The following is a 72,089-nucleotide window of genomic DNA, read 5'->3' on the forward strand; positions in this document are numbered from 1 at the left end:
TTCGATTGACCAAAGGTTCTCAATATAACAAGAGCATGATAGGAGAAAATTGTGCATGGCATAATCGTGATATTCCCCCCATTTAAGGCAATGGCCTCCCCCACATAAAATCTATCCAATCTTGAAAGATTGGTTCCACCAATTCTCCTATTAGAACATGAGAAACTCAAGGAATCCTGAGATATATAGACATTAGGCATAATATGCCATGCATCCAAAATACTCAATTTCAAACACATCCATTCCCAGACTATTAGTTCCTCCCATGAATTGTTGCCACACTCCCTCCTTTCCTATCGTCCACGTCCTCAAGCATGTTAAAATCCCTTGCAACACACCAATGAGACGTGTTTGGTATTGCATTTGTAATTTCACACCAGAAGTGTTTCCTAGCTGATGCATGATTTGCTGAACATCCTTAACACCCAAATGTTTTGTAAAATCATGCCCAAAGGGGGCTGCATAATCCAGTATCGAAAAACCACCACTTCCATTATCCTCCTTCAACATTCCACACCTTCTTATCGTGACCGCATTATCCAATTTTCGTGAACGTAACGTTCTTTTCGAAGCAAATGTTCTAGTACACACCCATCATTTGGCTGGATGGTACCAACATTTTTCTCTCTTACCTCAGTAGTGGGTGTTGGCTGCTCTCTCACATATCAACTTCTATGTCCAACGCATTGTACACATTAGGGGTGAGGCATGTCTCTTGCATAGGCATCGTACGTGTCTTGCACCCATGCTTAGCCTTTACGATCGTCCATTGATTGTCTCCTATTTCCTAAGCTTGTGCCATTCCACCCATACAATTTGAGGTTAGTTTCTCTTGGCAATTATCTACCTCATGCCCCTCCTGTTTACAATACTCGCAACAACGTTTTTTTTCCTGGACCCCTACTTTAGCATTTCTCCTTGGACAATTCTTGGCCAAATGTCCCATTTGTTGACAATAGAAACATTGTCCGGGGAGTCCGGCAAACTCCACCTTTTGTTCTATAAAATCTCCTTCTTCATTTGGTAGCATTATCTTTGTAGGTAAGTTTTCGAGCAATCCTACCAAGATTCGGGCTGACGGAAATCCTAACATTTTAGTTATTTGCACAACTATGTTGTCTTTGACCTTCAGCTTTGTTCCGATCCTCGAAGCTATTGCTCCAAGCATTAGTAAATACTCCTTACTTAATCCTGGGAAGACAATCGTTAACGGAAATATCCAATCTCCTTTTCGTATTGCCTCCATAGGATTAAAACCTTGTTTCCAAGGCATCACAAATGCACGGGCACCTCTTACATCAAGAGGACTATGTTCCAACATTATGCCCACTGATTCGATTGTATCCAATTCCACATGATAAAATCCTCTCCTCATAAATTGGACATCTATTATCCTACCAATTAATCCATGCATAACGGCTTGTAAGAGATCTTTGCACTCACCTCTATTTGGCCGAGCTCCCACCACTCTATAGATCACAGAGAGTTGGGTTTGAAGATGAACCTCCGAGTTGAATTCAGCCTCCTCTTCAGGCGAGAATATGATTAGCAGAGGCCTCTCCTCAGAACCTATTGGCGGGGATGCTTCTTTAGAGTTCCCCTGTTGTGTCGTTGAGGCAGTTCTCTACTGTTCTCTCTCCCTCTTCCCTGTTCCTGGAGGACAGATATGCGCGGAAACGTAGATATAGCCCACAAGGGGCACATTAAGACTATTTACAAATATAGTCTCCCGAATTGGCTATTAAATCGATTATTCGATTTTCGACCTTAATCAAGTTGCCTATCGACTCCATCTTATTCAACTCGTGCTCTTCCCATCTAGAGAGACCTATTACCTAACATTCTCCAAGCACACATGGATATTCCCAATGCAGCAGAACAGTGATGTGTTCTCGCACTTCCAAAAATTTAAAAACGAAGTAAAAAAGGCAACCGGTCAGCATATTTGATGCCTTCAATTGGACAACGACATGAGTATTTCTCCGATGCCTTCACAACATACCTTCGACAAGAAGGAATTTCGCGGTAGTTCACCTACCGACACACACCTCAACAGAACGGAGTAGCCGAATGAAAGAACCGACATATACTCGAGGTGGCAAGGGCAATGATGAATGAGAAACATTTACCGAAATCTTATTGGGCTGAAGCGGCGAACACGGTTGTCTATCTAATGAATCATTGCACGACATCCGGAGTGCACGATGTCACCCCACACGAGAAGTTCTATGGAAAGAAGTCGGATCTATCTCACGTTAGGATATTTAGCTCGATCACATACGTGCATATTCCCGATGAAAAGCGGCAAAAGCTCGATCCAAAATCGGAGAAGTGTATCCTTGTGGGGTACTCGCTTGAATAGAAGAGGTATAAGTGCTTCAACCCCTCTACCAAGAATGTACGAGTGAGTAGGGATGTCATATTCGACGAATCGACATCCCGGTACATTGTCGACTCAGCTCCATCCAACCCAATTGAAATTGATTTCGACATAGACTCGGAGGAGGAGGATCGATTAAGGCTCACAACAGAGGAAAGTCCAATTTCAATCAGGTTGAGTGGACCACAGGAGCCTCCAAGCAACCAAAGCACATCGCAGCCAGAGGTCCAAAACTGGACAAAGGGAAGGCCAAAATGCCTAAGTACGAAGACTCAAATGGAAACGAATTAGCTCACCAACTCGACAATGAGTATGGTAGATTGGATGTACCTATCATGAGGACATCAGGAGCCGAGAAAGTGTTCACGAAGACAAGTGAACAACCACGTCGGTCCACACAAGAGAAGAACGTAGTCAGCCGATTCGGGTACAATGACTACATGGCATATCACTATGCATTCATGATGAAGGTGGCAACAATCCGAGAGCCAGAAACTTTTTCCGAAGTTGTGAAGGACCCGCAATGGATCGAAGCAATTAATGAGGAGATGCAAGCACTCTCCAAAAACGAGAGGTGGGATCTCATCCCCGCTTCCAAAATTTTGCATGCATACTAAATTAAGTGTCAATACCTCTAAAACAAAGATTATGCTTGTGAAGAGCCAAAGAAGAGATAAACCATGCATTATGTACAACAATGAACCACTTGAATGTGTGGAAAGCTTCAAATATCTTGGCCTTGAAGTTCCTTCAAATCATAGATGGAATGAATGTGCTACACGCCACATAGAGGTGGGTAAGCGAGCATACTATGCATTTGAGAACACATGCAATCTTGGAGATATTAAGTGTTGGGTCCTCAAGAAATATCTATTCGACACTTTAGTGACACCGGTTCTTCTCTATGGGGTGGAAGTATGGGGCGGTCGCATCCCTAAATCTATGTGGGAAGAGTTTGAAAATGTCCAAAAACATTTTCTTACAAAGTTTCTACAAGTTAAGAAACAAACACCCTACGCCCTCTTGCTCCTGGAGACGGGATTGCTTCCCATTGAGATCATGGCCATGGAAAGGGTTGTTGAATACATGCTTAAGGTTCAAAAAAGCCCCTCACATCGCCTTCCTAGAATTGCATGGGAAGCAAGCAAAAAGATCCAAAAGACGCATAAAAGAAAAATTTTGTGTTCTGGTTGGGATGCAAGATATAGAAAAATGGTTTGTCAGATGGGATGCAAGACACTTGCTTCATGATGCATCATTAGATTCCTTTGTAAATGAGGCATTTTTGCAATGCCAATGTATCATGACATGGGACAAATGTGGAGGCTCACGCTTCACACATTATACTACACATGTTGCACCTAACAACAAAACCATATTCTTTGCGGAACGGGGAAATCATACACATGGATACATGGTAGAGCCCATACCGTTATCTGCCATTCGAACCATTGCTTCCATGCGACTTAGCTCACATGCATTGCGATGTGAGACAGGGCGTTGGGGCACAAGTGATGAGAGTGGTCGACTATGCACACTTTGCCCTAAACAAGTTCGTGAGTTTGAGTATCACACTTTGATACAATGCTCTGCCTTTGATCATATTCGACCATGCTTTCCACATCTCTTCGACCGAGCCCAATCCTTGCATGAATTCCTCTCACAACCACAATGTGCACTCTCGATTGCAACATTCATTGGTAAAGTTCTTGAACATCGAGAGTCACTACTCACTTTCACACATATCACGTGAAATGTAATATTTTGGTCTCATAGGTCATATTTGACCTCCGAAGACGATAATATAATCTATCTATCTATCTATCTATCTCGACTACACACACCTTCCGCTGAAAAGAATCACACCTGAATTTACAGTTGATGATATTTTTCCTCGAGGTTGATATCTTTGCATTGTTCTTCATTTCTCCCCTTTTAAGTTTGAGGTTCTTTCTTTAACTCTACTCTAGGCTCTTATCAACCCAACTTTGAATTGTCTATTTTGTTCCTTCCCCATTGTTACAAAGGTTTCCTTAGCCTAGAATTATTTTTGAATCTTACTAAAACCATATCTCTTAGTTTAATCTTTGACATGTAAAAATCTTAGCTCATTACCATGCATGCTTTTTTGTTTCTTAGCTTAGTGAGATTTTTAAGTTTTACCTTAGGGCTCAACCATTGGTGCTTAATCTTCTTTAGTCGATATTCCTCGTTGCTTGTTGTACCTAAATAGTCGAAGATCTCTAATTGCCTTTGGATTTCAATGGAATTACTAGACTTGGTAGTGAATCTGTTCAAATTCTCATATGCCTCAATGTATACATGAATTTTATATTTCCACAATGACATGAATTGCAAGAAGGGTGATTCATTTTCCTTGGTTCAAATGAATATTAATACACGTAAAGGAATGAGCAATGCTTCCTTCCAACCATTGTATCAAAATGTGGTAAACCCATTGTCCACCTGTGTTTTTTTTTAAATTCCATAAGGGCAATTCATTTTCCTTGGTTCAAATGAATATTAATACAAGCATAAAGGAATGAGTGAGGCTTCATTCCAACCATCTTATCAAAATGTGACGAACCCATCGTCTGCTTGCATTTTTTTTAAATATTGCATATTTATCCGGAGTGAGTGCATACGTTTTTGTTAATTCTTCAAATGCCCTTCGGTTGACACTCGAAAGATAGAAGAAAGCCGAGGATGAGTTCAAGCAATGTGGATGCTCAAGGAGGACATATAGATAGAATAATGGATCAGATAGCTACACTATCGACTCGAGGGCATTTCCGAGGGGCAATGTGTGGGAAATAAACCCTTATAACAATCGGCAATGGTTTGGTATGAATCGAACCGAACTGCGAAACCATGACTTAACAACTTAACAGTTTGATAGTTTAGGGTTGCTAGTTGATTATTATTTTTAATTATTTTTTAAACAACCTTTTCATTTTTAAGCCTAATGCTCACATTTTAGGAAAAATCTTTAAATTTTGGAAAAATTAAAATTTGAAATAAGGGAAAATTTAAAAAACTAAAAATTTGAATTTTGACCTAACTTGAAAACTGAAACCGAAACCACGGTTTTAACGATTTAATGGTATGAACGGTTTGGGTTTTTTTGTAATGGTTCGGTTTAAATGGTTTAAACAAATTCGGTTCAAGTTTCAAGCATTTTAAACGGTTTGGTTTTGACGCTATCGAACCGAACCGAACCGTTGCCGATTGTTAGCTCTTTCCTTAGAGTTGGTCTTATTATTTCAAAGAAATAGAGGGCCAAGTTTGAAGAAAGACATACAAAACACACACATTCCCCTGCCATGCCATAATATGGGTGTTTTTCTGGATAATGAACCACACTCTCCTTAAGCGATGGCCACGGTGGTCTGGCGACCCTTCATGCGATCTCTCTTTGCAGGTCAGTCAATCCTTGGCAACAACCCACTTCCTGGAACTCTGTAAGGATGGATAAAATGCGCTCTTTTGCAATGATATACAAACCATAAAACAACATCCTTTTGACTGAATACAACATTGTCTATGCAGCTTTTAGAATGAGAAGTGCACGAGATAAAACAAATGTTTGGATTCGTTAAGGCAGTGTTATGCACCTTTTACCATGAAATTTAAAAGATAAACAACGCTCTAAGATGTGTCTAAAGCATAGTTTTTCATCTTTCACAATGAAATATAAGAGATGATCAGCTCACTAGGATGAAAAAGGCATTGCTATGAATGCCTTACAATTATGTCGTGATCAATCAGTATCAGCTTAACATGAATGTGAATCCATGTGTGCAAACACACAGAATTATGGGGTCTTTAAGACATTGGGAAACAAACTCCTCTTATAAATTTCTAGTGAAATTGGTAAACATGATTTTAGTGGCATATATGCTTATGCTACTAAATTTAAATCTAATGGAATAATAATTATGCATGCCTTACAATTATGTCGTGATCAATCAGTATCAGCTTAACATGAATGTGAATCCATGTGTGCAAACTCACAGAATTATGGGGTCTTTAAGACATTGGGAAACAAACTCCTCTTATAAATTTCTATTGAAATTGGTAAACATGATTTTAGTGGCATATATGCTTATGCTCCTAAATTTAAATCTAATGGAATAATAATCTAGCAAATCCAAAACACTGTTTTTTCATTAAGACAAGGGATGTGATATTGTGGAATTTCCTTTTTTTATGTTCTTTGCAGGTAGAAAAACAACTTCATGGAAGCAATCACCAATTAATTTAGACTTGTATCATGGACATCTAAGGTTTTGCACTGGACCTGTCAAATGCTCAATAGAGAACTTGGATGAAGGGAAGGATGTTATTTTGAAATGCATATCAAGAACTGCAGAGGTATTCTTCATTTTATTAACTTTCTTTTCATTTTTAAGAATGAGGACAATTTTCCCTTCTTTAAATGGTTCTAATATTTTGTTAGTCTCATAGGCAATTAAGGAACAATAACATATCTTCATTTATTTGTTCTTCCATGTGCACTAGATTGAGAAAGTTTTGCTGTAGAAGAGGGAAAACTAAGTCATCAGACAAAATAACTATAAAAACAAATTATAGATTGTAAAATTTGCTGCTATACACTTATTTATTAATGATGATCGCCAGGTCATATGAACTACAAACATGGAGCTTTTATAATAAAGCATTAGTTTCTTATAACCCCTGCACATATCTAGGAATGATGCAAGGAGAAATATGTATCCTCAAGGCATACATATTGTAATCACATAAACAAGCATTTAAAATATTAGTCATAAGAACAAAGGTGGGTGAAATACATTAGATCATTTTCAAAATCATTGATTTCTTTCAAAATCATTGATTTCTTTCAAAATCATTGATTTCTTTCAAAATCATTGATTTCTTTCAAAATCATTGATTTCTTTCTTCAATTCAACATATTACATGTTAGCATCACGAGTCATGCTACCTTGGAATCATATTCTATTTTCAAAAGAAATTTTGAAGCAATCTTTACATTCCTTTAATTCTTTCTTAGGGTATAGAAGGACCCGTGGATGTGTCCTGTGTTGATTGATTCTATTAAGAGGATATTGCAACCTTTAAGCTTTCAAATAAACTACATAGATATATTTTATTTTTTCCTTCAATGAAGAAGATAGGTTCTTGTAGATAATTTGGAGGGCAAAAAATGATGTTAATCTGCTTTCCACCATTTTTCCATTTGATATATTTTCAACAGTTGTGACTGAATTGCAATGGTAGTATATACAATTTGGAGTCTCTGTTCAATATTCTATTATTTTTCGTTTACCTCAAATATCACTATTTTCTCAAGACATGCATCTAAACCTCACAAAACTGACTGTAGGTTTCGGTTCTGAGCATTTCTGCAACACATGTTGTCGAAGAGGCACAACGCCGACATCAAGCAGCACCCACAGTATATCTCAAGCTATTTGAATATCTGAAACTATAAATTAAGTTTGAAACTAACTAAACCGCATAAAAGTAAACATTATTATAATTTATTATTATGGCACACTTAACAACATTGATATAGAAGACAAATGACATGGATTATGGTTGAGAATCCTATATTGGTAGATTCCTTTCATGCAATAAACAAAAATTTCTTCAAACATTAGCCAAGTTCTTCACTCGAGCAAAGTTAGCCAAGATATTCTACTTGTTTTAGAGCAGAGTTGCAGTCAAATCAGCATTAAAGGTGCTTTGTTGATGCAACATGTCAAATCTTTATTTTTAGAATAATGTTGGTGTGATGCAAAGCCCAGCCACTAGCCAGAAAACCTAACTGTAAAATGGTAGAAAACTAAAGGGAATAACAGGAAAGAAGCGAAAAGAATACCAATGACTGAGGGAATCAGGGTTTTTAAGGATTGTACTGGTTTTTTCTTGCAATTAGGTAGAAGAGAAAAAAAGTGAGATGAGATGTTGAATTTTCAGGTTGTTGTCTAGTTGTATGCTGTCTTCTTATCTTTTTATTTGATCCCTAAGAACACTGCAGATGACACACAGGATAATAGAAAGCTGAAATTCATGACTCTGCTGATTAACACATACAAGATTCTCGCAGAAGTTCTAAATATGAATACAGCTATATTTGACCAGTGTTCGCATCTCCATAAATAAAAACTTGTGTGAAAGCAAATATAATTTGAATGTCACTCACTGGTAATTGCTTTTCGGGCTGATTTGGAAAAACTTACTATTGTAATTTGCAGTTGTTTATGTTCTTCACTTGAGAAAGTCGAGACTTAGCCATATCACAAACAAATTTATTCATTTAAAGTTTGATTCTTCGTAAAGTTGGGGACACTTTCTTTTTTAGTTTATTCATCTTTGTATATTATCATTTAAACTCCTGTTGATTTTGAAGCTCCTCAATTTTATCATTTTTAAGGCATTGGCAACTTTAGGCAGGGCCCTCATGGGCACCCTCTTGCTTGGAGAGCTCAAGGATGATGCAGAATCTATTCAGGTATTGATGATTTTCAGTGCTTATATTTCCTATAGTATAATGCATTCCAAATAATTCCAAGGTATCCAAAACACTATAATACATTGTGCAACCTTACAAACTGTGGTCATATCACACATTTCAAAGATGTCTATGTTGTTCACATGGTTATAAGAACTTTTATTTCATGTTCATATCCGTAGAACTCTAATATTGCGCATTTCAAAAAATTTCATGTAGTCCACATGGTTATGAGAACTTGTGGTTCATCTTTATATCCTTAAGAAAGGCAGAGTCTTAAAAACTACTTTTTCTGCCTGACTGTTTTCTATTTGATTCTTATGGTACACTTCTTCTCTGTGTTTGTTGCATTTCACTCTTCTCTGTGTTTGAGCCACGGACTAAGCTATGGTTATTTGATACACTTGTCACACCAACTCTTCTCTATGGAGTAGAAACTTTGGAAAGATTTAGAGAGACCTTTAGTGTCAATGATTGCTTGCATGATAAGGAGCAAAGCATCGGTGCCCCACGATATAATCCGGGAAGAGATGGGAGCAGCACCTATAATAACTGAGGCATTGTTCCGATCAGTGTCATTTATCCAACGTCTTTGGGAGCTCCCTAAACGAAGGTACCCAAGGTTGGCACTTATGTCATCAAGACAACTGGCTGAAAATGGAAACACTCATTGTTGGTATGCTGAAATGCAGCAATGGTTCGAGTCACATGGCATGAGTATGAATGCACTACCCCCGTTCCAATATAGCTTGGATTGTCCCCACCTAAATATGACCAAAGTGGAAAAGAATAGAGTGATCCGAACTAATATTATTCACTTGGAAAACAAGATAACATGGATCAGCCCCAAAATACCACTTGGTACAAAGATGGCCCACTATACAGCGCACTTCTTACATACATTGGAGGATGGATTCGTCATCAAGCCACCTTATATGGACATACATCTATCCTATGCGTTGCGTAGTGTGATAGGGCAGCTGCGAACTTCATCACATCAGCTACAGATTGAGGTAGGCAGATATACACGACTACCTCTAGAAGAGAGAATTTGCCAATTGTGTCATCAAGGAGTAGAATCTGAGGAACACTATGTTTGTCCTTGTAGTGTCTTTTATGAAATCAGAGGGAGATACCATTGCATCTTTAAACAAGGCTTTGGCCCACTACGCAAGGTAATGGAATATGGGGACCAACGATGTCTAGGACTTTTCTTGGTAGAGCTCAAGAGACATCGGGAAAAGCTGTTGAAGAATACAGCCACACAAGCTCATCCACAAAGAACAATCACAACTTTCTTTAGCCCCATCACTCCTACTAATGCTACAAGTCCATCACGGGATACACAAATGGGCTCCAGACTAGGACATAACAAAGGGGTTACAATTGATCGGGCAATAGCAATTTGTCGTGCACGTAGGCCCCGGCCCCATGGACCACGACCTCGACACCCTTGTCATCGACAGATAAAAGCCATTATCTCCTGCCATCGTAGGTGCTTCCCTCACTTCGGAGACATTTCCATTCTGGATTGACCTATGCTAGAGATCTTTCGAAGACAAAAGTTACAATATACCTAACTTGAGAATCTCACATGTGCCAAAAACCAGATTCCCTCGTTTCTTCTCTTTTCATCTTATTATATTTACTATGTAATATTTATTTTATTTTGATTTGTTCTCAAAGACGAGACAACACTCAAGATGTAATCTCTTATTTGGTCTTATAGGCCATTTTGGCCTCTTAAAAGATGTTAATATATCTTTCTTTCTTTCTTCTTTGACTGAGTTGCTTATCACAACTCACCATGTTATGCATACCTCATTGATTCTGTCAAAGCAAAGTTCTGAATGTTAAGTTGACAACATTTGCTTGATCACATGAGTTGTTCTGAACATTGCATTTGCATCTTAGGTGTGTGTCAATGTATATTTTTTCCATTGATTTAGGGATTTCTCTGTACTTCTATTTTCTATTTGTAACTTTCTATCCATTATTGATTCTTATGAAGGTGTGTGTCTAATATGTTCTAGTTAACCTTCGTGGGAGATGGGCCCCTTGGAAAAGTGATGTCTATAGCGACCAAAGATGGATGGGTCAAAGGATTTGTCGAAAATCCTTTATGTGATCTACCACCAAAATCTAATAACAAGGTGACTTCTATCTTTTTCATGTACTTTTGGATTCTCAAATGTAACAAGCATTTGAATAATATTTCTTGGAAAGCAGTGACAATGCACTTGATACTCAAGTGCACCTATCTTGTTTCAGAGTACTTTCCTGGATAAGCAACAACTATGCATAGAAAATTAGGAAGAGAACATATATTCGCTATTTTGGCAAGTGTAATTATTTGAGATCTATATTGATTTACTTCATTCAGATGAAATCACTATTTCTCCAAGCTTAAAACTCCCATGAAGTTAATTTTGCTAATTCAGGTCTACATGGAGATGGCAATGCCTTTTCAAATGATACAGTTGAATGTTGTTAATTTGACAATCTTCCTTGCAGCTTAATGTTGGAGCTGCAGTTGGATCTGGCATGCTAAATGTCTCACGTTTTCATCCAACGTGGAAACAACCATATATGTAAGCTACTTGCATGTATATAAGGTCTCATTATGAAAACATAGATAATAGGTCGAAATACTTCAATCAGCTACTTTAGAGGAAATTCGGTGTTTGTTTTGTTTCAGAGGAACAGTGCCAATATTTTCTGGGGAAATTGCTGAAGATATTGCCCATTATTTGGCCAGCAGTGAACAGGTACCTTAATATCATTTACATGATCTCTCTCTTTCAGTAACGCTGGTAATCATTCTAATTATTATTTCTTCTTACTTCCACTAGATGAAAACTGTAAAGGATACACTTTATAATCAAGCAATTAGAACTCACGTATTCAGAATTACCACATAGCCCAATCCAATTCTGAGCTCTGTGATGTGTGAATTGTGTCTGAAGGAAAGTAATCTTGAATAGACTTGAATAATTTCATTAGAGCACCCTAGAATTATGCAGTGTTTGGGATGTGCAGCAACCTTATTGAAAGATCCCTCTTTTCTTTGTTTATATCTTTTCCAAAACTGTCAGCGCGTTCTTCATTTTGCTTGTAGGTTATGATCTTACATCTTGTTACTAGTAATTGTGTGCACTTTCAAATCTTTGTACACTTCATTCTTACTCATTGACGATTGAGTTTTAGACTTCCACAAGTTCATGCTCCGCAGAGTTGTTAAGCCTGTGCTTTGTTCTATTGAATCTCCAAAAAATTCTATCCCACAGAGAATTGTAAATGTGGAAATGTAGAAAAACTATGCATTTTGGAGGTTGAGTGAACTTCTCCTGTAAAAAGTACATATTTCATCTGTTCCTATTGAAAATTCTTGCGTACTAAGAGAGAGAGAGAGAGAGAGAGAGAGAGAGAGAGAGAGAAAGAAAGAAAGATATATTAACGTCTTTTAAGAGGCCAAAATGGCCTATAAGACCAAATAAGAGATTACATCTTGAGCGTTGTCTCGTCTTTGAGAACAAATCAGTTGCAATTTACTGTGAAAGTGACACTTAGTATAAGTTGCAATTTACTGTTATTAGATTATAATAATATGTTGTGTACGAAGAGAGATTATTACAAAGGTGCTGAACGTCGTTCTCCATTTCCTGGTTTCCTTCTGTTTTACCAAAAGTCCAAAAGTACTCCAAATGTTTATTTTTGTGAATAAAATATAGTGAATAGCCTGCTGTTTGAGATTGTCCTAAAGGGAATGGAGTCTAATGCTGTATTCCAGTATAGGTAAATTCAGCTATTGGACTTGGTGTGAACCTCCAGAAGGATGGTAGTGTACAGTCTGCACACGGGTTTTTAGTGCAGGTAATTTTATATACTGTAAAAAAAACTAATGCAAAAAATCTTAAGACATGTAATTGATGGACTCATAATCATATCCAACCTTTTTCTCAAATCAGGTGTTGCCATTTTGTTCCGAAGGGACTCTCGACAAATTGGAGGCAAATATCAAGAAAATGCGGCCTCTTGCTGATGCATCGCAACAAACTAGTCCTGAAGAAATAATCGAATCAATATTTGAGGGTATTGGAATGGGTGAAATTTACACATTGGTACAACCTCCTCACACATGTATATCTATCCTAAAAAAGCATTTGACACGTGCAGAAAAGGCTTATCTCACTTCATTTCTTGATTTGTTTAGGCTAGCCCGAGATTTGGGCCATGTGATGTGACGGAAATGAAAGGACGTATGATTCAGGCAGTTGCATGCCTAGGGCCATCAGATGTGGAAAGTTTGCTCAATGAACAAGGTTATATATATAACTAAAAGCTTTCTATGATTTATACAAGAGGGATATTCATATATACGAAGTTTTGTCCCTTCTGCTCCTTTTTGTATTTCCATCTAGTAGTGACACATTGTCATCCTCACAGCTACCATTGATAAAATTCTCAATTTTCATCTTAGCTGTGTGCAAAGCTTTCTCATAGTCACCACCATATCATTGCATGTTTCCTTTTTCTTCTTTCGAGTGGAACGACAATGTTTTTACTCGGTAACATTTGTTTATTTTGATTTGTTGTTCTCAAAGACAAGACAACACCTAAGATACAATCTCTTGTTTGGTCTTATACGCCATTTTGGCCTCTGAAAAGACATTTGTATATCTTTCTTTCTTTCATATGCATCCATCTAGTAACAATGTTTATCCATAAGTTTCCCATATATGATTATAATAAATGCTATCAAATCACAATTCACTTTCTTATAGGATCCATCCCCAAACCTGGAATCACTTCCTGCACAGAGTTAGATAATCTAACTTAAAAGGGGGACACAATGTTTGCAATTTTCTGTATTGTTGGTGTGCAAACTTCACCTCTGCAAGGATATCCAAGGATAGTTGACGACATGGTTACCTAAGGTGAAACAAACACACACACATCCATATACACATGCATACACATGCCTATTATATTGTGAGACACACACTTGATTATATTTCTTTTCATATTTTGATTTTCACTTTACTGATGTGTAGGCCATGTGGAGGTGCGTTGTGCGTTTTGTGCCGAGGAGGTGCGCTTCTTGAGAGAAGATTTGCAATCTATTTTATCAGGCCCTTCAACATGACAAAAATCGATTTTCTGAGCTATTCCAAAATTATACTACAGTGCATGTGACGAGAATTTTGAAGTTGAGCTTTTATACTATGTGCACATGCATCTTTCGTAGGTGAGCATTTTTTTCCACAATGCTGTAATTAATCCCTCATATGGAAATTCTATAGTTGACCTGTCATTGTGTAAAACAAGAAAATGCTGACATTGCACAAGGTCTATATGTCAAAGAGTCCAACTCCTGCAAGTGGTAGTCAAGCCCTCATTATGAGGAAATACAAAAAAACATTTATGTGCTTGATGTATTCCTCATTTGATGATGAGTATCTTAGTATATGATTAAAATCTTGATTTTCATGATGTTTTCACTTACATTGAAGTAGAAGATCCATCCCATGTCCGGATATGATTTCTCCTCACAACAACATTCTTTGAAATGAAAGATGTGTTAGATAGTTCATGATTTAGTTCTATATGATATTGGAATCTTTGTATTGGAGTATTATTGTTTGCATATTCTTCTCTATAAATGATTTTTTTGGCCTTTTGTGAAAGAGTTTGTAGCAATTTGTTATTGAGTGTATCAGAGTGAATGTAGTTTTCTAATGTCTTTGAATTATTTTGATCGGTCAACATCAGAATTTTCTTTCCGTGGATGTTTTTTCCATCTCATTCATAAATAGTTGATAAAGTTACAAATGCTTTTGAATTTGTTACATTTTTCTACCTTTTTGACCAAAGATGGTTTGGCAAATTTTTTTATGATTAATATTTTTATTTATTCTATATGTTCGATGTATTTTCCATAATTTTGTGGTGTCTTTTGCCTCAAAATCTGAGTGTAATAGTTCATCTAAAGTGACAATTTTGATAATGTTCATCTTGAACTCCAATTTCAGATAATCTTGTCTTTCATGAATAGTCTTCATGTGGAAAGTTCAAACATTAATTTGAAAATATTGTGCACAAGATGCTATTTACACCATGTAGATAGAGATAGGAACCATGTTAGTATTACTTGTGAAGTCCCAAGTTTAATATGTGTCATTGATCATCAATCTTATGATCTATGAGTGAACGGTGGCATGTGTTGCATCACCATCATAATATGATCCAACTCATGAGGAGGGCCAATTGAGGATGAGATACTCCTTCGACTCACAAGGAAAGACTCAATTCTTAAATCCTTGTACGCATACACTAGAAAATATTGAATAAGAAACAATGCCTAAATTATATTCCATGTCACATTGGTATTGTTGGAGGTTAAGGACAAGAAGTGTGAGAGTATTATGTGTGTGTACAACACACTTAAGCGTGCACAAACAGGTTGAAATTATGCGACATGTAAAAAGTGTGATGCTTTATTGATAAGGTGAAGCGACTACAAAAACAACATGACAATACTTGTTTATTCTAAGTGTAAACCCTCAAAACTTTGTAGATCTTTGTGTTTCTACGCTCTTTCTTTTTTATTATTGACTTTGTCACTCATGGGTGACCCTTCTATCTACTTCACTTTGTTAGGTGCTCAATGGAAAGGAAAACAAGTATTTTGACATGAATCTTGAAAAACAAGTAATAATAAGTAGATAAAAAGTTAAATAGGTTAGAATCTAGATTGATATAGAAATAGTTAAATCCAAGATTTGTTATGTCATGTGCTTGTTTGAAATACTTCTTAACAAGCAATATATTTCCCTCAAATAGGGTTCGATCTAACTGTCAGTCTTATGTTTTAATGAAATGTACTCATAAGGTGACACTTCAATAAAGAGGAGACAAATGGTAGTTAAAGAAAAGCATTGTCATTATCATGTTAATGAGAGCCTTTATAGTAATCACTCTGTTTGAGACATAATATTGTAGCCATAGTGGTAAGCTAGTGCTTTACAATCTTAAAGTTGTAAGTTCAAGCCAAGTATCACAAGAATGGGATGTGTTTCATATCGCATGTATTTATAAAACTCTTTAGAGACTTTGACATGATATACACATCTTGAAAAATGGCTTTTCAATTATGACGTAATCTAGTTTTATGAAATCCAAGAGGTGAAAACGATATCATGGCCAACATTGATAACATGTATATCAATGATAAAAAGAATCTGGTATGAGGGGACCATTGCATTGTATACCTAGTTAATTTATTTTTTCTGAAATGCTTGTATAAAACTATTTTGAGGTCATGTATATTGAGTGATAGCTTTCGCCTAAAACCCAATGGGTGATAATGATAAATTTACAATGCTTATAACAAAAAAGTTAGTAGGTGGGCCATTGCATCATATAGACAACAATTTCCTTGCCGTGGATGGTAAACTGTGAAATAACTTTGACGTGACTAACAAATGTTTTTTAAATTCTCACAATGTTTGTAAATGTGAGGGGGCCAAATTCCAATAGAAACAAAACTTTACTAGTTTTAAGAACTCATATAGATCAATTGGCTCATAGTTAATGGTGGGAAACGTATGAACAATGCAACTATCAAGGCATCACCCATATATGACCAGTTACGAAATTGAGTGATTGTAAGAGTTGTACTTCTAGGTTCTAAACAAAAGAGTGAGTGACGTCTTAAGTGACTACATCCATACATAAATAATGGAACAAGAGAGGAGAACGAATTTAAGTATAAGTTAAATACATCGTAATAAATACGAATTTCAAACCATGAAGACCACTTTAACATCCATTTCACAAACGTTGTAATGTCAAAGTAGAACATCTACAAAAGGTTTAAATAATTGGCATACACAAACATAAATTTCAGTTGTAATGTCAAAGTAGAACATCTACAAGAGGTTTAAATAATTGGCATACACAAACATAAAATTCAATAATGCCCTAATCGAATGTACATTTTGGATCATGATTCATAAGTATGCTTTCCAAATAATACAGTAAATTCACAATTCACTCACATGGTATACCGTATTATTATTAAATTGGAGGCATGCTCGCTCGCTCGTTCTTTTTTATTGTAATTAACTTACCCTACTAATAAGTTGTTTACACTACTAACACTACATCTTGGGTTCGAAACCCAAATTTCTCACCTCTCTATTACTCCATAGATATCTCTTATTTCACTAATGCCACTGTGGAATGTATGGGTTGAACCCCATAACCACCTAGTCTCCGTTAGGCAACCTTACTAACTGAGCTACATCCATTTGGGCTCTCTCTTTATCTCTCTCTCTCTCTAATATGCAAGGATTATTTGATGGAATCAAGTTACAATCAAGAAAGAATACATCCTACACACTAATAAATAATACTTTTTTGTGCATGCTTATATGTGATGCTTGGTGAACTATAACATTGAATTTATGCATTTACAAGTGCATATACAAACGATTTCATATAAATAAAACATTGTCGTGACAATGTGTGCTTCTTCACAAGCATTCATGTAAGAATCTTTGAGTGAAACAATTGTAAATAATGATCAATGAAAGAGTATGCAAGAACGAGATTCAGAAGACAACGAATACCCCTCTTGATCTAAGTTGACCGTCCTACATACGTATACCTTCAACGAGATCGTGTTGGGCTCCATCCAAATAGTTGAGGCATACCAATTGAGGTTACATAAAGATAACCATATTGCTCATCTCATATATACATACACACATCAAATATTTGTATTGTTTTTTTTCAAAACAAAATATACCTCCATTAGTTTTAAAAAAAGCATATCAACTACAACATACAAAATAATTCTAAACAAACATGTTTTCATATGGCATCCTCTCAGCCTCATCAACAAGCACATTCCTTTGTAAGCTTTGCATAATTAGTATGTGCAGCTAAAAAGAAGTCCTTAGTTAAATCCACACTTGAAAGCAACTTCTTATACCAAGCATCATATTTATGTGAATCATCACCACTACTCCCAACGTGTAAAGAATAATTAGAATCCAGCTCCCAAAGTGAGGGTTTCCCTTCCATACCTCTCAAGAAAAACAATATTATGAGCAGCAGATCCACCATATTGTAATGCCAATGCAACTCCCATATTTTGATACATATCCATTAGAGCATCTACTATACTGTTGTGTGGATCAACCTTGGGAATATCTGATAGGCCCAAGGAGAATAACTGATGACCTAAGGTAGCCAAGCCATAAGCATATTGAGCAACATTTTTCCGATCGAAGCTGTCAATATAGTTTTTTCTCAAAACCCCACTGTGATTTATTGGTTCCTTTCTATCCTTGCCATCATTTTGACCCTCCTTTTGTACAAATTTCAATCTGTTAGTGCTCTTTGGTTCAATCTCTGTTAACTTTGGCAATTCACTTAAGTCAGTCAAAGATTCTCTCAAATCTTTCGCAGGCATCCAAAAATCTATGTCTGTAAGAACAATTGAGTTTAAATGCACACTAGAATGATGAGCGGTCTGTTGATATACTAATACCCAATTAGATCAAGTGCTTGACTAACAACTCTCCCAAGCAATGCTAAAACTTTGTGACTTTCTTTTTGCAAACTTTTAGAAGTCCCAATGAATGAAATGCAATTGCTCTCCCTGCGCAAAAATATGGTTTAGATAACCAACAACAGTTCCAAATTCACAGATGCCATCAAGCTCCATCATCTCAAAACTTTTAGTGTTTCATCAAAACATCCATGTTTCTATAGTTAGGTGCCTCTAGAACCCATCTTCTTTATGCTGCAAACAAAGTGAGTCTAGAAAGTTTCCTCATCTCCTCATGGTATGCTTCAGCCCCCACACCATCACCACTCATCCTAATAAAAAAACAAAAAAGCTCTCCGGAGAAAAATATGCTTCAATTCCCGACACCATCATCACTCGTCCTTATGAGAAACATAAAATTTGTTTCATTCAGTCCACGTCAACCATCGCGCCGACCATCTTGCCCTCTTGCCAATTACCATCAAAAGCCACCTCAGGATAATATGCTTCAACCCCCACACTATCATCACTCATCCTTCAAATCTATGACTACTTTATGACTACTTTATGATTGTCCAATAAGATATGACTACTTTATGATGCTCACTAATCTATGAATTAATTCCTTTTAAGGTTTATGTGAAGTTGACTTTAGAATAAAGAGACATCGAATATCTATGTTGTTTAAGATTGTCCAATAAGATATGACTACTTTACGATGCTCATTTAGAATGTAATGTATCAATTCTTTTGAAGGTTTATGCGAAGTTGACTTTAGAATAAAGAGAAAGGAAACAATTTCGATAGTAATCAACCTAGGCTTACTAACCCTTGTAAACATTCACATTCTTTCCTTAAAAAAACAATCTCCCTTCATGTACATTTGTATAATGCATTTGAGCCCATGAATGGGGGAAATCATGTGATAAGAGGATTTCACTTTTTTTCCCTTTGTTTTTCTAAACTCCCATACACTAAAAAATTTGAACATCTTGCTCTTTTTTGGTTTACTTGGCTATCTATAGTCCTCACGAGTGATGTGATGATAGATAGATAGCATGAGGGCTAGGGCATCAAAAATAGTGTTTGCGACGTGGATGTATCAAACATCATGTAGTTTTCTTTTATATGAAAAATCTGCATGTTGTGATATTGACCACTTTAAATCATACATACATAGACACACACATATACCAAGCCTTTTGACTTGTTCATTAACATGTAAAATGTGATAATAAGGGAATTTTGAATATGGCCACTTAACAGGAAACAAAAGTATACATGTATATTATATAAAAAGGGGTAGCGGAGACAAGAAACTTTGGACAAAATTGATAGATAATTAAAAATAATGATTGTTGCACATGGGGGGAGTTTGAATGTAATTGTATTAGCTATGGCGTTGGCCACAGAAACAGGGCAGCAAGCATTTTGAAACTGGAACGTGGAAATGGCATGTCCAAGGATCGATTGGCATATACATATATCATTATGACTACACACATGATATGTATGTATGTACTTTGGCATCAAAATATGTACATACATGGAGTCTGAACTTAGGTGACATGAAACATGAAAATATGTATGTAACAAGACACACACCATGGATGTGCCGATAGACACAAAAGGCACATAGTAAGAAATCATAACGTGGTGTTATGTATGCAGTGCACATACTGGCGCTCCAACTTCTCATTATAAACAAGGGATTGTTGACATAAGTACATGACATACGAGCATGGGATGCATACAATAACCATTAACCATTGACATTGACATTAACATTAACATTAACATTAACCATTAACCATTACCATTAACATTACCATTACCATTACCATTACCATTACCATTAACATTAACATTAACATTAAGCATTAACCATTAAAATTAACATTAACCATTAACATTAAGCATTAAGCATTAACATATGGACATCATGGATGGATGGCACCACCTCATCACCACATCACCCACCACATTTGGTTTTTGGTTGAGAGAGTGTGGCAAAGATACAAGTCATACATGGCATGCATACATTGACATTGATATATGTACATACACAGTACATACATAAATACGTACATACGTACATACATATGTACGTACAGAGAATTGTATGTTCTGGTTTTGGGTTCAATAGAGAATTGCCATTTCATTCATTCAATGGCCTCTTAAGGGAGACCACCTCCTGATTTCATTCATTCATTGGATGCCCCCCCTGCCCTAGCTATGGCTTCTTCTTCTTCTTCTTCTTTTCTTCATTTTTCTATGTTCTGAATCAGAAACCCTAGGTCCATGGCTTCTCTGAGCAGATAACGGATTCAATCCTGTACATTTATATACAACTGCATACATACACACACACACACACACACACACACACACACACACACACACACACACACACACACACATATGCGTCTATATAATAAAAGTGCAGAATGGGAAACTCATCCTCTCCTTCCAGAGAACTATCTTCACAGGTATCCGGAAATATATCTCATCTTTAGACTTAAGAAAGCTTCATTTTTCTTGTTTCGTGTACTTCCTTTGACGCTTAACAAAAGCTTCCTTTGCTTAGATTATTGTAATTCCCCCCTTTTTATGCTATAGGTCTCGCAACATCTAGCTTCTTCTTTCCGATCTGAGAACGTTCTGCAAGAATTTCTACGGGAAACAAACACTGGTTCTGCAGATGAACATCTTGTAGAGTTCTCGGAAGCTCTAAGAAGTTAGTATCTGTCGCTACATTTTTTGTATTCTTCAATTGTTTTCTGCGTGTTAATGTCCAACTACAGAAGTTTAACTATGCCGTATCAAATCAGGATTTGTCTGCCATATTGATTTTAAGTTTTTGATATTCCATCACTCTCAAATAGGAATCCATTATACTTTCAATCAAGTTTAGGCTGTGATTATTCAGCACTTCTGTTGGCCAAGACATGGCATATGTTTCCTGAGTTTCTACTCTTTATCACTTCACATAATACTTCTTGTTTGATTTCAATTATTGTAATTTAAATCCAGGTGTGATGATTTGAAATGACGTATATGGATTATTTGTGCTGTTCCATAGCCCATGGGGAATTGGTCACTTACTAACCTAAGTTTAAGATTTTCTATTGAGCACTTTGTTTGGCTTTGCGTGAAAGATTCAAATTGGCATCATAAGAGTTGTGACCAAAAGTGTCATTGGGTCATTCCAAGGTGTCCTTGGGTATGGTGTGGATTCAAAACCTTAATGTTGTGCAGGCAGGGGGTGGACATGCACGGTAGCCCATATGCTTGGGAGCTACTATATAAGAACACGCCCTTTGGTTGGCAAGATAAGCCTAAGCACAAACCTGCATCATGCCTTTGTGAATTGCCACCTTCTTTCTCACGACAACACATATGATGGCCTGAATATTCATGGATTATTATACGATAATCTTTAATGCGGCTCAGATTGCGGAAAGAATTGTTTGTTGGCTTTACGAGCAAGCAAGCAAGCAAGCAAGCAAGCAAGTGACCTGTATGGTGCTAAATTCAAGGTCTTAATTGATCTTGCCACTTTGTAACACTTTTGTACTTTACTGGAACTCATGTATGCAACTCATGCAAAATTCCTTATAGAAGTTGAGTACGGTAAAGGGAAAGATAATTAGTGGTCAATGCTTTTTTTAGACTTGTGTATCAGATGAATTTTCATAGAGTTGAAAGTGAGACGTCATATGCTATACAGAAAGCTCACATTTGTTCTGCTATCAAGCTGCCTAAACTATCTCCGAAGTATTGTGGTTTGTGACTGATAATAGAGAAGATAAGGGATGTTATGACGGATTGCTGTACCAAAAGGAACTTAATACTAGATCCGTTGAGGTAGGAGAACAAGTGTGTTTGTTGATTACTCTGTCCATGTATTGCTTCTGCTATTAAGCTGCCTAAACTATCTCCGTGTTATTGTGGTTTTTGGATGATCATAAAGAAGATAGGGAGGTTGCTTGTAATGTTAGTAGGCTGAAGAAGTGTTTACTAGATGAAGATAGCATGGTAGATAGTATTGTGGAATTGAAGAGTCCTTGAGTAGTTTATTCAAGGCAAGATGGTATCCTTAATATCCAAGAGAAGAAATTGATGAATCATACTTTTTGTCTTGGAATTGTAGAAAACACAGGGATCTTAGACTAACTCTCACATAGCAAGATCAGTTAGAAGACTTAAGGAAATATCTATAGATTAGGGAAAAACGACCCCTGACTACAAAGATGTAGAATGGTTTATATAACCAGTTTCTACAGGTAGGTAGAAACCCAATAGTCACTTTATTAGGTTGACACTATTATAACTATATTCACACCTAACAGCTACTTAACTAGGTTCATACTATTCTAAGTATGTTCATACCCAACAGTTACTTAATGAGGTTCACACTATTATAACAATGTTCACACCAAAACTTTCATAGGATACAGATTTAAGTGTAACAAACCGCCCTGAAGTGAATGGTGTGGACTTGAATGTGGTCAGTATCCAGGTGTTGGAAGAATGCCCAATTCCTTGCGAAAATATTCAAACTTTTCTCTTGATAGAGCCGTGGTGAATGTCTGCAACATTTTCATGAGTTGGTACATAGACCAAGTTTATCTCTTTAGCATGGAACTGCTCCCTCACATAATGATAGTGCACCTCAATGTGTTTTGTTCGTGCATGGAAGACGGGATTTCGTGCAATAGCCAAAGCACTTTGACTATCTGTAAATATACAAGGTGGAGATGGTTGCTCAAGTGACAAATCGGATAATAATCTCTTGAGCCAAACACACTCTACTGTGGCGCTGAATGCTGCTCTATATTCAGCTTCACAACTTGATGTTGCCACTGTTGGCTGCTTCTTGCTGAGCCAAGAAACACAGAAATTGTCGATCATAAGTCAATTGCCACTATGTGAGACACGAGTGTCGTTGCAGCCAGTCCAATCACTATCAGTGAAGGCTGTTAAAGTAGATGAATTTCCGTCTCCGTAGAAGTGGCTGAAATCCATAGTGCCTTTGAGGTAACCGGAAACTCGCTTGACTGCTTGCCAATGCTTTGTTCCAAGGCTGTGCATAAACCTACTTAATTGCGAAACAGCATATTGAATGTCAGGTCGCGTGTTGCACAAAAATATCAAACAACCTACAGCTTGCTGGTATAAGAGTACATCAATTGGTTCTCTTTTGTCTTGGTATGAGAATTTGAATGCTGCTTCTACAGGAGTGGAGATTGGCTTGCAGTCTTCAAACCTGAATCGTTGTAGGAGCTTCTCGATGTACTTTTGTTGATTGAGAAAAATGCCCCCCTCAACAGTAATAAATTGAATGCTGAGGTAGTAATGGAGATGACCAAGATCTGTAAGTTCAAAGAATGCTGAGGTAGTAATGGAGATGACCAAGATTTGTAAGTTCAAAGAATGCTGAGGTAGTAATGGAGATGACCAAGATCTGTAAGTTCAAATGTCTTACTAAGATTAGCTTTGAAATCTGCAATTTCTTGCTCATCAGGTCCTGTGATTAGCAAATCATCAACATAAAGCTTAACAATTATTAATTTTTCTCCATCCTTTCGGACATAGAGATTGCTTTCAGTTGGGCTGTTTACAAAACTGAGTTGAAGAAGATGAGCATGGATCTTTGCATTCTACGCTCGAGGTGCTTGCTTCAAGCCGTACAAAGCTTTAAGCAACCTGCAAACTTTAGTTTTTGCACCTTTAATGGCAAAACCTGGAGACTGAGCTACATAAACCTCTTTGTCTAAATCTCCATTTATGAAGGCGGTTTCTTCATATTCTATCCCCTCTTTTTGGGAACATCCTTTTGCCACAAGTCTTGCTTTAAAACAATCAATGCTTCCATCCGCATTACGCTTGACTTTGTAAATCCACTTGGTGGCAATTGCTTTTCTACCTTTAGGTAGATCATATAACTCCCAAGTGTTGTTCTTGTAGATGGACCCAAGTTCTGATTTCCCAATGGTCATGTGCTAATGCATCCTTAAGAGAGAGTGGTTCCTCATCACAAATTTCAGCGATAAGAGCATGATGCACATAATGAAGTTCAGCTTGCTGATTAGTTGACTAAGTTTTACCTTGAAGAAGAAAGCTGAGTTTGCTGTCAAGGGTGTTAATCAGCCATTTAGGAACTGTTCTTGCTTGCCGAGAAGAGGTGTGTTCTTCCTCCAATTCCATGTCAAGATCATGTGGGTTAATGACCTGTTAAGTCAGCATTATTATCAACAATGTTTGGTTGCTCATTTTCAACCACATTGGGCTGTTGCAAGAGATCAATTTGAGCATTGCTTGGCTGCTCTACATCTCTGTTTGGAGCATGTTGTCGCTGATGCAAAACCTGCACATTACCTCCATGAGGGACAAATGCATAAGCCAAGCTTCCAAATATTCTCATGTGTCCAACATTTGGCTTGTGACCAGTCCCAAGCCTCATACGGAGTGATAGTTATTGCTTTTGTGGGGCATTTATTCAAAACATAGTTTGCACACATTACAACTTCCAGCCAAAATTTATGAGGTAGCTTCTTACTATTGAGCATGCATCTTGCCATCTCCTTGAGAGATCTATTCTTTCTCGCAGCCAAACCATTTTTTTGTGGTGTGTATAGAGTGGTGCATTGATGGATAATACCTCTATCCTTCAAGAAAGCATTAAACTCTTGAGACATGTACTCACCCCCTCTATTGGTGCGAAGAGTAATGAGTTTGTGACCGCTAAGATTTTCAGCAAGGTGTAAGAATTCTTTGAAGCATGAAAAGACATTAGATTTCTCCTTCAAAGGATATACCCAAGTGTGTTAGGTAGCATCATCAATGAATGTAAGAAAATAAAGATAACCTCCAATTGATGGTGTTTTCATTGGGCCGCATACATCACTATGTACAAGTCGAAGCTTGTGTGTTGCCAAAACATTTGCATCTTTTGGAAATGAAAATCTGTGCATCTTTCCTAGAATACAGCTCGCACAAACATGATTAGATGGTACATGAATGGAAGGAAGATTGCATGCCATATCATGCTTGCTAAGCCGTGCAAGGCGGCTGAAATTTAAATGGCCGAACCGAGCATGCCATAGTTCAGAATTGCTTTGTGTTTGGGCATCCACCGCTAATGCATTTTGGTCATCAAATTTCTGATATATGTCAAGCTTGTAAAGGTTGTAGAACAAACTACCTGTTATGACAATGATATTGCCCTTTGTACGATCATGTACTATGCATTTGTCATAGAGAAAATGGACAGGGTATCCATGCATAGCAATGGCAGAAACAGAAAGAAGGTTTTTCTTTATGCCAGGGACATAGAGAACATTGTTCAAGGTGACTACATCCCCATTGACAACTGTAATATGAACTTGACCAATGCCTTTTATGATGTAAGAAGCATTATTGGGACAAGTAGCGGTGCCCACCTTATGGCAAGCATCTTCAAGTGTGAAATAAATTTTTGCAAGAAGTTATGTGTTTAGAAGCACCACAATCAAAATACCAAGCATCCGTAGAGTCACTTACCGATAAAGATACGTCATCCTTTGAGGGATCATACATTGTATGTATCGAGAATGCCCACTCATGTTGAGCAATGTGTGCTTCTATCGTCGTACCAGTAGAGGTGGTAATATTAAGACCAAACTGTTTTTTCTTCTCTTCACTAGCTTTCCTTTTTCGACATTTGCTAATGTCATGACCTGGGTTTACAACAATAATTGCACCTTATCTTCTTTTTCTCATCATGGAAAGTCGAGGCATCATTGCCTTTAGAAGGAAGGTTATTTTGTTTTCGTCCTTGTTGGCCTTTGAACTTGGAAGAGGTAACAAAAGCTTGATCACCACTATTAAGAACATCTCGATTTGCTCGAGATTGAGATTCCTATAAGAGAAGCGAGATTAGCTCATCAAAGCTGAAGCTCTCTTTACCTCTTGTAAGAAGCCTTATTGTTGTGGCGAAGCCTTGATATGAATCTGGAAGTGCAGGAAGAACTTTAGAAACTAGCTGCTTGTCTAAAATCACTTCATCAGTGTTGAGTAGTTGTTCCTTGAAGTCCTTGATTTTTGTTAAGAATGCGTTCCATGGATTCACCTTCTTGCATCCTTGTTTCTTCAAGTTGTCGCTTAAGCATAGCGACTCTTACTTCATTCCTTTGAGCATACAGTTTCTTTAACAAATCTCAAGCACTTTTTGAGGTCGTGCAAGATCAGATATGTGGAACAATGTGATGTTTGACCGATAATGCGATGAGAGCATGGGCTTGAACGTCCTTACCATCTCACTTAAGTTGTGAAGAAGTGGATTGTTGAGTGGAGCTTGAAGCATTGTTTGCTTCAGTTGTTCTTGAAGGGGAGGGAGAGTTTGGAGAAGAACTTGAAGCTGGACGTTCATCGGATCCGATGACAATGTCCCATAGCTGCTTTGCTACCGGTACATGTGTCGTCATGTACGCCCACATAGGATAGTTAGTACCATCCAACTTGTCTTCAACATTAAGCATACCAAAATATTAGTTTGCTCAGCCATTGCAGAAGCAAGAAATATGGATGAGATATTGTAGTACTTGGTTATATTCACCAAAATGTACTAAAGCAATATAATATTGATGAAATAGATGAGAGATAAGAGTTACTTTGCTGTGCTGAAAACTTATTTTGTTGTGGTAAAAACTGGTTGCTGCAGTTGTTGTGCAGTTAGGGTTTGAGACTTTGAGACTGCTACAAAACTTTTATTAGTGCACCTCCAAAACCAAAAATCCGATTTTATTAGTGCACCTCCAAAACTTTTATTAGTGCAAGTAGTCAGAAGAATCAGCTCGTAATCTACTTTTTGAAAATGTGAAAATAGGGAAAGATTGCCTCTTCTGCAGTTTTTTGTTCGAACTTTCGTTGCTGTAGATGGAGAGGTTTGATGTCTTCTTAGGTGGGAAGAGATAAACAGAAAGATCTGTGTATGCCTATTTGGAAGGATAGGATAGAGAAAGTAATCTAAACCGGCTCTGATACCATATGTAGAAAACACAGGGATCTTAGACTAACTCTCATACAACAAGATCACTTAGAAGACTTAAGGAAATATCGGTAGATAAGGGAAAAACGAGCCCTGATTACAAAGATGTAGAATGGTTTATATAACCACTTTCTCTAGGTAGGTAGAAACCCAACAATCACTTTATTAGGTTGGCACTATTATAACTATATTCACACCTAACAACTACTTAACTAGGTTCATACTATTCTAAGTATGTTCACACCCAACAATTACATAACAAGGTTCACACTATTATAACAATGTTCACACCAAAGCTTTCATAGGATACACATTAAGTGTAACAAGAATAACCTTCTTTTGTTTGATGCTACATGGGAATCTGAGAGTAAGTTTTGAAAGGCATTTCCAAATGTGGTCCTTTAGGATGATGGTAGATCCTTTACAGGAAATGGTATGCCATGGCCTTTGAAAACTTGGTCCTTTAGAATGATGGTAGATCCTTTATGGGAGATGGTATACCACAACCAAAAGTGTAATGGGGCTATTTAAGTTGTCCTTGGGTGTAGGTCAGATGCACAACCTTAATTTTGTATGGGCAAGTGCAGTGGCCTCATGCATAATCAGGGCTACTATATAAGAGCACATCCTATGCTAGGGAGGGTAAGTCTTAGCACACACCCACACCATGCCATTGTTAATAATCATCCTAATTTTCTTCCTCACCACACATTTCATCTATTCTGAGGGAGAGAGAGAGAGCATTTGACTAGGTTGTGAATATGTATTTCGATCATGCATTCTTAAGCATTGAAGACGTAGAAGTAATACTCCATGTAATAAGAAAGAAGGTTCCAAAACACGTTAAATACAAAACTTCTCTAATGCAGGATTCTTAATCTATTTCTTTTGTGCACTGCAGCGGTAGCAAAGGCTTTGCGAGTAGTTGCTGAGGGGAAGGCACGCGCGTTGGATGAAGCTGCTGAGTGGAAGCGGAAGTATGAACTTGAATGCTCGCGAAACAAGGCAACTGAAGGCAATACCATCTTTGTTGAGAATTCTATCTGAATACATAAAAATTCCATGTGAATTAGTGATATATTGAATGGTGTAGTGACTGCCAGCAAAATACTACATAAGTATATAATTAAATGGAGTTTGGAAATAATGATTTCTGGCAAGGGCAGAGAGAAGTAAGAAAGATATTCTATTAACGTCTTTTTGAGAGACCAAAATGGCCCATAAAACCAAACCAGACATGGCATCTTAAAATGTTGTCTTGTCTTTGGGAACAACCCAAAACAAATGTAATGAAGTCAAAAAGTAAATAAAATGAAATATGACTAAAGAATCTTTTAATCGATACATGTAAGATTCTGAAGTCAGATAGAGTGATTTTTTTTTTCTTTGAAAGATCTCTAGCATAGGTCAATCCAAAATGGAGAGATATCCGAAGTGAGGGAGATAATGGCCTTCATCAATCAATGGCAAGGGTGGTTAGATAGTGGTTGACAAGGCCAGGCCTATTTGCACGACAAATTGCTATTGGCTGATCTATTGTAACCCCCTCTGCAATCCTAGTTGGGAGCCTACTTGTGTAGCCCTTGATAGTCTTGTAGCATGAGTGGGAGTGGCGGGTCTAAAGAAAGTTGTGATTGTTTGCCTATTTTCACAACAAATTGCTATTGGCTGATCTATTGTAACCCCCTTAGCAATCCTAGTTGGGAGCCTACTTGTGTAGACCTTGATGGTCTTGTAGCATGAGTGGGAGTGGCGGGTCTAAGGAAAGTTGCGATTGTTCTTCACTGAGGAGTTTGTGTTGTTGAATTGTTGTCTTTCAACAACTTCTCGATGTATCGTTCTAGCAAGAACAGGCCCTGAGTATTGTTGGTTGTCATATTCCATTACCTTGGGTAGTGGGTCAAAATCTTGCTTAAAGAGGTGATGGTATCTCCCTCTTATTTCATCAATTAGATTCTACTCCCTAATGCTACAATTGGCAAATCCTTTTTTTAGATGTATGTGTGTGTATCTGCCTACCTCAATCTCTAAGTGATCTGAAGATGTTTGTAGCTGCGTGTTCACACTGTGCAGTGCATAGGATAGATGTATGTCCATATAAGTGGTCCATGGTCTTCCATTATCCAAGTTGGTAACATCATTTCAGATTGTTCTATTCGTTTCCACTTTACTTATGTTCAGATGCGGTCAATCCAAGCTATATTGGGATGGAGGTAGTGCATTTATGCCTAAGCCATATGACTCCAACCATTGTTGCGTTTTAATATACCAACAATGGTTATCTCCGTGTTCAGCAAATTGTTTTGATGACATAAATGCCAACCTTGAGTACTTCTGTTTAGGGAGCTCCCAAAGCCATCAGATACTGGTCACAGATCAGAATAATGCATCATGTGATTATTTGGGCTACTCCTATCTCCCCCCATATTATATCATGGGGCAGCAATGCTTTGCTCCATATCACGTGGGCAATCATTGAGACTAAAGGTCTCTCTAAATCTTTCCAGTCATTTTCCTTGTTAAGACAGCCCCCAAGTTTCTACTCCATAGAGAAGAGTCAGTGTGACAAGTGTATCAAAAAGCCACAATTTTATTTGTGGCTCTTGGAACTGTATACACACGGTCCTAAACATGCCTAGGAGTAGCATCCATAGGGCCATGGTTCTCTTTATGGAAGGCTGCCAATGCTCAACTTTCTCATGGATATGCAGCCCTTGGTGCGTTGATTCTGATCTTGTTACCATGCTTAGTGGTATGAAACACCATTGCTGTAGTTTTATCTATGTTTTCATCAAAGCTTTGTCTGTACAAAATGATTTTAAGGTGTTTAGATGTCTTTGTAGTCCCTCCGGAGTGTCAGAGATCAGCAAAATATCATCAGTGTATAGTAACATTTGTATGGCTTTACTTGCTAGGCATGCTCTTGTACTGCTGAATCTCTTTGTATAATGCAATGCCTAATTTATATAGAGACTGAAGAGATTAGGTGATAGTGGACATCCTTGTTTTACTCCAATTATGCCAGCCACTGCCTCTGACAACCCATTGGGAGATTGTGCTTTTTGTGACACAGATTTGTGTAGTGCATAGATTTCCCCATTGCATATTGTGAAGTCAGCCTTTGTTCGTAAGAAAAGGCTGTTGCAAACATGTTGGATGCTAGAGGTCTAATAATAAAGGACAATATGAAAGGATCAAGTATTAACAAAGGAAGGAACTTGAAGGGATATAAAGTTAGAGGCGTTTTTCAAAAGTAGATGAAGAATAATGCAACTAAAAACCTATAAATAGGAGGGTATTCTTAGCAATTGAAGGGAAGGAAGAATAAGAAGGCTAGAAGAAGTGAGAGGAGTCTTAGTAGAAGAAAGAGAGAAGAAGGAAAGACTATTATGAGTTAGTGTCATTGAGATTAAGGTAGTTCTTTGGGGTTGTTACTTTTGGAGTCTAAGAAGATGGTATTGTTTTCCTAATAGTATATTAATGTATTCATTTCTCTTTCTCTTTCTCTTCTCAATCTTTTTCTATATTTCACCATCACATATCTACAGGGACACCAAGGGCTTCTAGCCGTGGTGTGAACTGAGCTCGCGGTATAGTGTTGAAGGCTTTTTGGAAATCTAATAAGGAGCAATAGATCCTCTTTTTATGGGCTCTGCCCTCTTAGAAAGGGCTTGGAGGGTCAGTATGTGATCCACAGTTGTGAATCCCTTTTGAAAGCCTGCATGTCCACTGAACAGCAGCCATTCCTCTCTGCCCATACACTCAATTCTGACTGTAAGGTTGAACCATATTGTTTAGCCAAGTAATGGCCAATCATGATTGTCCTATAATTGCTTGGCAGCATGGGGTCTCTGCTCTTGAAGATTGGCACAATGTTGTGTTCTGTCCAGCTAGTAGGGAAACTCTTACGCAACTTATTAAGAGTGTGTCGTAGCAACTGGATGTAAAGTATTCGCCTACCAATCCATCATGATCTTGGGCCTTCCGAAATTGTAACCGATCAATGGTGTTTTTTACCTTTTTTGGACCAAGGTGGATTCATGTGGACGTGAGCCATATGGGTGGGGGCTGCTTGGGGATGTCATATAGTATCTTTGCATATTCATGCCACACCTGAGGTGAGGTCAGTTGTGTGGTAGGTTGCCTCTCATTAAACATTTTCCATGGTCTTTTATGTTCTTGTCCTAGGAACAAACAAGACACATGCTTCAAATTTAGCCAATATGATCTCTCTCCTTCCTGAAGGAGGCCAACAATGGCATATCTGATGTGCTCTATAACATCCATACCATTTCATATCTTGATGTAGTAAAATAAGCTCGCGGTGAATGGGGGAAGGAATGTCCCATGCAAGCTCATATCATAATGCCAATCTAGCCAATGATGATTTACATTCTGGAGTGTGACCTTGAAAAGTTAATGTGATGCCTGAAGCATCTGGCCAGAATATTTGCTTCTATGTATCATACAAGTGTATTGCCGGCCTGCATTGCGAATGTTGGTAACTCTCTTCAAAGTCACTTCTCTGGCCTTGTTGGCCCCCCATGTCTGTGATATAAGTTTGAGTGCATTTTGCCTGTTCATATATCGTTGCAGTTCTGCATCTTTCCATTGACCCAACTCACGTAAGAAAGCTAAGTGCGGATTAATGGTCTATGTTCTGCACTAAAAATGTGGATTTACTCGTATGTCTCTGATTCCTTGCTATGCTGGCCTTTGGGCGTGCTCATATGTAAGGATCCTATGGCTTTACATATTCATTCCGCAGCTGGATTCAGATGTTATTGGCATGTGTTCTTGGCAGAACTATCTGGTATTTTAATCCAATGTATGAAACACATCCACCACACCAATCACATGAAGAGACATGGAAAGAAGCTACACAGTTAAAAGGCAATGAAAACTACGGAATTCGTGACCTGTTGGATAAACCATGGCTCAATATTCCACTAATGAGTTCTTAAGGGGAACTACATGGTGGGTTAGGTGCATCATGGTGATGGAAAACTCTATAGCATGTTTCTCCATTTGCCGACTTTGATGAGATAAGAGTATGCCTAAGCTCTAACACATAGTTTGTACAAGTGGATACTGTGATGAATGGAATGTGTGGGCCTAGGAGTCTGTTAACTCCATGTATCAACCCTTCTCTATCTCTAGATGATGTGACGAAACATAGCTTAAGGTTAGTGGGTATCCATGCCATGTATAACCATGGGGTCAAAAAGATGGACAATGAATGTCATTGAAGAACCATGGGGAACCTTCTTGCTTTGATGGAGCAAATAGAGAAAACAATTAATAGCAAGAAATGGGTAAATAGATGAATTGATAAAGACGAAACATGAATCTAGTTGAATTATTAAATAAAAATAATATTAATTGGATGTTAGTGAATGTGTCAACTGAAATGCAAGTCTGATGGAAAAATAAAAAATATAACAAGCGGATTCTTGTAAAAGACTGCTAAAAGATGTTGGATTATGAAGAACCTGATTGCAAGGCTTCCATAACATTGACGACACCTTTATATTGTGGTAAATTAGTAGAATTGTGTATGTGCCATAACTAGAAGATCATGAGTAAATCAAAGAAATCATTATATTGATGAAGCAATCATTGGTAAGTAACTCAATGAATGCTTACTTGAGGTTAGATTTGAGGCTTCTAATGTCGATTACATTCTGTACAATGAACAAGAAGGGTGGGTCATCATTTTAGAGAATAATATGAATGATGGAATTATTATTAAGCAGTGTGTCGAAACTTTTTGAAGCAAAGAGAATATGGCATAAATTACTTGACATGAAAAAAGTCTTGGGAAGATGAAATGCATTCTTCGAACTGAATCTATGCTCAATAAGTATGGAATAAGACAAGTGATACACGTTTGAAGCAGAATTTGAATTGAGAGTTGATATTAGGAAATCATTGAATGACTAGGAAGATGTTAGGAAATCTCATTTATTTTATTAATTACAAAGTTTGTTCTTGGTTATATAATTCCTTAGTGAATGTGGGAAGCCCTATCCTGATGTTGTGACAAGAATAGTAAGATATTCAAAGTCCATCATTGAATATTAATCTTCCATGATTAGTATAAGTGAATCAGGCAAAGTTAGATTGATGTAAACATATAGAATTATGAAGAAAATGCTAAGAGAAGGATGAAACAACAAAACACTGAACTGTGGGTCTGATTATAATTGTGTTTATGTGCAGAAGAAGATCTAAGCAAAATGAATGTTCCTCTTCTTTCCTATATCCGAATCTTAAGGCTTAGTTTGTTGGGATATTTCCAATGGTGGGTGCATTCAAGTCCTGATTGGTATCAAGAAATATGTGATCATAATGACAGCTTAGAGCCTATTCTTTTAATTGTCTGGATTTCACCCATGATTTACTTACACCATTTGCACATCTAACCTAGAATCGATAAACTTTGACCTTCTCTTATCAATAAATGTATCATTTCCAAGTGTTCTGAAGTTTCTACTCATGTGGTTTTCAGCAGCTCTGGCTGTGTCGACCAAAAGCAAACACTTGCCTTCAGTTAATATACAAAATGGTCCAGTCGTTCGCTCAGACCATAGTCAAAAACAACAAATGCTAGAGCAGAATGGGAGTTGTTGTGGGAAAGATGGCATTTGTAGTCATGAGGTTCTTGGGAGAGAAGGCAGTGCATCAGAATTGAGCCTACTAGAGGAGAACAAAATGTCAACCAAGGTTTGAATTCTTGTTTCCTCTTTTTTGTCGAAGAGTCTTCTACAAATCACAGATGATCTTGTGATATATTTGTTGGTTGTTCAGGTACCATTCACTCTTGCTTGGGGCTGTGATGGTATTAAAAATAGGCACCACAAACATGATGTTGTTTCCTTTGAAAGAGGTGATATAACAACTGCTCTTCGTAGTAGCAAGCAGGTAAAAATATGTTGTACTATAGATATAACTCTTGATACTTGTTACGCCTTGTTAAGTGAAACTAGACTTGCTGATGAAAGTTCTTGAAATTTAACTAGATGTTGTGTGAGCATTTATAAGTGTCACTGAACATAGTCATATAACATGAATGCATGTACTCGGTGCACACATTTTAATAAGGCATTTCTTTTTAATGCGCTCACGTAGATATGATTAAAAACTAATATCCTTTCTAATGCCTATTTAATAATCGTATAATGTTAATACAAGTATTTCGTGCATTCATACCAATAAGGCGTTTCCTTTTAAATGAGCTAACTTAGAGATTATTAAAAACTAATACCCTTTGTATTTGCTCAACATAAATGGATGTAGATCATCTTAGAATGGAACACATCGCCTCAATCTGTTGCTGTTCTTACCAAGCCTAATTCTGTTGAAGTACAGGTCCTTTGTAAAGAGATAGTCAAGTATGTGCTCTCTTTATGTGATAAATTAATCTTTCTTTTCATCTCCTGAAACAACTGACAATTGTGATTGATAATTTAATTGTTTCAATAGGTGGCTAAAAGAGTTTAAAGGAATGGACATTTATGTAGAACCGCGTGTAAAGAGGGAGCTTATTTCAAGTAGCTCCTTTTTCACCTTTGTACACACATGGGATACAGGTGCTAACTTAGGACGCTATAAATTTTATTTGCATGCATGATAAAAATTAGCATTTGGAAATTAAACATAGGATGTACATGTAGGCATGCGGCTCCTTGTTTGTTGAAGGCAAACAGTGTACTCAAAAACTCATTACTGAAAACGATTTGCAAAATCCTGATGGTGTGCACCGAGTTTTCGTTACACCAATATTCTACCATTTAGAGCTCTGTATATAAGTTTAGAATCTTCAGTTCATATATACAGATAGATAGATATAGATAAAGATAAATTGATTCTTCAGCACTATATGTTTAGTTATATTTATTCGTAAGATAGATATATAGATTGATAGATAGATATAGATATAGATAAATAAGAGAATTTTGTGAGATGTAATCTCTTGTTTGGTCTTAAAGGCCATTTTTGCCTCTTAAAAGATGTTAACATAGCTTTCTTCTTTCTTCTCACAAAATCTAGAAACCTCCTGATGTCTGGAGTTTTGATTCTCCAGTATCTTCAGACTTAATTCTTGTTTTTTCCCACCCTAAAATGACCTAAAGAGCATACTGGGCTTAATTTAATTTTGTGTAATCTGAATGCGAATAGAGTGATTTTAATTAACATTCTTTTTTTTTACTTGCCAAACTGCTTCATTAGTGTTCTGAATATCAATAACCTTTTCTTTTTTTTTGTCAATAACCTCATGAAAATTTCATGCAGAGGAAGAGATCCAAGCCTTGCATACCAAAGTTGATCTTGTTATAACACTTGGTGGAGATGGAACCGTACTTTGGGTATGTACTTCTTTCTCGGCCTCAAAAGCTTCAAGGTATGTTAACAGCCTTAAGATCTGCATCTTCTTGTTATGGCATTTGCAGGCTGCTTCTATGTTCAAGGGACCAGTGCCCCCGCTCGTCTCATTTGCAATGGGATCATTGGGTTTTATGACACCATTTCGTATCCCCCAAATTAAATGTTAAATTTTGTTGAGTATTTGGATGAATCTTTTTGTTTATGCGTTCACCAGTTCAACTTTTATGCATTCACGAATCACCGTGTCCAAGATTCATCCTGTGCAAGTTTATCTTTAACCTTCCATACAGAGGGTGATCGATATAAAGATACTCTGCAGAATATAATGAAAGGTCCTTTGCATATAACTCTTCGTCATCGCTTAAACTGTCGAATAATCCGAGCATCTGACCGTGAGGAACCATGGGATACAAGGAAGATTTCTAAGAATTCACATCTTGTTCTGAATGAAGTATCTATAGACCGGGGTATATCATCTTTCCTTACCTTTTTGGAGTGTTATTGTGATAATTCCTTCATGACCTGTGTTCAAGGAGATGGATTGATTATTTCAACCACATCTGGGAGCACTGCCTACTCATTGGCAGCTGGGGGATCTATGGTACATCCTCAGGTATGAAGGTTTACCTCATTCAGAAGTCATTCTAGGGATTAATGTTTTTTGTGCGTAGGTTTATCCTTGCCCTTAACATTTTATTCTATGGTTTGATTGTTTATTTCTCGTAGTTCAGTTACACACTGTTCTAGGGTTTGTTCTTGATCATAGTTTTAGCTTTGCCCCAAAATTATTCTAGGCTTTTGCATTGGTCATAGATTTTAGTTTTGCCTATTTTGCAGGTGCCAGGGATCCTTTTCACACCCATTTGTCCTCATTCTCTTTCTTTTCGACCACTCATCTTACCGGAACATGTTACACTTCGTGTGCAAGTACCATTCAATAGTAGAGGTGATGCGTGGGCATCATTTGATGGAAAAGACCGACAACACTTAAGAGCTGGAGATGCCCTTCTATGTAATATCTCCCTTTGGCCTGTTCCTACGACATGTGAAGTGGATTCGACTCATGATTTCTTGCGCAGTGTGAGAGAAGGGTTACATTGGAATATGAGGAAAGCCCAGTCTAGTGATGGTCCTCATGATACGCAAGCTGTGGACCAACTTTAGACAGGAGATATATACGGCTTCCTACAATTTATTCTGCAATACCCAAAATATTACTTTTGAACATCTACATACAACTATATATACACTAAAGTTGTCTCCTTATTGGGGTTTGTGAATCAACAGTTCTCTCATACTAAAGGTGAATTATTATCGGCTCACCCCTTATAACTTCATTCCGTTGCAAGTATTGTTTTTACAATGCTGCATTGCCAAATAAAAATTTGTATACCATGCCTCATCGACAATAAAAAGATCTACCAAACTAGCTACATAAGGGTTTTCTCTTCCATATGCACGGTTATTGTGCTTTGTTGCTATGTATATAATATAATTGGACACAATCACCATTGAGATGGAGAACCTGTAACATTTATGTTTGTTTTTATGAAGTTTACTGCTCATTGTTGTATTTAGATCTGAGAAATAATTTTCGAAGCTAATTTAATTTATGGTGCCACTAAGACAGAGAGCTTACACTTGCCAAATCTTCCAATTGAATGAGTTAAGAGCTTATACTTGCCTAATTTTCCAATTGAATGAGTTAAGAAAGCAATGATCGCTTCAAAGGAAAGCTCACTTAATTTCTTAACATCCATATTGGCATTTAAAGTTGGGAAGTATTGTGAAAGCATTTGCCAAGAATGTTTTCATTAATCAAGAACAAAAGTTGGGGCTCGAAGACGATCAGATATTGTCCTCATAGTAGGTAACAGACTCGCATTGGCAAACATTCTTTTTCCTATGGATGCAAATGAATGCATATGTTATCAAAACATTCCCTTAACTTTTTTACCTTTAAAAAAAATTACTTTACTACCTTGTAATAAATAATGAAACAAAAGTATAGTACTTACTACTTACCATACTTCGAGGGTGTTTACCATACTCGAATGATTGAAACATTCTCGAATGAGAATGCACGTATGGTTCATACTATGCTTGTCCTTTTCTCAACCATAAACAATGTTGACTAAGGATTGTTAGATGTTATATTGATGACTCCAATAGCACGAGAAATCAAAGTTTTTGGGTTTCGGGAGGGAGTATGGTTACGAGGTTGAAACTTAAAAGGAATTGATGGAAGGGCACCACATGGAGTGGAGTCTGCAACTTAATTTTACTCAACATTGGGAAACTTACCAGGTCCGGACATCGTAAGGATTGACAAATTGAGAGCTCTTTCTTGATTCTATGGGTGGTTGTGCATGGCCATTCTTAGTTGGTGGAGTGATTTACCTGGTTAATTCCATTAACAAACAAGACCTCAGCCTACTAACTAGTTACACAAAGGATCCTCTTCGTGCCCAACTTAGAGGGACGATGGCCGTTTAGATCATGGAAGTTTGAGGCAATAATTGGTTTGTGATGCCCTTACATATTCTGTGCCGCATGCACGCTACACTGATGAATTCAACGAGTTTACCACCTAGACTAATAGGTCTGGGTAATTTTTTGAAATTTCATTGCGATGGGAATAGATCATTTCAATTATTGATATTCAACTAGGAATTTCTAGTAATCGCTCGTGTTGACTATGTCCCAGCCCTTTGTACACCGCTTGTCGCTCCTACTGATTGAATGGTCCGGTGAAGTTTTCGGATCGTGACAACATTGGCAGTTCCCTACCGGTGATGTTGTTAGAAGTTCATTAAGCCTTATCATTTAGAGGAAGGAGAAGTCATAACAAGGTTTCCGTAGGTGAACCTATGGAAGGATCATTGACATACATCTGAACCAACAATGTGAACTATGGTCGTATTCTGAAGCGACACGCTCAGAAGCTTGTTCGCCCCGCTTGACTCATGTGCCAGATCTAGGGCATGTCATGGGTCTTGTGTGGGTTGTGCATTTTATTTTGCCAAATTAAACATTAATTATTCGTTATTACTTCTAAAAGGGCGAGAGTTTAATATGTTGTAATTGGATCAACCAATTGATTCTCCTGCTTATGGACAATGGCATGTGTGCAAATGAGCAAATTCTTTAGGTCTAAATCTTATATATAATTATTCATGTTTCTTGATTCGATTTGATTTGCTAGGAAAAATTTGGTCTCAAATTTGAGCCTCCAATTAATGGCATAACATCCAAAATACCATAACATTTTTCAACTATCTTTGGAAAGATCTTAGCAAGAGATTTGGAATTTTGTAGAAGTTAAGGCTGTTTCTCTACAGAAGAACTCCAACTGCTTCTTTCCTTTTGATTAGAGAACTGTTCGGGTATATTCCAAATCTTTGAAGAGTGTTAAAAAATATTTAGAAGACTACTGGTAATAGTCACTGCTATGAAGTGGTAAACAGTGTACATCATGTAGTGGATGTGAGGGAGAAACTTATTCTCAATGATTGAAGAGAAAGGGAAAATCATGGAAGCCTATGCTCAATGATTAAAATGAAAGGAGAAAGAGCGTTAGAATTCAGTAACTGATAATATGGGAGGTAAATAGTCCATTCTATAAATTGAATGTTAGTGGGAGAATGAATAGCTCTTGCACGCAGGGAAAACCTTGACAATGTCATCTTAAACCAATATGGTGCTACCATCTTCGGCATACATTTTAAATGACAGCATCTTTAACATACACTGTAAATGATTTACAGTTAATGACTAACTGTAAATCACATTGTCAACACAGCAAGATGGTCATACCATCTAACACTTTCTAATAACGGATGTTTAATAACTCATTTTGCTTTTCTTCACGTTTAATAACTCACGGTGATTGAACAAATGTCTGCCTTCATCACTGTTCCTTACGTACATTGAGAGATTACACAAGAGTCAAGACCCAATAAACCTGCAATAGAAAGTGATTTTCCTGTACTGAAATCAATGATAGAATATAGAAATACAGAAGGCAAATTTTACCATTTGGATACATAATGAATATGATTTTGACACAGTTTGTTTTAGACTTTCTTCATGTTTATAACTCACAGTTATTGAACAATGTTTACATTCATCTCCGATCCACATCTACTTATTCATGATGTAGAAAGTGATTTTCCTGTACAGATTTTTTATTTTATTATTCAAGATGTAGAATCAACTACATCTACATTTCAATATTGGTGGAGAATTCTATTTTACTCAAAATGAGGAAAAAGAAAATGTTTTAAAGTCATATGACACATCTTCGGTAGGGTTGGTATACAAAAGAAGGGAATAAAAATTCAAGATATGTTATAATGGACCCAAGCCCTCCAAAACAAGCTGTTTAAGACCTTCATTCAGCCTTTTAGCTGCTAGTTTGCATTGATCCTCGTGCAAACCACCAAAAGAAACTCGAATATGACCTGGTCCTCCACTAGCACTTCCAGGGATTACCATTACTCCATGTTTCTTGGCTAACCAATGAACTACTGCAACATCATCCTTCGCATTTTCAGGTAATCTTGCCCATAGATAGATTGCTCCTTCACCACCTTTCACTGCATCCTTTCCCAGAGGTGATAATGCTTCCTTAACTATATCAATGTTTTTTGAGAGCTCCTTCACATTCTCATGTACCCAATTGGGCCCGACCTCTAGAGAGAAGTGTGCTAGTTTTTGCCCTATAATAGAAGCACAGATAGGGATGTTGTCTTGTACTTTCAAAAGTTGAGCTCCAAGACCCTCTACACTAGATGGATATGCAATCTACAGCCCACATCAAGTTCATGAGTATCATCTCATTATTAAGTACCTCAAAGGGACAAAAGAAACATATACTTGTTTGGAAATATATATTATATCATATGGTATGCATATTTACTCTGAAAAGCTCATGGTAGCATCTAGGCATCCCGATTCTTTTGGTAAAACCCCCCAAATATTCATTTGCAAGTGCATTGCACACACACACACATACAAATTACTGGGTTATTGCATTCAATAAAAAAGCTCTCTATCCAAAGTAGAGTCACCAATGATACCTAACTTCAACACCCTTAATGCCCTTGGACAGCTTTCTGATAAATTAATGTAAATCCAAGAATGAGGAAAAACTATGCAAATGGCCAGTTGTCAGATATGTGAATGTGAAGCTGAGAGTGAAAAACTATATACATATATAATAAGCAACAAAGTCAGCTTTTGGATGCATGCAAAAAAGAACAAAACATAGAGATGAGAGGAGAATAACATGCCACAATCTCTGCTTGACCCCCCAATAAGACTTCCATATATCGTACAAAAACTAGACTTTCCAATCAATGCATCCACATGGAGCCAAACAAGCTAAGCAAGTTCACATTTTCATCATTCTAGAATAGTATACAATAGGATCCAATGTGACAACCTAAAAACAATAGTAAAAACTGTAATACCATATACTTACATATCCAATTCTCCATCCCATCATGCCATATGCTTTTGAGAAGGAAAATATATTTAATATGTGGTCTCCTTCAATGCAAGAATGTTTCAATCCATTGTATACAAAGTATCTGAAATGGAGAAGTTAACAATTAATACAACCAGATTAATCTCCATCAAGAAGAAAGATAACATCCAATCGACAAGAGAACATCGCAGTTGTGCCTGCCTGATGAGGCAGGGGTATTTTTGCTATCTTCCAATTAACTACTTCATGGTTTAATATACTTCACATCCATATTGGATGTTCAGATTTTCAGTCACAGAATCCTTAGATCCTTGCTAAGTCTCAAAAGATATTGAACAGCCTATACATACAATCGTCTTTTTTGAAACTATTATTGTATTCATTCTTTTCTTGTGCATTTTTCATATAATGTTTTTATTAAAATAAAATGTATGCAGATTTGTTTGTTAGTAATGTATACAACAATTCTGAGCATATCTTTTAGAGGCATAAAAATGGGAAGCAGATAATGTCGATAAACATTAAGTGTCCTTACTCATATGTGTTGTCTACTAGAAGCCATGCTCCTGCTTTTTTACATAGATCAGATATTCTCTGTGTATACACATACGGTAGAAGATATTAAAAAACCATAAACATTACAGACAAGGTCATTCAAAATTAATCAAACGCACTAAATTTACAATAGCATAGAGAAATCCCTTCAATTCATGAAAGAAAAGATCCAGCACATGAAGCTGACTGGACTTGGAATTAACAGAATTTTCGTTAACATTTCCATTTATCATTATTCAGTAGAACTGCTTACCTATAAGAGGGTCCGGCTGACTATAGCTTGAATTAACAGAATTTTAACTACCATTTCCATTTATCATTATGAAGTAGAACTGCTTACCTATAAGAGGGTTAGGCTGACTATAGCTTGAATTAACAGAATTTTAACTACCATTTCCATTTATCATTATTCAGTAGAACTGCTTACATGTAAGAGGGTTTCTGGAATACACATTCCAGAAGGATTTCCAGGATTTACAACTGTCACCAATTTGGGAGATGCTTTTCCATCTTCTGGAGATAGGACTTTTTCAAGCCAGTCTATAAAAGGAATATATACAGCAGAATAAATAAAGTAAGTCAATACAAAAAATGGAGAAACCCCGAAATACCCTGGAATTTCACACATGTGGCCCTAATTTTCATCCTTTCCCAAAATGCACCTGTTCAACCATTGAACGAGAGAAGAAGGGGATGAATTGAGAAACAGTTGCATTGAGCATATAATTATACAAATAACACATGTATTTGCTAGGGATGGGGTTGCTGAAAGGCATTTGGAAAAAAAGAACTTGGGTGGCATTTGAAAGAATAAATAATTAGCTCTGGGGTATTTCAGTGTTTCTCCATGCAAAATGTGAGTTGAGAAACATTGCTTAAATCTTAAGTTACCTGCGTTAGGCTGAAGGGTTGCAGGATCATTGGGACCAACTAATATGTCTGTAACACCTGTCATCTGAAAACTCATGTACGCATTGAAATAGTAAGGGGCGAACATGACCACTGAATCGCCTGCGTCGCAGAGAGTAAGAACTAGGTTCACAAATGCCTGATTGAAAATAAACACGTGAATTTATGATCAATTTCAGAAATTATAAGCACTGATACAATAAAAGAAAAAAACTCCAAGAACCAATGAGCAGCACATCAAGAGACATCATAACATCCGGATCCGATGACCTCCTTGTGATGATGGATTTCATGAATTGATATTACCAAAGCCCAATAGAAAATGAACATGCGAATTTATGATTAACTTCAAAAATTACAAAAATAAACATGTGAATGTATGATAAATTTCAGAAATTATAAGCACTAATATAATAAAAAACAAAAACTCCAAGAACTAATGAGCAGCACATCAAGAGACATCATAGCATCCTGATCCGATGACCTCCTTGTGATGATGGATTTCATGAATTGATATCACCAAAGCCCAATCGAAAATGAACATGCGAATTTATGATTAACTTCAAAAATTACAAACACTTACACAATCAAGGAGAGAAACTCCAAGAATAAATTAGCAGCATGCTAAGACACATCAATATCTTAGCAGAAATAATAGCATCCCAACCAAACAATTTAACTTATGACAATGGATTTCTTGAATATGTATCAGTTTCAAAGGGCAAACAAAAATATGTATTGTATGCAGGAAATATGGTTCACAGGATATGTTTCATACACTGTATTATCGATTTATGGTTAAACAAGATTATATATTGCACTTCATTTTTGCGCACATATACATCACAAGTATCTGACACTTCAGTTTTCACGCATGGAAAAGCAAGACCACCACAGGTTACCAGAAATATAAAGCAGAATGGACAAGGGTCTATATTCCTTTTTAATTAAACTAATTTAGCGGAAGTGGATTGAATAATATCACCATTAATAATATTAGAAACATTGTAGAAAAGGCTGATCATAAAATGCAAAGTATTCTTAAAGTTTCAAGCTACAAAAGTGGCATTATTGGATAATGACTACTAGATTATTATTGGCCATTAACTATCCATCTACCATTTTCTTACATTCCAAATACACAGCACATATGAAGACACACAGATATTATCAATAGTTATCATTGAATTAAGAATCTGAGATGCATAGGAATTTCCTATACCTGATTGGCCCCACCAGTAACCATTACAGAAGACTTGGTCAATTTATTTTCATCCTTCAACTGGAAAGAAAGAAAACATTCAAGTTGAGAATGAAACTTATTTCTCACATTAGTTATAGCACTTGCAACCATTAAGTTTAACGGTTAATATAATATGCCCTAAACACCATATGAAACTGTACACCTGAGCTGGGTCATGAAAAATACCTTTTCCATCAGAGCAGCTTTAAGTTCTGGAATGCCATCATCAGGACCATAACTGCTAATCGATGGTGTAGAAACAAGATCCTTTACTTTTTCAAGGGCTTGCACTGGTGGTTGCCAATAGACAACCCCCTACATATCAACACGTGATTTATGGAGGAAATATAAGAATAATAGGTAAGGCTTCAAGTGTCTCAAATCATTATACAAATAATTCAGAGTCATATGGAGCAACAAACCTGAGCAAGTGACAAGCAGTCTTCTGTACTTCTGAAAATTTCTTGCATCTGCAGGTAAAAGGAGAGATAGATTCATAACATGTAAAACATAGCATAAAGTCTGGGAATCACATTCCTGCCTCCAGGACCTCTGCTCCTGGGGTAACAGGCAGTTACTCTCTAAAAAGTAAGCAGTCAGGACACGTCAAATATATATAAACATGCATTTCGAAGAGAAAGGAACCAATTCATGGTTGTTCATGAATCACAACGCTAAACATATTGATCCTTCAAAATGGAAGACATATGGGAACCCAGTCTTGGTAAGTTCGCAGTAAAAAGAATTAGAACTAGATGATGATTTTGTTAAAAACGTACAAAGCAACTCATCCGTGTACATGAGATCACTCAGTCTACAATGGAAATTTTTGGTATTACATAGGCAGTTCTGTACATCATATACAGGAACACCATACAAAACTTACAATTGGCACTTCTCACCTCCAATGAGCTAGCACTGCAGAGAGCTGCTCATTACTTGTATGCGTAAATGCAGAACGTTTCGAGGGACACATCATGAAAATACTCCCATATATTGAGTGCACTGTACCACTGGGATTGTTTACATATGGAGATGTGCCATATGAACGCCCAAAGTGGTCAGGATAGATCTCATGACATTGAATATAAAGAGATTGATTGGTCAAGCGAGCCACTATGACCAATATACTCAAATGAATCCACAAATCAACTTGACTTCTTTTATCCTTCGTGAACCCATGAACTTGATGGAAATACGAAAGGACTCAACAATCTGACTTTTATGTGTTACATGTTCTGGGATTGATTTCCTGACTTTTATTCCATTAAAGATTCTTAGCCTCGTTCAATGCCGACAGGAACGAAGACATCATTCCTCTTCACTCTAGAGTTTGGAACACTGAAGATGAGCTACAGGAATTACATCAAAGCCATATCTGTTCTCTTTGGCTCAAATTTGTGATTTACTTCAACCTAGGAGAATTTAGGCATACACTAAGGAAACTCCAAGGATTCATTGCGTATAAATGATTGACCCACGTGTTATCTTATAAATAATTCAATGGTCCTATATGAGTCAATGGAGCATTGAATAAACGGGATCCTTTCTTAAAAATGATGGTATCATTTTTAATTCTCCTCTCACTGTATATATGAAAAAACAGCAATGTGAATTTAATATAATATCATATTCTGAATTTCTCTTAGCATCATCTAGATTCTTTCTTCAATATGATGATATCATTTTTTGAAACCCTCTTCCGATTATGCATACAAAAATCCGGCAAACGAAATAGAAGAAATCTTTGTTGATTCTTAACATATTGCAAAATTTGGCTTTTCTTCGAAAAGAATGATATTAATTTCTGAGTTTCCCTTCTATTAAATATACAAAATAAAAAGTTGAAAGAAATAAAGCCAAAAGGTCTGAAATGCAGATGACATATCTTTTGAAAATTAGAGAAGTACCTGAATCATGACAGGAGTTTCAGTAGCAACTATACGCCGAGCAATCTTAGAAGCTTCCCCCATAGCTATTTCTTCAAAAAAGCAAAACGGAGAGATGCAAGAGAGAGAGAGAGAGAGAGACCTTCTCTACAACGGAATTTGATGAATAAGATACCTGTCTCTCTATAGTTCTCTATGTATCTCTGTCTCTGAAGAGCTCGCTCTGTGCGTGTCCCCGACTATGTCTCTGTTAGGGTTTCCGTTTCTGTGAGATTTTCTATTCAGTCAATGCAAGGCCGCAAACCAAGCCAAACAAAACTGGTCAAACTAAGAAATAAAATGGTGGTTTCCCTCGTTTTGGAATATTATGTCTCTGGCCCAAAAATCCCGAGGAAGGATAAACATGTAATGGAAGGCGACACATACACATTATTCGTATGGGACCACTTCCCTCTATGAGACAATATAAGACCAATCCATCGTAAACATGCCATCCTTGTGAGAGGCAGTACAAAATATATTGATCAATCTGAATAGAATGACCGAGAGAGAGAGAGAGAGAGAGAGAGAGAGAGAGAGAGAGAGAGAGAGAGAGAATTCGGAATGGCTTCGCTTTTGATTCGTAAGTTGGGGTGAGAACATGCCATCCTTGTGAGAGGCAGTACAAAATATATTGATCAATCTGAATAGAATGACCGAGAGAGAGAGAGAGAGAGAGAGAGAATTCGGAATGGCTTCGCTTTTGATTCGTAAGTTGGGGTGAGAAAATATGTAGTAAAGTTAAAAGGACTTCATTTGCGACAATTAACAGTGTTGAGAAGTCACAAACTCTCAACCATGGTGATATAACCAACTTTGTAAGGTCGCATATCATCATATTCAACATTACAATTTGGTGGGTGTAGTAGTTAGTAGTAGTATTAGTAGTAGTATTTATATCCCTAGAAGAGTTCTATGCTTTGTTGTAAGTTAGTTATGGTGGAGTTTTTTCTTTGGTAATGAAAGTCATTATTTACGAGAGAGAGATTCTATTATCGGCTTCGGAGGTCAAATATAACCTATGAGACCAAAAATATTGCATTTCACGTTATATGTGTGAAAGTGAGTAGCGACTCTCGATGTTCAATAACGTTACAAATGCATGTTGCAATCAAGAGTGCACATTGTGGTTGTGAATGAAATTCATGCAAGGATTGGGCTTGGTCGAAAATGAGTGGAAAGCATGGTCGAATATGATCAAAGGTAGAGCATTGTATCAAAGTGTGATACTCAGACTCTCGAACTTGTTTAGGGCAAAGTGTGCATAGCCGACCACTTTCATCACTTGTGCCCCAATGCCCTGTCTCACATCACAATGCATGTGAGCTAAGTCGCATGGAAGCAATGGTTCGAATGGTAGATAATGGGATGAACGCTAACATGTATCAATGTGTAAGGTTTCCTATTCTGCGAAGAATATGGTTTTGTAGTTAGGTGCAACATGTGTAGTATAATGTGTGATGCGTGAGCCTCCACATTTGTCCCATGTCATGATACATTGGTGTTGCAAAAAGGCCACATTTACAGAGGAATCTAGTGATGCATCATGAAGCAAGTGTCTTGCATTCCATCTACCAAACCATTTTTCCATGTCTTGCATCCAACTAGAACACAAAATTTTGATTTTATGCGTCTTTTTGATCTTTTTGCTTGCTTCCCATGCAATGAGAGAGAGAGAGAGCAAATGGATGTAGCTCAGTTGGTAAGGTTGCCCAATGGAGACCAGGTGGTCATGGGTTCAACCCTTACATTCCATAGTGACATCTACAGAATCTGTATATATAAATATAGTGTAATAGAGAGGTGAGAAAAGTAGGTTTCGAACCCAAGATGTAGTGCTAGTAGTGTAGGGTAAGTTAATTATGATAAAAAAATGAGAGAGAGAGAGAGAGAGAACCCGTGGAAAGATTGGTCATTTGGCATTGGGAAATCGATTTTTACGGTGCACACTAATGATGTGTACCATAAGTTAGTTGAAGATAGAGCTTAGTTAGCAAATAAGATTTTGGATACATGGTACATTAGTCGAAATGTAGAGTGAAGTAGAGTTTTAGATGCAAGGTGGTTGTCTCATCTCCCATTTCATGCAAGGGGTTTCTTTGGCGTTGTCGAGGTAGTTGTGGTTCGTGTGGCAAAGTCGTAGGGACGAAGGTTAAGGGGAGTTGAAGGAACTTAAATTTTAATAAGCTTATATGGTGATGTTAGAAAGGTTAAGAATATCAAGAAGAAGAGTCACGAGTAATGTGTGAGAGAGAGAGACGAGAATAGATAGAAGATAGAGACAATATAGGATTCAAGAAGCAAGATAGAGACAAAGTATGATTTAAGAAGGAAGATTGAGACAAAGTATGATTCAAGAAGCCAGAGTATTTAATATAAACATGATATATATATATTAAAAAGACAATATTTTACCAACTTTACAATCCTTGATCGCAAACTGAACACATTCTCTACCAACCCTTGATTTGAACCCATGACCTCAACTTCGAAACGAGAGGTTCTCCACCCAATAAGCTAGTCTTCTTTACTCGATTGTATTATTTTCTCACTCTCTCTTCTTATTGATCCCCTCTTGTTTTTCTTGCCCCTCTTTATATAAGTGTTGCCATGCATATGGTAATGTATGGGAGCATGGCATGCATGCAATGCATGATTGCCATTTGGCGCACATGTATTGCACGTGATGCATGGTAGCCATCATGCTCACTTGAGCTCCCATGTATGAAAATAGATATGGGATAAGTATAAATGTATTCTAAAATAACTAACCTAGCTTAGTGGTGTATATTTTGTGTTTGGCATACAAGGTTGAGAGTTCAAGTCTCTCAATTTTACTCAATACCATACATAACTTCATTCTTATATCATGAAGCAATTTCATTGTACAAACTTTTACAAATAAATAGCCTAGCCTAGTGGTATGTACATTGTACATTGTATATAAGGATGTGGGTTCAAGTCTCTCAAATATTATTAAATACAATATTTAAGATCATTTTTATATTGTGAAGCACATTCTTCACGACAACGTGCCATAGTTGGTGGGTTGCCTTTGGCGATGGCATTAAAACAAAGACATGTGTCAAATGGGACATGTTTTTTCGGTATGGTGGTTGAAGAACATGCCAAACATAGGTTCATTACATGTCCGGTTGCTAAAGCCATTTGGGTGATTATATCACAAATTTGGGCATCGATAATAGGAAATATTTTGTCACCTTTTAAGTGGGTTTTTATTATGAGGATAAAGTTATGCCCACATCATCATATAAGGTTGTGTTCGACTACCTTAGATATTGGGGGATGTGGTTTAATTGGACCATGAGAAATGGGTTCTTGTTGATGGACTTGATGGGGTAACACAACAACTCCGTTGGATGAAAGAGAAGTTGATTTGACAATTTTCACAACTATGTTGTATGGGGATGTTATCCCAAGAGGAGATGGACTTATGTCATCTAGTTTTACAACACTTGAGAGGGTTTCCCTTGCACTATCACTATTTATGAAGTAGTGAAGATAGCAGGGGTTGTATATCATATTGTTTTAATAACAAAAATTGATTTACGAGAGAGAGAGAGAGAGAGAGAGAGAGAGAGAGAGAGAGAGAGAGAGAAGGGAAATTGTCATCGTATCAAATTAGTTCTCTCAATCTCTATTAGGATGGTTGACACAACAACAAGAAGTGAGTTGATGATTATTGATGGATGTTGTAGTAATGATGGTTGTGAAAATTACAAAAGGAAAAAATGTATCGATTCTACCGAACATGAGAAAACATCATATGCCACTATTCTTGGTGGGAAATATATTATTGGAGATTATTATGATATTGACAGTCGTTGTGATTTTGTTAAGGCTTTGCTTTTTGATTTTATGGAAAAAAAGGAGAAAGATTGTCTGGAGGAGGATGTTGTAGTGGTGGTGATGGAGACCAAGTCTATGTTAGCAACTTTTGATAGGTTCTATGATCGTGGTGTTATTTTGTATTTTACTAGCAAACTTCCTTTGGTATCATGGATTAAGCAGTGGTTGAATTCATTCATAATGCCTATTGTGTTGAGGATGTGTATGTGGGTCCAAGAGGTTTCTATGATGTGGTTTTTTTTATTGTCAGAACACCTATACAACTTTGATGGCAAAGGTACCAATCTTTTTGATAGAAGATTAGTGCATGTGATGGAATGGGTTCCAATGGTGGATTATAAAGATTTATTAAAACAACAATGTCCAATTTGGGTGACCTTTGATTGTAATAACTCATTCTTTTGGGATTTACTACCAGAATTGATATCTCAAATTGGTAAAGTTTTGGTTGCTCCGTGTTACGAGCATGACCATATAATATCCCATGGTAAGATTGTAGTGTAGTATTCTATACACATGGATAAAGCGTGAGGGTTAAATGCGAGTGTAAAGAAGGGAATTATTACTTTTAATCCTTGGGATTAAGACAACCCATTAAGGCCAAGTGTGAACTTGCATGGGGGCCTTAGGATTGGCTATAAATATGTGGCCTAGCTACCCTCATTGGACACATCTCTTGACTATGTTGAGACTCTGAACTCGTGGTGATCAAACTCTTGTAGCGAGCGCGCTAGTACTAGGTACGACTCAATGCTATGACAATGGTATGGGACGCCGATCGAGGCTTGAGTCTGTCTTGATCCCTTCGCTCGGGGGTGCTCGGGTGGATCGACACCCTTCTTCCTCTCTCTCCTTTCTTATCTATCCATTTCTTATATCATTATCTCATGCTTACATTAGGATCTAGCTCTAACAGTTGGTTTCTAAGTCTTGTTTACTAATGTTTCTTTTGTTGACTGTTTTTTTTGTTGGATGGTGATCGATCGATGTGTGTTTGAGCTTGATCTAGAAACACAGCAACAAAAGAACTTCGATATTCCTTTCTTTCTTTCTTTTTATATTCTTTCTTCTCCCATTCTAATCATGGTCATGTCATTTTGTATTAATTTCAATCATGAAAATATGTTATAGTGGTAGCAATTGGTTGTATAAAACATTTACATATGTGTATCGGGTTCATACCTCAATTGACATATAATGGATATGTGATTTGTGTTGTATGCGTACGAGGTCAATACCTCAATTGCGCATTACATTTACATACATATGTTACGTATGCGTATGAGGTCAATACCTCAATTTTTATGTATTTGACATGCGATCTGTGTCGTATGCGTAATAGGTTAATATTTTGATTGCGTATTGTTTATCCTAGGTTGGACTTGGTCACAAACAACAGGGTGTCCATTCCGGAACACTTCTCCAAAGGGGTGGTTAGGATATGGATGTTATCCAGTGCTTCTCCGATTTTGATATGGATTACTTAATACACAACCAATTACTTATAGCACGTGTAACATTAATAGTTTAAGCACAAAACAACAAGTACACAAAGAACAATAAAATTACGAACAAACCACACTAATCTCTTATTACTTCCAATTTCTTTTACATTGATTCCAGACCCTTTTATAGGCGTCCGGTATAGCTTACAAAACGATGCCTTATCGGCTACTAGCTATCAATCGGTGCGGATCCGGGTTGGTACAACTATGCAGATCCGTCCGTTCCTATAATATTACTTAACTTATTATAATTATACTCCGCCTTACCGACTCGTCCCGGTTCACATTCTTGCTCCGGAACATACTCTTTAGGCCAACACATGGCATGCCCGTGGGACAGTGCATTACACGTCGAACACATGGTTGAGCTTCCCTATTCTTCATCGAGTATGTCCAGTATACTCTAGTCCAAGGGCTCGAGCGATTCTTCCTCCATCATTTGGTGATGTTGTTGTTGATCCAACTGTTGAGACTGTTGTTGCTACTCCGGACCGACTCCGTCCGTCTGCTCCGTTTCGGCTCCTTCTGCTGATCCAGTTGCGACTCTAGTTGCTGGGATCTTGCCCCCATCGGTTGCTTCTCATCACTTATGTTGATTTGCTCCGCCCGCCGTGCAACTTCCTTCCTTCGATGCTCCCGCTCATATCCGTCTAGTTGCAGTTGGACGTCGAGTTGCTCGTCTTCAAGTCCGTCGACGAGCTTCCAAACCGCCTCTATGTGTGTGTTGGCCAAGGCATACAAATCCTTTGACAATTCCTCCTGGATGGTGACTATGCTTTCCTCATCCATCTTATAGAAATTTTCTTCGTCCTTCTTCCAGTTTTTCGCATCCGCCCGGCGGAGTTGGAGTTGCGCCACTTGTTTCAACCATTGATGCCAAACTGCCGCTGAATAGTGAACTATCCTTGTTTTCGTTCGGTCCCTCCATGCTTTGACCAACATCTAGATTCTGCCAATGCCCATTTTGACTTTGTCTTCCGTGGTTGCTATCAAAACCAAGAGAAAAGATAGAGTGACAGAAGAAAGATATAAAGAGATCACAAGAAGATAGGAATGAAATGATAAGAGAGGAATGAATGTATTAGATAGGAATGAAATGATAAGAGAAGAATGAGAATGAATACAATATAGGTGATGAGAGCTTAAGATTGGTGTTGATTCGAATTGGTTTAGGAAGAATTGTATGTTTATATTTATAGGTTCCTATAAAATAGCCTAGAGATTTCTATAATGTTCTAGAATGTTCTAGACCTAGAATACTCTAAGATGTTCTCGTTAGGAATAGTACTAAGATAGAGAGGGAATTAGTATTAAAAGATGAGGATTAGTACTAAGAGGGGCGTAGAACTCTCAGGAGAAGGAGAGAGAGAGAGAGAAAGAAAGAAAGAAAGAAAGAAAGAAAGAAAGAAATATTAACGTCTTCTAAGGCAAATTTGGCCCATGAGACAAATAGGTTACAACAAAAATGAGTGTTTATCCAATCATCAAAACTAAAATAAAAGAAAATAGCTTAAGCTAAGAAAGTTCTAGTAGTGTACAAAACTTTGCACTAAGCCTAATCTCATTTCCACCCAAGTCTCTCAAAAAGAAGTGGGAGGTCAAAAGTTTTTGGTGTGGGTGTGACCCATGGTCCCGATGCATAGAGTGCCCTAGCCATGGCTTCTAGGCGGTGTAGTTCACGTTCCCTTATTTTCTTTATTGCTTCTACATCTCGTCGAGTTGCTTTGAAACCCGACATCCGAGGGCGTTTGGTTCTTCTTTGATTTTCTGCTTCATCAAGGAAAAGTCCGAGTGGTGCAGGTGTGTCGACATTCATTGTCTCCCCCTGTTCCTGAAAAACTTCATTTGTTATATGTTGGTAAACATTAGCAACATTATTATCAACGTTTTGTAATTTATTCTCTTTGTGTTGTTTCAATTCTAAGATGTATCTACCTAATTTCTTTATATCTAGTGTATCCAATAGTTTAGGGAGGGTGGGAGAGGAACCAAGTATGTCTTGGTATTTTGCCCTTATCTCGGCATAGGTGGGGCATTTGCATGTAAAATGGTACTCATCCTCTATCTCTATGTGGCATAACCTACATATCCTTTCCTCCCTAGGGACTCCATTAGTACGTCCATTCTCAATCTCAAGTTGGTGAGATGATATTCTAAGTTGACCAATGGCACCCCTTAGTGCATGTGGTAAGAATACATCTAGATATTTTGGGCGCGTGATAAAACCTAACTCAGAGAAGTGCATAAAGTGTTCCTTATAGTACGACATTTTAGATGGGAGTGGCTCTAGTGGGGTGATCCATTTATACCGAGTATAAATTTGCCATATTTCTTGGCGTATTTCTTTATTACGGTCCTCATGAGAGATTAAAGTGTTATCAGTTGTGTGGTCATACTTAAGGGGGGTGATCCATTTATAGTGGGGTGATCCATTTATACCGAGTATAAATTTGCCATATTTCTTGGCGTATTTCTTTATTACGGTCCTCATGAGAGATTAAAGTGTTATCAGTTGTGTGGTCATACTTAAGGGGGGGGAGGTTAGTAATGTCTAGACCGTTGGCAAGAAGCCAACTCACCATCATGCCATACCATGAGCTAGTATAGCCGGACTCATACAGTGCTCGAGAAGCCTTAAAGGCTTGGTGGGATATTCTATCAAGTGGTTGGTTATGTATCCTGTGTATAAAGACTACCAGTTGAAAAAGTGCTTCTACTAACATAGGGGGTAGAGTGAACTCAGCCCTAATAATGTCATGTGGGACCGACGATTTGCTTCGGAGTTGGCGTGATAACATCATCACCAATGGTCTCTCTAATTGCGTCCACATGAAAGATGGTAGTCCTGGGGCCCAAACCGCTGATGCATACATGAGAGAGGGAGTCACTAATGAGTCAAAGAGCCACCCTTTAGTTCGTGGCTCTTGGAAGTATGCTTGGTGGCATTGTCTCTCGAGGAGTGAGAGGGATGCATGTCCTCTTGTAAGTCTATCCTTCGCTGCTTGTGTCATCGAAAATTTACCTGAGCGGGCACTGAAAGTGACTCCGAGATAGACATATGATCCAACCACCTCAACTGGGCTATGGGAGATAGTTAGGTGACACTTAGCTCTAACTTGGGCCGACGTGTGGAAGATAAGGACTTTAGTTTTCCCTAGATTCACTACCAATCCTCGTTGTGTGCAAAAGTCATCTAAGGCATTAAGGTGCCTTTGTAGGTCGTGTTCGGATTCAGAGAGCAAAACTATGTCGTTTGCATAGAGCAAGATACGCACCTGCGTATCCCCAAGGACTACTCCATTGCCTCCCTTACGAGCAATAAAATCTGTGATCTCATCAATGTAGATCCCAAAAAGAGTCGGAGATAAGGGGCAACCTTGTTTTACACCAATAGTGCTAGTGAAACTATCGGATATGCCGCCTGGGCATCGAACACACCCGAACACTTGTTCATATAGTGCGTAGATGGCCCAAACCATGTCATCTGGTAAACTCAAGCTCTTAAGCCTATCAAACAACTGCTCTCTAGGGACCGTGTCAAAGGCTTTGCGGAAGTCCACAAAACAACAATATAGTTTCTTCTTGCGAGCCTTAGTCTAGTCAATTAAGCATCTAAGTGTGAAGATATGGTCAATAGTGGAGAAGGCTCGTCTAAAGCTAGCATGTTCAGGTGCACGAAGATTTAAGGTCTCCATATACTCGCTAAGCTCTGCCTCCATTACTGCACCATATAATTTAGCAAGGGTATGACCTATCATAATGGTCCTATAAGTATTTGGGTCCATGGGGTCCCCCCCTTTATGTATGGGGGCCACTGTGTTCATGGTCCATTGTGGTGGAAAACCCTCTGCGAGGGCACGATTGAATATTAGAATTAGCAAGGGAGCTAGGCACTCTCTCGCGTATATGATGTGTTCTGCTCGCAATCCTGTGTGGTCCATGGACTTCCTATGTTGTAATTTCTTTATGACCTTCATGACCCTAGAGGTCGTGAAGAGTGCCCCCATAGTAGGTCGGGGTGTAGAAGGCATTGGAATGGGTGGTTGGTTTGGGATGTGGTAAAGTCTCTCTGTATAAGTGTGCCAAGTTTCGAGATCTTCGATGGGTGTTTGTGGTCTTGGTTCCCGTAATCTCTTCCATGCAGTGGCACAATCGCTACTCATGAGCATGTGGTAGAGTTCCCAATATTGGGATGCCTCCCATGCTCGTCTCTTACGACGTGTCATCTTGCGCATTTCTTTACGAGCTTGTACTGAGGTAATACTACCACTGAGTTGCGATATTGTAAGTTGTCGATGTAAGCACCTACAATCCTCATCATACCATCTATTTTGTGGCATACATCCTACTTTACCTTGATTGGAGTGTTTCGTGTATGGGAAACTGCTAACTGCTGCAGAATGAAGGATGTGTGTGAGTTTCGTACTAAGGCTCTCTAAAGGTAGGGAGGGATCAAGGGAGGAGAGATGGGCTTGAACATGTCGAGCATATATGTCAGAGAGCTCATGTGTGAAATGTATTGTGATGTCATGGCATGGTTGACTAGAGTTGGTGACGTTAGAGATATCGCATTTTTTCTCGAAGTATAAGAAACTATGGTCCGCGCCAATAGGACATGGGGCCACTCGGAAGGAGTTAATCATGTGGGTAGCTTCAGGGCGTCCTATTAGATAATCGATTGTGCTTTCCCCTCCTCCATGTGGGAAACATGTGAGCTCTTCCGAACCTGGCCACTTGGCTAAACCATTATATATGACCATCTGGTGCCGACTACCGAGTTCGAGCAAATGATGGCCAAAGCTCGTGGCGTCTGCACCTTGATCCTTTGATGTATGTGTGGTGTCTATGTCTGAAGGATCGACATTTACCATTTCTAGGTTTCTATTCATTTGAAATATTGTGCATTGTCGGGATTGGGTTCTCGCATTAAAGTCTCCTACAAGGAATACTTCGCCTTGGGAAGAATATCGGATTATGTCATCCGATAGAGGTTCATATGGGGAAGGCCCATGTGGCACTCCATCATCAACTAATCTCACCTCGCCAACCAGATTATAACGAGAGCCTTTCGGGGGGAAGTAACAAATGGCGAAAATTACTGCCTTGTCCTTGCTTGTGGAGACTTTCACCCACATAAAACGAGCTTTTGGGTCTGTGCTCAGTATTTCTATCCTATTATGTAGCTCCCTCCGAAACAATATTGCGACACCTCCAGATCCCCTGGTAGTGCATCGACGTGAGGTTTGTCTAAAAGCCGACTCCCAACGAAATCCTTCGACTCGTGGGAGTCCCCTATTTGGGCTTTGGTGTGTTTCTACTAGGCAAACTATATCTGATTCCTTTAATATCCCCTCTAGGCGACCGGGGTGTGTCCAGAGTGCGCCGTTACAATTCCATAAGGTCATCCTAAGTGTGTTTTCTGTCACATGGGCCACATGCCGTCAATTAGTAGTGCGATCATTTATGATCACTTGCCCATCTCGATAAAAGGCGCGATGCCCGTCTTTGCGAGCTTGCATAACCTTTGGCATACAACTCTTGCGATGCTCAATTTGCATCTTGGTGAGGTCTTCATCGAGATAGATAGGGTCCCCACCCAATCCTCAAAGAATTGGTCTCCTCTTAAAGAAAGTGATTCTAGAGTCTAAGTCTTTAAATTGAAGAACTAAGGCTCTCTTCCTAGTTGTGTCGCGTCCGGCCCTCCAAACTTTGGTGATAGGTAGGGTTGTTGTGTACCCTAACATTTTCTCGAGTGTTTGTGCATCCTCGTCCGGGGATGCACCTTCCTTGAGCCCAGTGACACGCACATTTAGGCGTTGGGCCTGACGTATTTTCTCCTCTTCGAGGGTGGTATTAACAATATTTTCATCCTTTATTTCTTTTTTAATGTTTCTTTTAACCACATCTACCCAACCCGTTTTTGCTAACTCTATGTTATTTTTAACCTCCTCTTTAACTTTTTTGATCTCATCTTTTATATCCTCTATGGAGGATATTTCACCGTCCTCTCGGGATACCTTGATGTCCTTAAGTTGTTGTTTGAGGTTTGTGTTTTCCTCTTTAAGTTTTTCTATTTTGGCCTTGAGGGTGTCTTTTTCCTCTCTATCTTTTTTCTTGTGGGTTTCGGCGTCTTTCACCCATTCTTTCATATCCGTCTCTATTTTTATTAAACGGTTAAACATATCCAAAAAGTCCTCCTTACTTATAGCCTTGTCTTGTGTATCCTTGTGTTCCTTTCGTTTAGATATTGTAGTGTCAATAAGAAAAGAAAAGAAAAGGATAAAATAAAGGGGTTCGAGACTTAGCCGAGTTTGTGTTATGTCGTAGTCACATCGGCATTTTGCACACGACGAGCATGCTAAAAGAACAAGGATGCGCCGCCAAGAAAAGAAACGTGACACTCGGCAACCTCAAGAAACAAGGAGGAGAAGAGCACGGCAACGGATGATGACGAACTGCAGCAGGTCGTCCAGCATGCCGACGGCAGCAGACGACGACGGACGTCAGAGGCGGCATCGCGGCAACAGACGACAACAACACGATGGGGGGGGGGAGTGTAGCTCGGTAGCAGGCGGCGACAGACGTTGTAGACGGCAACGACGACAACGTGGCGCACGATCGTTGCAGAGAGAGGCACGACCGTTGCAGAGAGAAAAGAGAGAGGGAGAGAGAGAGAGAGAGAGAGAGAGAGAGAGAGAGAGAGAGAGAGGACGATGATAACAAAAGATATATACTATATGAAGAGAATATACATGAATAGCTAGGATGCTTAAGACTAGCGTTGAACCAATTTGGTTCTCAATAATGCCATTTGCCTCTTTTTATAGTGGCTTAGGAATACTCTTGACATTTCTAGAATGTTCCAGAGAAATCTAGAATATACATGGATTTCCTATGTGAAATAATAAATGGAAATAATATTCTTCGTATTACAATGTATAGCTTAATGGTAAGGCTTCAACACTTGTGACACAGGTCATGGGTTTAAATCCTTTTGAAGCCATACCATGCTATATCATGGCACGACCTCCCCTTAAGACGACGAGTTTTATGAGTCGTCTTAGATGGAGGACCTGGCTTGTTGGGATATTGTTGATGAAAGTCCTCAACAAGAGCTGGAGCATTTACCACATTCTCGACTAGTTCCCAAGTACGCTCGCTTGGACTATAGCCTAACCAATCGACCAAATAGTAGAGCTTGTTGCGAACAATCTTGAAATCGAGGATGGCAGTTACTTCGTACTCCGGTCCTGCTTCAAGCTCGATCGGGGGTGGAGGTTAACAATGGGCCCAATTCGGTTTCGGTTCGGTTCAGTTTCTTGGCCTTGAAACCAAACCAAACCATTTATTAATAATAAAAACCAAACCAAACTGTTTAAAATTTATGAAGCCATTTAAACCAAACCGTTTAAAGAATAGGAGCAACCAAATCGTTTATGAAAAATTTAAAACAAAACCAAACCAGTTTATCATAAATCAAAACCAAACCAAACCAAACCATTTTTGATTGATGTTAATCATCATACTTATCATAAATTTGTGTGAGAAAATCATCATAAATTTATTCATTATACTTATCATAAATTTTGTCATCATATTGATCATAAATTTGATCATTACACTTATCATAAATTTGATTATCATACTTATCATATTTGATCATTATAAATGAAAAGGAGACTCTACATATAATGCATATAAAATTTAATAATTTAAACTAAAGTTTAAAATTAAAAGTTGAAAGTTAGAGCCTACAGGGGAAATTTATGAGTATTTTTTAACCTATAAACCTTTAAACCGAACCACATAAATAGAAACCGATAAGTTGATAAACCGCTAAACCAGTAAATTCAAAACCGAACCGAATTGAACCGAGACCGATTAGTAACATTTGAAACCAAACCAAATCATTTATTTATCTTCGAACCTATAAACCGTTAAGCAACGGTTTATCGGTTCGGTTCGGTTCGAATCAAAACCGGGCCCATTGCTAGTGGAGGTGGTGTAATACGATTCAGAATAGTATTGTCTTGATACGGTTCAAGAAGAGAATTATGAAAAACCGGATGTATCTGTAGTTGCGGAGGTAGATCGAGACGAAAAGCGACATCATTAATTTTTTCGATAATACGGAAAGGACCTAATCGTTGATAGCCCAATTTATCGCATGGGCGAGTAGTCTTGATGTGTTGTCGTAATAGCCATACCCGATCTCCAATGTTAAAACTGAATGGAAACCGATGACGATCCGCATAATCCTTCTGTGTTTGTTGAGCTTGTTGTAAATGAGTAGATAAGCCTGCATGTATCTTGTGTAGCCACTCCAAACGATTCTCTACACAAGGATTTGTGGGTAACTCCGGAGTTTTGAATACATACCACCAAGGATGATAGCCTGTATAAGCATAAAATGGTGTAAACCTAGTTGATGAGTGGACAGAGTTATTATACGCAAATTCGACAAAGTGGAGAATATCCGCCTAGTCATCTTGTTGATAGCTTAGAAAACACCGACGATATTGTTCCAGTGTTTGATTTGTTCGTTTTGCTTGTCCATCTGTTTGCGGGTGGTAGTCGGAGGAGAGGTTACAAGTGACCTTCAGCATTTTGAAGAGATACTTCTAGAATTTTGAGACGAATTGGGGTCCACGGTCGCTAATGATACTATCGGGGAGGCCATGATGCCGACATACCTCACGCATGACAGTTTCGACAGTTTCTTCACTAGTGATTTCCTTAGTACAAGGCAGAAAATGTGCCATCTTCGTATATCAATCTACTACTATTAAGATCGCATCGAATCCCTTTGAAACTAGAAGATCTGTGATGAATTCTAGAGAAATGGATTACCATGGCTTGCTTGGAATTGGTAATGGTTCCAATAAACCATATGGATGATGTCTTGGCATCTTTGCCCTTCAACATGTATCACATGTCCGAACATAGTCCTCGACAAATCATCGCATATGAGGCCACCAGAATGATCGTTGTACAAAATCCAACGTTTTAGTACTACCGAAATTCCCCGTTGTATATGTGTCATGACAATTTTGGACTACTCGAAGGCGACAAGAACCATTAGGAACATATAAGAGTTTCTTAAAGAATAGTAATCCATCATGACATTCGAATTGTCGATAGTCTGTAACTAGTTGTTGCAATTGTGAACAAGATGCCCGAGAGGGATCAATTTGTGCTAGGATGGCTTGAGCGAAAGTGTCTGTCTTCACGTTGTCGCGTTGTTACGTGCGTGCGTGGGGAACGAGGCAGGACCACCGGGGACTTGGACCGAGAAATAACTGAGAAGGAGGAGAGTGGAAAGGCAACGGACGCACTTGCACACGCACAAACACGGGAGCACACAGGAATCACAGTCCAATGACATAGCAACACGAGACGACTAGAAGTTCGAGTATATGAACGTGTATGTATATTAATATATATATGTATATCGAGACGGTTACAACTAACCGGCCGGTAAGGCGAACACCGATGCCTGTTCACTCACACACACAAAAGAGCGAGATGGAGACTCTACCGGAAGCACACGGGCTTTCCACGGACCAGAGTCAGCCTCCCGAAAACCCTACGCAAAAATGGCTATGGAGAGTGGTAAAGGAGAAGGGCTCGGTCCCAGTCCGGCAGCACTTCGTCCTCTCTAACGCGCGATCCCTTCCCCCATTCCTCTCCCTCTCTTTTATAGCCCAAGGAGGGAGGCCGTTATCATTCGTTACATCATATCAATTCTCTGTCCTTTCGGACAGAGATACACCTCGATTCACTCCCTATTGAATGCGTGCTACCTAGGATTTCACCTCAACCGACTTGTACCTACCTACTTACTATACAACGAAAAGTGTGCTCGCGTGTAAGGGCCGGTTTACACACGCTAAACTCGGTTTCCGCCTAGGGACGATTTTCTTCACGACATCCGCCCCCACCTAACCACGCATCCACCGGTATGCGCCAAAATTGGGCTCTTGCTGGAGAAAACTGGTCCATGCTTTTACTCCTCGTCTTCCGGATCGACATCCGCCTCGGACCGCCCGTCGTCGCCGTCTATGCTTTCCAGATCCGGCTCGCACTCGTGTCGTTTCTTAAACGCTTTGACCCTCTTCCCCGCTACTGGTATTGCCATCCTCGTACTGTCGAGCTCCGCAAGATGGTAGGTCCCGTTGTCGTTGGCGCCTGCCACCACGTAAGGCTCGAACCACCTCCTTGCAAACTTCCGCGTTGCCCTGTGCTGGTTGTCGAGGCTGCTGTCATACACTAGGACCTAGTTGCCTTCCTTGATTTTCTTCGGTCGCAGTCGGTGAGTCCGGTCAAACTGCCCTTTGTTCTTCAACCTTGCCAACTGAAGCTTCTCCATGGCTCGTTCCATGTCCTCCGGCCTCCGCTCGAGTTGTCGAATCCATGCCGCCAACAGCTCCTCTCGGCTCATCTCATCTCTCCAGTCCACCGTGGCCCATGAGGAGATCGTCCACTCCGTTGGCATGATCGGCTTTTGTCCGTACATAAGCTCTGCCGGCATGAACCCGGTTACCGAACTATGCGTAGTTCGGTCCGCCCATAAGGCATAAGGTAGCAGTCGTGGCCAGACTTGGCCTCCGCACGTTGTCGTGATGATTTTCGTCCATAGGCGGAAACCGGGGTGGAATAGGCAAATCGGTGGTGTGCACCATGTGCACATGTATACTAGGAAATGGTGTATAGAAATAAGAGGGGAAATTCTATCCCACATTGTAAGGTCCCTCCCTCCTTGGGCTATAAAAGGAAGGGAGGGGTCACTTATGAAGGGGTTGCCTATTTTGCGTATGAGAGGTATACCACTTAGTCTAGAGTTCTTACCGTTTTAGGGTTAGGGTTTCGTTTAGGGTTTTCCTTATTCATTTTCGGTTAGGGTTTTCTCATAGTCGTTTGGTGCGGCCCATGCGGCCACCCTTGTTGTAATCATTCGTTCGTTTTAATATATCTTGTAGTGGATCTTGCTTCCATCTATTTTGGTCTATGCTTATGTGCTACTCTTCATCTTCTCATCCGGTGTTAAGCTTCTATTTCTCATATCTTATTCTTTCTCCTCTACTCCCTAGTCCGAGACCCCCGTGGTCCCGCCCCTTCTACACGCACGCGTGTAACAACGCGACATCTTTGGTGAACCCGATGTGAAGGGCGGTAAGGGAGCATGGAGATGGAAGAAGACTTCGACTTCGAGGAGATGATGGCAAAGATCGTGATGGAAGCCGGACGGAAGATGGCGAAGCGAGATGCGGCTCAAGAAGCCGTCGAAAGGGTGGTCGATCGAGTCGGCCGGTTCAATGGGAATGAGGTCCTAAAGCTTTTGGGAGCCTACAAGGCCGAGATGGCGAAAGGGGGCGTGGACGAGGCGATGCGGCTAGAGTATTTTCCTCGAGTGGCGGTCGTATCGGTGCACAAGGAGGTCAAGGAGCTATGGGAAGATCATGAGTCGTGGGTGTCCTTTGAGGGAGCCCTATTGGAGGCGTACGGGTACACGGAACCGGAAGGAAGAGGTCGATATGAGTTTGATCGGTGGGTGGCGTCGGCGAGGCGTCATCGGAGCGCGATGGAGGCATTCCGAGAGTTCGAGCTTCGTTTCTCTCAACTCTCGGAGCGAGATCGGAGATCGGTGGGGGCGGACAAAGTCCTGTTTTTTTTGAAGACGATCCATCAAGAGGAGAGGACGGACATCTTATTCGAGCTTCAAGATGATTATGGAGCACATGGTCTCACCGAGGAGTGGTCCGAGGCGGAATGGGTGTGCCGGCAACATGATGCGAGCCGGTCGGCCACAACACGGCCCGCGAGTGGCGGAGAAGAGAGAGCGGCGAGTGAGTACGCACTACCGCCGGAAGAGAGCTCAACGCAAAACGGTTCGGAGGAGCTCGACCTAGAGGTGCTAATACGGGAGGCATGCGAGCTTGTGAAGGCAAAAATCAGAGCCGAAGAAGGGCTTGTTATGGAGTCGAGCCGGAGGCGATCGGAGGATGCGGAGGAAGGAGCCTCCCTAGACGTAGAAGACGGGGCCTATACGGAGGCCGAGAGAGTGTACGACGGCGACATAGGAGAGGGTGCGGAGCAAGCGACCCTCTTGCCTTGCGGTGAAGGGATGGCCATGGAGGCCGGTAACTACGGATTCGGGACATGGCGGCCCAAAACATCGAGTGGGGAGGAGACAAGCGGCGTGGCCACGACCTTACACACACCGGTCCTAGAGGCTCCGGCGGTCGGCCCGAGTGCCGGCGTGAGACCTAGAGCGACGGGAGGTGGCGGCTGCAAGGCAGGCAACTGAGACGAGGACAGGGAAGAGACGGCGGCAAGCGTAATTGAGGCTTGCGCGATCGGAGGCGGGGTAGCCGCGGACAACGACGTCCAAACGGAGGCGGCTACGGACACAACGAGCGGTGCTGCCGGGTCCTTATCCACACCGGTCCTAGAGGCTTCGGCGGTCGGCCCGAGTGCCGGCGTGAGTCCTAGAGCGACGGGCAGTGGCGACGGCAAGGCGGGCAACCGAGACCAAGACGACGACGAGGAAGGTCATAGCGGACGGAGGAGAGACCCCTCGATACCGAGACCAGAGACTACGGCGGTTGCGCTCGAATGCCAACGTAAGACCGGAGAGAAGGACGATGGTCGTGAGGAGGCATGGCTCGGAGCGAACACGTGCGAAGATGAGGATGCGAGGCCCGGAACGGGCATATATAAGAGGACCGACGGAGAGGTCGGGAGCGGCAAAGAGGAGAGAATCGGGGACCGACTCGACCGGAAGATGAAGCGGAAGAAGAGTGAAGTGGGGGCTGGTCAACCAGGCCCACACCGAAAGAAGCCGGCAAGACCGAGATTGTTTGATCGACTCCTTACCGGCCGGTTACGGTTACGATGGGAGCCGGTGAGAGCGAGAAGGAGGCTAACCGGGCACGACGAGTACGGATCGGTGAGAGGCCGAAAGCAAGAGGGACCCTCCCTGCCTATTCTAGAGACTTTGGCGGTTGTGGATCAACATAAGACCGGAGAGACGACGGGTGGCGGCGAGGAGTCGGAGACCGGAACGGACGAGGCTACCAGAACGAGTACCCGGTGCGTGGAGATGGACGAGCACGACCAAGACGACAAGCTGGAGTCGGAAGGGGCTACAACAGCGAAGGACGAAGAGACCAACGGGGAGGTCGGGTTTACGACGGACGAGGCGCGTAATACGAAGTACGCACTATGGCGTAAAACGGAGCATGCACTACAGCCGGCGAAAGGCCAAGAAGCAAGCATGCAGCCGGAAGAGCGGCAACGAGTGACCGGCAACGGCGGACTGGTCGAGCCTTTGAGAGGCAAGCATGTTGCAAGAGACAGAGCGGTGAGTTGCCGGGATCGGCGGATGAACGACGAAAGCGGAGGATGATGTGCGGAGAGCAAAGAGTTATGCATCGGGGAAAGACAAAGCGGCGGCTTCCCGGAGGGCATGCAAGGCCAAGTGGGCCAAGAGGGCGCAAGTCGAGGCGAGGCGGTAACGAGAGCCTCGAGGGACGCTGACATGGAGGTCGGGATGACGGTACGCTCTACGACGAAAGAGCACGGTGGGCAAAGGAGAGGCAAGGAACGTGGAATGGGGTCGCCCAAGGGCCAAAGAATGAGCGCATATTCGGGGAACAACATCGGCGCGCGAGAAGAGCCTATGGAAGGCAAGCGTGGAGTAGGAAGAGTCGACACGCCGAGGTGTTCGGCATGCGGAGACGATAAAACCAAAGGAGGAACATACGCGGCACGAAAAGGGCGGAATCCGGAGTGCGATTGGGAGCGCACCCGGAGGACATACGAGCCTTTGCGAGGAATACACGCGACGAGAGACGGAGCGGTGAGGTGCCGGTATCGGCGGATGATCGGCGAGCATGGGAGGCTATGTCTTGAGAACTGGAGGAGGTGTGTGGAGAGCAACGGGCTACACGCCGGGAAGAGGAAGTGCGGCGTCCCGGAAGGCATGCGAGGCCAAGTGGGCCAAGAGGACGAGAGTCGGGATGAAGCGGTATCGGGAGTTGCGAAGGACACGAACATGGTGGTCGGGATGACGGTACGCTCTACGGCGAGAGAGCACGGCGCGCAACGGAGAAGCAAGGAGCGTGTAATGAGGTCGCCGAGGAACCGAAGAACGAGCGCATGTTCGGGAGACAACAAGGTCACATGGAAAGAGCCTGCGGAAGGTGAGCGCGGAATGGAGGGAATCGGCACGAGGTGTTCGAGACGAAGAGAGGATCGAGTCGAAGATAGAACACAAGCGGTACGCGAGGGGCGGAATCCGGCGAGCAAATGGGGTGACCAAGGGCCTAATCGGAGGACCCATGTGGCGGACAAAGAAAGAGTGACCGGATCAGCAACGACTTTCAGGAGGACCGACTGGGGAGGAAGGCGCGTGCGGTGGATATGGCGGTTTGGATGGAGTCGATGTTTCGGGGACACATGGTGGACGTGGTGGATCGGTTGGAGCCGTTGGCTCGAGGACGTGCGATGGATACGGTGGAACGGGATGCTACGACGGTTTGTGTGGAAGGGACGGGCGTGCTCGAAATGGAAAATGAAGCCGAGCAAGGCCAACAAGGACACGGTGGACCTCGGTTTTATCACCATGGCCGAAAAATCTCGCCTCTTCTCCTTTCTTGGCACATACCGATGGATGTGCTGTCATGATATGGCAAGACTCGAACCCATGACCTTATACTACATGGGTCGAGCTCTTGACCATTAGACTATACATTGTAATACATAGAATATTATTTTCATTTATGTTTTATTATAGAAAATTGATGTATATTCCAGATTTCTCTGGAACATTCTAGAAACTTTAGGAGTATTCCTTAGAACACTATAAAAGGAGGCACAAGGCATTATTTCGAACCAAATCGGTTCAACGCCAGTCTTAAGCCTCCTAGCTACTGTACATTTTCTTCACATAATATATATCTTTTCTTATCATCACTCTCTCTCTCTCTCTCCCTCTCTCTCTCTCCCTCTCACTCACTCTTTCCTTCTCTCGAGAGTTCTTCACCTCTCTTAGTACTAATACTTCTTTTAGTACTAATTCCTTCTCTGTCTTAGTACTGTTCCTGACATGTGCGGTTTGGTGGGGGCGGATGTCGTGAAGATTTTCGTCCATAGGCAGAAACCGGGGTGGAATAGGCAAATCGGTGGTGTGCACCATGTGCACATGTATACTAGGAAATGGTGTATAGAAATAAGAGGGGAAATTCTATCCCACATTGTAAGGTCCCTCCCTCCTTGGGCTATAAAAGGAAGGGAGGGGTCACTTATGAAGGGGTTGCCTATTTTGCATATGAGAGGTATACCACTTAGTCTAGAGTTCTTACCGTTTTAGGGTTAGGGTTTTGTTTAGGGTTTTCCTTATTCATTTTTGGTTAGGGTTTTCTCATAGTCGTTTGGTGCGGCCCATGCGACCACCATTGTTGTAATCATTCATTCGTTTTAATATATCTTGTAGTGGATCTTGCTTCCATCTATTTTGGTCTACGCTTATGTGCTACTCTTCATCTTCTCATCCGGTGTTAAGCTTCCATTTCTCATATCTTATTCTTTCTCCTCTACTCCCTAGTCCGAGACCCCCGTGGTCCCGCCCCTTCTACACGCACGCGCGTAACAACGCGACAACGCCCGTACTAGTGCTTTGACTATCGGCCCGTGTCCGCGCTCCACCTTCCTGTTAGCCTCCGGATTGTACGCTGTGGTGAGCGAGAGTTTGACCCCTAGCCGGTCAAACAACTCTTCGGCCTCTTGCGCGACCAACTCTTCGTGGTCAGCCACGATCTTCCCTACGCTCCCGTACTGACATATCACATCCTCGATCAGAAACCGGCACACAACCGCGGTCGTTTTGTTCTGCAGCACTCGGCCTTCAACCAGATACCGCGGTCGTTTTGTTCATTAGATCCTCCCAAGCGAGCACCAGATACCGCATCTGTCCTACCCCCATCGGCATTGTCACCAAATCCACCATCCATTTGAAGTGGACGGTCGGAGGGTAAGTCGGGTGGAGCTTGTCCCGGTGTCGGACTATGGAGTGCATCTGACAGATTTCGCAAGTCGTCACGAACCGATGCACGTCCCGGTACAGTCCCGACCACCAGTACTTTCCTTTTAGCTTCTCAAACGTGGCCCATGTCTCACGGTGTCTGGCCCAGGGACTCTCGTGGTATGCCGACAACAACTCTTCCTGCTCCTCTTTCTTTGCCACCACTTGAAGCGGGATGCCGTTCCTTTTCTTCGGGTGCTTCCATATGTACCCGTCTCGTAGGAAGAATCCGTACGCTTTCTTCCGGATCCTGTTGGTCTCTTCCTTCGTCCACACCGCGTCCGATGTCATTGTTCTTAGGAACTCGCCGATCTGGAGCCACTCCCCGTCATACTTGCTCTCGTCGAAGTCGTTAAGCGCCGGAGTGCTCCCCTTTCCAGTTGTTACGTAAGTCGCCTCGAAGAAGTCTACGCCGACTTCCTCGTCCTCCGAAACCATGCCGTCCTCGTTTTCGAACCTTGCTCTTGAGAGCATGTCGGCCATTGCGTTGTCTTTTCCGGAAATGTGTCGAATTTCTGGATTCAGGGACTTGATGTACGCTATCCACTTGAGCATTGCCAGGTCTGGTGTCGCGCATCCGGAAACCATGCCGAGAATCGGCAGACAGTCCGTCTCGATTATTACCTCTGTCCCGATCAGGTAGTCTTTATTGGCCTTGACTGCCGAAACGATACCCCAGAGTTCGCGTTTAACCTGGGCATATCCTCGCTGTCGCTCATTGAGGACCTGCGCACCGAACCGGATGGGGAATCGCGTGCCATCGTCATCCTCTTGGTTGATCACCCATCCGATCCCGGTCGGACTCGTATCTACAGTTACGTAAATTGGAGTGTCTTTACCGTAGACAGCCTTTCGGAGCGTCGGTGCTGCGGCAAGTGCTTCTTTCATCTTCCAGACCGACTCCGTATGCTCGTCTCCCCACTAGAATTTACGCCCTTTCTTCAACAACCCATACAACGGCGTAATGCGGATCCAGATATGGTAGAACGCGCACGCTCCCAAGAATCTCCGAACCTTCGTAACCAAATTGCAGTCAGGCTTCGTCGCGGAGATGGCTTCCACCTTGGCCGAAGACGGTTTCCAACCGTATGGTCCGCATAGGTGCCCGACGATCATGATCTGTGATGGCGCGAAGGCCGATTTTTCCCCGGAGAAGGTGAGCCTCACGCCTTCCAGTCTCTACAGCACCCTCTCGCAGTCATCGATGTGAGTCGTCATGAATTTTCGACATCCGTCCGGTCATATCGTCTCGTCCCTTTCCTCTACCGGGTAGCCTTTGATCGAGATGTCGTCCAAGAATGGCATGGTGATGTCTGGGATACAATCTCTCAGCACCTTGTTCATTGCGTTCACCATGTGGGCCACCGAGTTCGTCCCTCCTTGCGGTAGGGTACACATCCGCACTAGACCGAGAGGAGTCCGCATCGTCGTAATGTCCTTGCTCTCCACGACTAGTTGGAACTGATCGTACCCCGAGTACAGATCACCGACCGAGTAGATTGACCTTCCGGCGAAGGCCTCCGCGAACTCGTCTATTGTCGGTCTAATTCCTGCGTTCCGAATGATCACCTTGTTGACCGGTTGCAGGTCTTGAATAAAACGCAACGTGCCATTCTTCTTTGGCACGGTAAACCACCGATTCGAGTATGGGGCACTCGACGGTTCGAAGATGCCCATATCGACCTTTTGTTTCAACAGCTCCATCAGCTTCGGGATGTGAGCTCTAGGTACCGGAATCGGTTTGAGGTTCCACGACACATGCGGTACCGTGAAGATCACCATCGGTTCCACAACTGTCGGGTCTACGCACCCGATCTCCTCCAGTGAGAACGCGAAAGCCTTCCCGTGCCTCCCGAGCATTCTCTGAAACCGGTCCTCTTCCGCCGGCAGTAGAAAGCCACCCCCACCGATCTTGAGCCCTCGCAGCGTTATATCGGTGAACGTGTGTCCTATGCTGGCCGGATCTCGCAATCTCGGGTCCGACACACCCCCCTTTACTCGTAACTCGCTGCCCTCCGGCAAGGATGCCGCTACTGGCCTCACCTTCCGGTCCACAGTCTTGTACTTTGTGTCCACCGAGGCCGTCCAATCCGACTCGAGCCCGTTACAGAAGTCGGCGATGACTTCGTACATCCCTTCCGAACATACCAGAATCGTCCGGTCCTTTTTAAGGCCTCCTCCGACCACCTCTTGTAATTGTCCCAAGGTGTCGTCAAAAGAGACCGCCTCCACGGGTCCATTGATTTCCTCTCCAGGGCCGAGGACTCCGCATGCCCGAAGTCGCTCCTCCGTCCTCTTCTTCTCCCGGCCAACGACGCCGACAATCGTACAACCCCCGCTGTCGGAGAACCAAAATTTCCTACCTATGGTACAAGTCTTCTTCCCTACTGTACATTTGTGGGGTGTTTCCGGGGTGTCTGGACTATCGCGGCCCCACGCCTTGATAGCCCTCTCTAAAAATCCCCTCGGGTTTCGCCTCCGAGGGTCTCGCGGTTACGCTCATGGTTTGGTTGCACCGTCAGGAACTGGACCAAGTGAGGTCCGTCCTGGCTTTTGACTCTTGCATAGGCCGAACCGTTGTCCAGCACCTTGGTCTCCATCCGTGCCGCCGTGATGTATGGTTCTCCTAGTATAACCGGATGTGAGGACGTCTCCTGCATGAAGAAGTGCTGGTCGATCTTGACATCGCCGATTTTCACTCGTACGTTCGGGCAGGCTCCATGTAGTTCTTTCGTGGCGCGCGTCGCTGCCCATATTTTCCAACCGTGTTTGGTGTTGATCGGCCATTTCCCCCTTTTGTAGAAGTCCATGGACATCAAGTTGATTTCTGAACCGTGGTCCACCAACGCCGCCACCGGCTCCTGGACATCCCCGATCTTAGCAGGGGTCTCCGTGGTTGCTCTGGCCCAGTGTGGCCTCGAATAGTGGCTTTTTGCCAACTCTTCTTCTAGTGCCATGTCTTCTATGTGCATCGTTTGCACTTCCATCGGCTTCTCCGGCTCTGGCTCTGTCGACAGCCTCTTCCTCTTCACCAAGTCTACGATGGAGTCGTGGAACTCCTTCTTGGCGATCCCGAGCACTTCCCTCAGCGATAGTTCCACTTTGTTGTCGAGGATACGTTCCTCCAGGACCTTTCGCAGGTCCATGGTCCTTTTGATTTCTGTGCTCAACCGGTACCCAGCCTTCTTGGCTTTGTCCGGTGCGCCGATCGCACCGGCCTCATTCTGCCTTTGACCGAATCGGGTCTCGTACCGTTGCGAGGGCCCGGCTCCTCCGGTTTTACCTACTCGCTTGTCTTCCACCAGAGCCTTGTAGTTCTGACATGCGACTTCAACGAAGCCCGTCTTCTCTTCGACCGGGTGGCACCACCCGGTTACCTTCCGGACCCGTTTTTCCGCGCGGTCCGCTTCTTCTTTCCTTAGTCGTGCGCCGACGAGGCCTTCCAGCATCAACGGCCAGAATCCGGCTTCGTTCTTCTTCCGGGCCTCACCACCTTCGACCCGGATCCCAACCGACGCCGAGTAGTGGACGGTCTCCGCGTGGCGAGCCGCCGCTTCTTCCATCAGCCGTTTCATACCCCCTCGTCCGACATTCAGGTCCAGGGCCCTTCGGGTCTCGCTAGCGTGCACCCGACCGTTCCATAGGTACACCACGTTGGCTCTCATTGCCTCGGCGAAGTCCCCGCATTCCTTTGGGACGTGGCCGACCGCGTCGCACCACAAACACCGGTTTCCAGCCAGAGGCCTTCGGTCACGGGCCTGTTCGCCGCCGTCCCTCCGTGCATGTGCAATCTGGAGGTCCTTTACCATCCTAGTCAACTCCTCTAGAGCTGCTCCTCCGGACGAACCTTTGACCATGCCGGTCGAAGTCGATCCGGTCTCGAGCTAGTCTCGGGTCTCTTCCCTTTGCGCTGGCGGGGTTGGCTCGAGTTTCCTTGATGCTACAGAGCCCGCCCCTGTTGATCCTTTATCGACCCACTCTCGCCGTTTGTCGAAACGGCCACAAACCCTCTTTACCACGGCCCAATCGGCCGCCAGCCCGTCATCAGTCTCCAGCAGGAGACCCACTTGCTCCCGGTCCCTCGCATCCACCGACTTAACGAACAAGAGGACGCGACTTGTGTCTAGTACGGTCCGGTTGAGCGCCGAAAGTCGCGCGAAGCGTTCTTCAAATTCATGGAGGAGCACCAACACGTTTCTCCCCTTTTTGGGGGTCTCCACCCATTCCATGAAGTCCCGTTTCGAGAGCCGGAGCGCGTCATCAAGCGCATATTTTTCGAGGAGCTGACCTTCAAACTCTTCCCAGGTCCGGTTCTCAGCCCGTACCTCGAGCACCTCCGCATGGATGCCCGACATCGCCACCCGAGGGAATCCGATCAGTCGCCTTTCTTCCAAAATGTCTCTCATTACCATCTCGGCCCGGTAGGCCTCCAAATAGCTTGTGGCGTCCTTCCCACCGAACCGGCCTATCGTGCCGACGACCGCTTCAATAGCCCTATCGAGGGCGCTTGCACCTTTGCGCGCACTCACTATCCGATCCACAGCTGAAGCCATGGCTTCCGTGAGATCCGACCCCCTCATCTTTCTATTCCTCTGCCGCCTATTCATGTCGGGTTCACCAAATATGTCGTGTTGTTACACGCGTGCG

At 40.6% G+C, this 72,089-nt stretch overlaps 2 protein-coding genes and 1 pseudogene across 2 annotated transcripts; 2 read left to right on the forward strand and 1 right to left on the reverse strand.

Annotated features, from left to right (window-relative positions):
* The first annotated feature begins 5,681 nt into the window (after window positions 1-5,681).
* On the forward strand, window positions 5,682-14,367 carry LOC147857817 (uncharacterized). Its single transcript, XM_087327691.1, has 11 exons — window positions 5,682-5,801; window positions 6,603-6,754; window positions 7,749-7,820; window positions 8,802-8,879; window positions 10,913-11,032; window positions 11,394-11,470; window positions 11,578-11,647; window positions 12,675-12,752; window positions 12,848-13,000; window positions 13,093-13,201; window positions 13,934-14,367. The coding sequence occupies exons 1-11, from the start codon at window positions 5,756-5,758 to the stop codon at window positions 14,023-14,025; spliced, it is 1,047 nt and encodes a 348-aa protein (XP_087183817.1). The 5' UTR covers window positions 5,682-5,755; the 3' UTR covers window positions 14,026-14,367.
* A 22,953-nt stretch (window positions 14,368-37,320) lies between these two features.
* Window positions 37,321-38,742, forward strand: LOC147857818 (18S ribosomal RNA; annotated as a pseudogene).
* A 1,127-nt stretch (window positions 38,743-39,869) lies between these two features.
* On the reverse strand, window positions 39,870-46,113 carry LOC147857819 (Pyridoxal phosphate (PLP)-dependent transferases superfamily protein). Its single transcript, XM_087327070.1, has 9 exons — window positions 45,966-46,113; window positions 44,478-44,525; window positions 44,242-44,370; window positions 44,035-44,094; window positions 42,795-42,951; window positions 42,331-42,443; window positions 41,884-41,942; window positions 41,343-41,451; window positions 39,870-40,663 (listed from the first exon to the last, which is right to left on the reverse strand). Exons 1-9 carry the CDS (start codon window positions 46,026-46,028, stop codon window positions 40,208-40,210), a joined length of 1,194 nt encoding a protein of 397 aa, XP_087183196.1. The 5' UTR covers window positions 46,029-46,113; the 3' UTR covers window positions 39,870-40,207.
* Between the last annotated feature and the right edge of the window lie 25,976 nt (window positions 46,114-72,089).

The sequence above is a fragment of the Azolla caroliniana genome, unplaced genomic scaffold (genome assembly GCF_043228905.1).
Source record: "Azolla caroliniana isolate FFs.n. ecotype wild unplaced genomic scaffold, voAzoCaro1.0.p SCAF_11, whole genome shotgun sequence".
Classification (NCBI taxonomy): Eukaryota; Viridiplantae; Streptophyta; class Polypodiopsida; order Salviniales; family Salviniaceae; genus Azolla; species Azolla caroliniana.

Bases quoted from the DNA above. Each gene is read 5' to 3' on its own strand.
- LOC147857819 (XM_087327070.1), bottom strand. From the start codon at position 46,028: ATGGGGGAAGCTTCTAAGATTGCTCGGCGTATAGTTGCTACTGAAACT. The intron at 44,371-44,477 runs GTTTGTTGCTCC...GTTGATATGTAG, and splicing joins ACTGCTTGTCACTTGCTCAG to GGGGTTGTCTATTGGCAACC. The intron at 42,444-42,794 runs GTAACTTAAGAT...TTCCTTTTATAG, and splicing joins AACCCTTCAGCCTAACGCAG to ACTGGCTTGAAAAAGTCCTA.
- LOC147857817 (XM_087327691.1), top strand. From the start codon at position 5,756: ATGGCCACGGTGGTCTGGCGACCCTTCATGCGATCTCTCTTTGCAG. The intron at 5,802-6,602 runs GTCAGTCAATCC...TGTTCTTTGCAG, and splicing joins CATGCGATCTCTCTTTGCAG to GTAGAAAAACAACTTCATGG. The intron at 11,648-12,674 runs GTACCTTAATAT...ATTCCAGTATAG, and splicing joins ATTTGGCCAGCAGTGAACAG to GTAAATTCAGCTATTGGACT.